The 62,396-nt window shown below is 39.4% G+C and overlaps 1 protein-coding gene and 1 long non-coding RNA gene across 2 annotated transcripts; one reads left to right on the top strand and one right to left on the bottom strand.

The window, feature by feature from the left end:
* The first annotated feature begins 11,995 nt into the window (after nt 1-11,995).
* On the top strand, nt 11,996-13,849 carry LOC107769101 (uncharacterized). Its single transcript, XR_001644326.2, has 2 exons — nt 11,996-12,397; nt 13,505-13,849. It is a non-coding gene; the product is annotated as an uncharacterized LOC107769101 (long non-coding RNA).
* Nucleotides 13,850-29,010: 15,161 nt separating this feature from the next.
* Nucleotides 29,011-32,081, bottom strand: LOC107769102 (uncharacterized). The gene is made up of 3 exons (XM_016588288.2): nt 31,816-32,081; nt 31,552-31,714; nt 29,011-30,330 (listed from the first exon to the last, which is right to left on the bottom strand). Exon 3 carries the CDS (start codon nt 30,282-30,284, stop codon nt 29,250-29,252), a length of 1,035 nt encoding a protein of 344 aa, XP_016443774.1. The 5' UTR covers nt 30,285-30,330; nt 31,552-31,714; nt 31,816-32,081; the 3' UTR covers nt 29,011-29,249.
* Between the last annotated feature and the right edge of the window lie 30,315 nt (nt 32,082-62,396).

Below are 62,396 nucleotides of genomic sequence, written 5' to 3'. Positions count from 1 at the left end.
CATGGGGTCGGTTGTACTGATACTACACTCTGCACTTCTTGTGCAGATTTCGGAGTTGGTCCCAACGGCGTGCCATAGACTTGCTAGAATTTCAGCTACTCGGAGGCGTCCGCAGCTTTGAAGTCCCCGTCTATTTTACTTTAGCTGTGTATTTATTTTCAGATAACTTTATTTTATTCAGATCTTTATTTGTATTATTCTAGAAGCTCGTGCACTTGTAACACCAATTCTGGGATGGTATTTAGACACTGTTATTTTTATGGATTATTTCACTATATTTCAGACTTTACTTCCGCATTTGTTCTTTGATTATTAATAAATTTAAAAATTATTTTAAAATAGATGATATTATTCTAACGTTGGCTTGCCCAGCAAGTGAAATGTTAGGTGCCATCACGGTCCGAAGGTGGGATTTTCGGGTCGTGACAACAATTTGTTATCGCTATTATTTTTTAATTGGTTATTAACTTATTATACAAATAAATTTGGAAAGATTTTTTTGTGAGTAAATCAGAAGACTTAGCATATTGAGCCATAGAACTTGGTTTTCGTTGCCGACTTTTTACTTATTATGGAAAGGGGAAAGCTTTTGGCCTTTGAATATGCCAACATTATCGGCTTTACATTTTATTTACATGTATTACCATTCAATCTTCTAATTAATTAATAACTACCTTCTTTTTCCTTTTTTTTCATTTTTTTCTCGGTCTTCTCTCTCACACAAATCATATATAATTTAGAAGAAATTAACTTATGAGTTGCAACTCAGATCTATAGTTTAGCAAGAATAACTTATTAATACTTATTTTAACACAATGAAGCACGCAACAACTAACTATCTAGAACCAGTGGAACTTGTGCGTAGCCCTCAATAATTGTTGCGTTCCATCCACATTCACAGAATATCAATCATTTCATCTTTGTCAAAATATTAATAAGCTGATTTCTTGATGGCTCTATCGGTTTCTGACATGATGCAAAATTCTTATTGCTTAGTTAGGAATAAAGACGATAAAAATTAATGTTAATATTATGACAAAGAAAGTATCATTTACTTCCTTTTATGCCTATGCCACTCAATAAAGCTTCGACTTTCTGAGTTTTTTTATTGAGTTGATCCCATATTAATAGCACTTTTGCAAAAGTCACATGCTCCAACAACTATTTTTCTTTCATATTGATTAACCTGTGCAACTAAAGTTTTGGTTTACACGCGCACTCGTTGATAGAGTAAAACACAACAGAATTCGTTTCATGAATATTGAGGGAATCATAAAAGAAAGTATGCGTAATTTTAAATTATAAATCCCGCTTGTTTCAATCTTTAAAGCATATACCTTCCAGCATGCATATAAACTAACAAAAAATTTTTAACAACCAACAAAAACTTTCAATGAATCGGTTAACGAGAGAGTCCAGTTTCTTTTAACATATTTGAACTCCAATGCAACCTATAAAATACGATATAAAGGTAGACAAAACAACCTCTTAAAGACTGGTCAATCAATACAGACATTTTGAGTTGCACTTAACACAATGTGCCAATAAAATTCATAATATAGATCATGTAGCATATAATCAATGGTTCAACTAATCCTATTATGTTCAGCATGAAATATAAATATATAAGTATAAAAATCACTAAATTTTCAACAACAAAAAATATTTAATTTGGAACCTATAATTTTGTATATTGAGTTCAACAATAAGAACATAAAGATTAAACCCGCATTAATCTTAAAATTTATATATTCATAATAGTATAATTATCTTTTTAAAATTTTGGCTCTACCTCTGATCGGATAGGCTCTACCTCTGATCGGATACACTGAACAATAGAGCTCGCAACTTCCTAAATACACATGATACTCGGGGCAGACCATCCAATGAAGTTTTGCTATACAGGTTTCAATGTGCTGATTTCATTACTACCGTCACTCTGCAATCAACAATATCGATATGCATTACTTTATGGTAAAGAATGAATTCTACTAATACAACTAACAAATAACATCCAAACAAAATAAAATAAAAAAGATTTATAAATCTGAGTTTACGTACATGTCATGTCAGAGACAAAGCACGACCACGGATGCACCTGCTCACAAAATATTTGGATCTTCCAGATATATTATGGCTAAAGGAGAAGAAAGTAGAAGGCAGAAGGATCTAAACGAAAGGACTATTTAAGCAAAATTAAGTTAACGATAAAATTGCAAACCACCCCTATTCAAAATGAAACTCTTAAACACTTATGTGATTGCCGGATTGGGATTTGTTATTCAATGTTCTTGTTCATGTGAAATTAGTACGGTATTAGAACTCTATGTCTATTATAATAATTTTATATTAAAATTATATTATTTAATTGACTTCAAATCCCTAAATATTAGGCAAATTATTAAATATAGATATAGATATATATAGATACATAAATATGGATACAAATTAATAGTATGTTTGGCCATGTTTATTTTATGCTAAAATACTTTTTTTGTGCCAAAAGTACTTTTGTATTTTACGTTTGAGAACAAATACTTTTAAAAATAAATTGATTTTAAAATTTTGGTCAAAAAGACTATAACCTCGGTAGCTATAAATATCCAAGTATGCAACGAATGAGTATAAGAAATTGAATAAATACCCTCACATGTGATATATGGAAACAGACTTGAAATAGAATTATTACGGGAGATCACTTAGTCTAATATTTTCCCACCTTTCATCCTTGGGTGATTTTATAATTGTATTCTTAAATTCTATAAATATTTTAGGGTATAAAAGTCAATCAACGTTTCAAGGATATTTTTGTTGTTCAACATTTAACCTAAAATATTCGTACTTTTAACAATGTATAATATTTGTATAGATATTGTTTACCCTCAAAATCGGATAACAATTAAATTTGTAGGTGGTTTTAAGGACACGCGGATTAACTTGATACAAAGCGATAACTTAAGTTGTTATTGAATAAATAAAGATAAAATAAATTCAAACCACACGAGTTGGATAGTTTCGGCTTTGATGGAATAATCATTCTCGAGCCTCGCTCACCACGACCGGTGTCAGTCAAAAAAGAACAAGAGCTTAAAGACAGAGAAAATAGTACTCCCTCTGTTCTAATTTATGTGAACTTGTTTGACTGGGCACGTAGTTTAAGAAAAAATGAAGACTTTTGAAATTTGTGGTCCTAAACAATTCAAAAAGGGGCCCAGAATATTTGTGTGGTTATAAAAGTTTCTCATTAAGGGTAGAATTGTAAGTTTAAGTAAAATTATTTCCAAATTTAGAAAGGGGTCATTCTTTTTGGAACAAACCAAAAAGGAAATAGGTTCACATAAACTGGAACGATGGTAGTAATATATTACTTCTGAGTGCGTGTTACAATGTGTCCAAATGAATTATTAGACCCCCTTTATATAGTAGGGGAGTCCTATTTTAGGTACAACTCTATAAAAGATAAAATATCTTCTGATTCACTAATTGCCGACTTCTTATCAATACGTAGTGAGATCCCCGCCGTACTATTTGGCTGGTCCCGGATATTTCAGCCTTATATTGGCTATGATGGATTGTCTGACAATGTTCTTCGAAGTCGCTCGAGACTAGGACCGATTCCGGGATCATGGCCTCGATATTCTCGAAGACAGGCATCATGCCCCCGTGTTCTAGTTCGGTGGGACTTTGGCTTGATTTTGGTCCCTTATTGCTATATTTCGAGCTTGGCTTATCTTATCGGAGGCTAGGATGCATCATGAGCTCGGTTTCACCCATATACAAATAGTTCCCTCGTTTTTCAGAGAGTAAACAACGAGAAAATGACATGAGCTCCCGATTCTTACTTCGATGCACCATGACAGAAACGACAAAACAACTGGAACGTCTCGTCAGTCAAGTCTTAATGGCATTAAATGTATGTCAGTTGTCGGTCGGTCATCCCTGGGTGTGAAACGCCGCTGAAATACTATAAATACCCACTTCTTTATTCATTTTAACTTTACATCCAAACCTTCTACCCTCGTACCTTTAAGAGTTCAATACTTTCTAGCACTTTTACTCCGATTTTTCTAGATCCTTCACAAGAAATTTTACCCGTCTTTATCTTAAGCCATCAAGTCCAATCTTTCAAATTCCTTTATTTTTCCACCTTTCTCAGATTTTTCTCCATTTTTTAAAGAAATGGCAAAGATTTCAAAAACTATTCCCCATAAAGAAACCCCTTATACTTCGCGGTCGGCTACTGAGGCCGAGGAGACTGTTTCGCTCGCTGCCGTCGACGAACCGGTACCTGAACCCCCTTTGAAAATGTTCATCCCCTGGGGATGCTTGGTCAACGTCGACTTCAAGGTTGAAAAACCTTCCTCCGTACAAGGCCGACATGAGGAGGTCTCGAGATACCTATGCTCGATCACTAAAAAAAGTCCAGGTCCTACCCTACCGTCGAAAAGACTGCAACTGGGCTGATAAGGACATAGTGATCCCCGCCCCCAATGAAGACATTACCATCCATGTAGAGGGATACCTGAGTGTTTATACTTATCCCTTTACATTGGGCCCGATGGATCCAGTCATTTTGGATTTCTGCAGAAGGTACAACGTATGCCTAGGCCAGATTCACCCATCGCTCTAGAGGATTGTGATCCATCTCCGGTTATTTGTGAACAAAATCGATGGTTGTTCGTTCACCATCGACCATCTTCTACGCTTATACGACCCCCGAATCTTCCAGGGTAGGACTGATAAAGCTCGTGCGGCGGGCCAGAAAAGCCTTGTTCTCAAGTATTGATGAGGCCAGAAAAGCCTTGTTCTCAGAAAAGCCTTGTTTGAGTGAGGAATTTAGACTTAATCCCAGCCGAGTGCAGACCATTCCCCGAGAAATGGAATACCTCACGTAAGTATGACTTACTTTCGAATGCCGATTTTACACTTACTTCTCTTTTTCTTACCGATGCTTTGTGGTGGTGTAGCCGTTGCTCGGGTCCCGAACGCTGTCCCTCGACTCAAGGAGTGGGTCAAGGGTATCGTATCACAGATTCAATATTCTAAGCTCTCGTGGCGCAAGCTCTCGAAGGGCCGTTGGGAGGCCTGTTCCTATGGTGAGACTTCTTTCCCGAGTAGGTAGTATTAGGATTCCTCATCTAATATTAAGACCTTACTCCCTTTATTTCTTATTGTAGACTTATCTAAGGATGTCGATCTAAGGTCTCCAGCCGGTGGAGAGGACTTACCTACTGAGTCCCCTGCTCTGAGACAGGACGAAGAGAAGAATATAAAAAGGGCTCCGAGTTCCCCGAGCTTGGAGAAAAAGAAAATAAGAAGAAGGTTGGTGCGCAATTCAAAAGAAAGCACCAGTGTCCGAGCACCATCTTCGGATTAACTCTATTGGTTGAGAGACGAATCCGAAAAAGAAGAAGAAACCTTTGTTCTGGTGGCCCGCGTGTCGTCGTATCTTGAAGGGAAGGGGGTCTCAAAACTAGTGAACCGCGAGGTCGATCTGCCTCAAGCTAAAGAGGTCGATGAGGAGGCCGAGGCCGAGGCTTCCCGGGATGTGGGAAGTACCCCGAAGGAGGCACTCGGTGTGATAGACATCACCAAGTCACCCTCATTTACTGAGTCTATGTACAACGAGGCCCAAAGGGTGAAAGAACGCCTCAACAAGGGGGCGCATGGGGCGGACGACCCTTTCCGCAACTCTTTTGATGGTGTGGATTTCACTGCCACGGAGGACGTCACCTGATTGGGTGACTTAGAGGTACCGAAGATGAGTCCGTCTTTTTGAGCAAGTGGGCCTACCTCTAGCCCGAAACTAATTAACTGGCTCCCTGCCCCGAGCGTGGATCCTGACCGGAAGTGATCCATCATCATCTCTATTCCGGAGGATGCCCAAGTTCTTTCTGCCCCCGTAGGGGTGGCTAGTTACCTTCGGTGCCTAGTAACCGATGAATACCAAGACAAAATTAATGAGGTAGACGCGCCCTGCCTATTCAACGAAGCACAACAGGTGTTGAACCGGTAACTTTAGACAACTTTGGATGATTTCAATCCGTCCTCTTATACTTGAATTAATTCATTAATAATCCTAATATTCTTCTTCGTATTTGTAGGCCTCAATACTTCACCATGAAACTTTTCTCCGGTATCGGGATGAGTTGAACCAGCTCGAAGCCGAAGTCAGAGGGCTTACTGGGAAGAGAGATACCTACAAACTTCTCAACGAGCAGTGTGAAAGAGAGGCTAAGAGCCTTCGAGATGAATTGGAAGTAGCTAGGAAAGAACACGCCGACCTGGTTGAACAGGTAAAAATCTTTGAAGTTAGTGATGATGAGGTAGACACGATGACTAATGGTCGGAACTTGCAGGTCCAATAGAAGATTGATCGGATCGACCAACTTCGAGCCGAGATGGATGCAATCAAGGTCGAGACCAAAGAGTGGAGAGGCATGATGGACCGCCTGGCCTCGAAAAAGGAGACTGCCCGGGCGTAGTTGACCTCGGCATATGTCCAACTTCGAGTGACAGGGGAGAAGGCTGAGGTACGGTCCCAAAAGATTGAGAAGCTCTAGTCTTAGTTAAACTCGGTTGTTTCTGATCAAGAGACCCTAGCAAAAGAGTTTAAGGCAGCCAAGTTGATGGTTTAAGTAACCAAAGCTGATGCCGACGAGATTATGGCCCAGTATAAGGCCGATGCCGAGGCAGACCAGGACCGACTGAAAGATATCACCGAATACGTGAAATGGCAGTCCTGGAGGGAGGCCCTCGAAGAAATTCATGCTCGGGGTTTTGATTTATCGGCCGAGGTCGAAAGTGCTAAGGGGTTTGAAGCCGAGGCCAAGAAACTGATGTATCCCGAGGATGAAGAAGACTCTGAGGGTTCGGACGGATCCGGGGGTAGAGAAGACTCTGATGGCGCCGGTGACAAGGAAGGCTCCGGTGGAGACCAGGCCATTTAAGTGCCTTGTATATTTGTCTTTGCTTTTTGTATGCACTTTTGTACTTTTTTGTCAAGGCCGTTTGGCCTTTGTAAATATCTTTTCATATATATATATATATAAGGCTCCTTTTTCCCTTCGACATTTTTTAAGCTTTTTTCCTTTCGCTTTGTTCTTTATGATTGCAAAGATATCGAAATGCCTTAGCATGTAATATTTAGGTCTTGCCCAAAGGTTTGAACAAATCTTTCTTTCAATATCATTTTGTTTACAATTCGTTGGGGAACGATATGACCACAAAATATCCCCAAAATACTTAGAACGTTTTAGATTATAATTTTGCTGAGGGTAGCCTTTCGAATCTGTTTAGAAATTTTGAAGACCTTGTTTTTTGTTATGGGTATCGGACGTCTCCAAGCCATTTTAATATGGTCGTAGCCTTTCTAGTTCGGGTATTTCCCAGCGGGCTTGTTACCCCGAGTCATCCGGGCTTAACCGAGATAATCGTTCTCGAATGGGAGTGGCCGTAGCCTTTAAAGTTCGGGTTTGCCAAATAAGCTTTATGCCCAGGGGATTCATTATACCGGGTTATCCGAATTTTCCTTGGGAGGCAGTCCCCGAGTGAGGTGGCCCTTGGGCTCGATGTCTGTAGGGGATCAGATTTAAGAAAGGAAAAAATATATTTTCAATGGGCAAAATATTTATCCGCAAGGTAGAAACTTCCTTTCAATTTTGTGCGTAATATACAAAGTTACACATGTGTTCAAGATTTTGCGTCCGGACCCGAGCAGTCTATGTGGTCACGGTTCATTCAACCGTTTGGCCCTTACAATAAATCCTATCAATCGAACCTAGACTATTCGAGCACAAAATTTCTTTCCTTGCCATAATCGTTATCTGGGTGATGCCCTCCAGTGTTCGAGGTCGATCATAGACAAGCCTCGAATACTATTTACAACCAATCTTCGATTCTAAGTTATCACAATCCATTGCTGCCTCGTTAAAAACCTTGCCGGAAAACCCATTTGGGACAAATTCAGTTTAAGGAAAAAAGAGTGTAACGCGTGCTTTCAGGCCTAAAAATTGTATCGTTATCTGATGACTACCTGCAAGCGTTAGTTCAAAATATAGATAAATAAAAGGAATAAAAGGGTCGTACCTTAGCAGTAATACCGTTTCAAGTGAGTTACGTTCCAGTTGTTCAGTAGTCGTTCACCGTTCATTGCTCCGAGTTTGTACGGCCCTTTTTCCGGTGATCTCGATAATTTGATACAGATCTTCCCAGTTCGGTCCCAACTTTCCTTCGTTCAGGTTCCGAGTGTTTAATATGACCTTCCTCAACACTAATTCCCCGACATTGAAGTGTCTAAGGTTGGCTCTCCGATTGTAGTACCTCTTGATTCTTTATTTTTGGGCGACATTCGCACGAGGGCCACTTCATCCTTTCGTCTAACAGTTTCAGGCTCGTATTCATGGTCTCGTTGTTTTATTCTTCGGTTGCATATCATAACCTGAGACTCGGTTCTCCGACTTCGACCGGTATTAGAGCTTCGGCATCGTAAAGTAACGAGAACAGGGTGGCCCCGGTACTGGACTTCGAGGTCGTACAGTATGCCCATAGGACTTCAGGCAACATTTCTTTCCATTTTCCTTTGGCGTCGGTCAATCTCTTTCTGAGGTTCTGGAGTATGACTTTATTCGTGGATTCCACTTGCCCGTTCCCCTAGGGTGATAGGTTATTGACAAAATTCTTTTGATCTTATGATCTTCGAGAAACTTGCTTACTTTGCTGCCGATGAACTGCTTCCCATTATCACATACGATCTCGGCCGGCATTCCGAACCGACATATTATGTGGTCCTAGATGAAATTAATGACTTTCTTCTCCCTGAATTTCTCAAACGCATAGTCTTCCACCCATTTAGAAAAATAGTCAGTCATAAATAATATAAATTGAGCCTTACCGGGTGCCCATGGGAGGGGGCCGACGATGTCCATTTCCCATTTTATGAATGTCCAAGGGGACAAGACCGAATGCAGTAGCTCGCCGGGATGATGAATCATCGGAGCATGCCTTTAACATCCGTCGTATTTTCGTACGAACTCCTTCGTGTCCTTTTCCATGTCGATCCAATAGTAACCTCTAATTATTTTTCGAACCAATGATTTGGCACCTGAATGATTTCCACAGGTGCCTTAGTGGATTTACCTTAGAACATACTCGGTGTATCCGGGTCCTAGACATGTTGTGAGTGGGCCATTGAACGTTCTCTAGAATAGTGTACCTTCTTCGGACATGCTAAACCGGGCTGCCTTCGTACATAGAGTCCTCAATTCCTTAGGGTCCGAAGGCAGTTTTTCGATCTTCAGATATTCTATATATTTGTTTCTCCAGTCCCAAGTCAGTCTTGTTGAGTTTATCTCAGCGTGGCCTTTTTCCACTACCGATCTCATGAGTTGCACGACCACCCCCGAGTTGAACTCGTTGTCATCGATCGACGATCCCAAGTTAGCAAGGGCATCAGCCTCACTATTTTTATCCCGAGGCACGTGTTGTGGAGTCCACTCTTTGAACCGATGTAACATTACCTGCAATTTATTCAGGTACCTTTGCATTCGTTCCTCTCTAACTTCGAATGTCCTATTAACTTGGTTCACCACAAGGAGGGAATCGCACTTAGCTTCAATCACCTCTGGCCCCAAGATTTTGTCCAGTTCGAGACCTACAATCATGGCCTCGTACTCGGCTTCATTATTAGTTAGTTTACAGTCCTAATAGATTGTCTAACTATATTACCTGCGGGTAGTTTCAATACAATTCCAAATCCGGAACCCTTCGCATTCGAAGCACCGTCTGTAAAGAGGTTCCAAATTCTCGAAGATGTCCCCGAGTTCAATAACAACTCTCTTTCAACCTCGGGTATTAGGGCCGGTGTAAATTCGGCCTCAAAGTCTACCAAAATTTGAGACTTAATGGCGGTCCGAGGCCGATATTTGATATCGTACCCACTGATCTCTAAGGCCCATTTGGCCAACCGTCCTGAGAGCTCGGGTTTATGCATTACATTCCTCAATAGGTAAGTTGTCACGACACATATGGGGTGACATTGAAAGTACGATTTTAGCTTCCTAGAGGCGCTTAGCAAAGCGAGCGCCAACTTTTCTTGGTGAGGGTATCTAGTTTCGGCCTCATCTAGAGTCCTGCTAACATAGTAATTTGGAAATTGCGTACCTTTTTCTTCCTGAACCAAGACTCCACTTACCTCTATCTCTGATACTGCCAAATATAGGTACAACTATTTGTCTGTCTTCGGTGTGTGAAACAACAGTGGGCTCGATGGATATCACTTGATTCAATAGTGAAAAACAATGGTGGCTCTTGTTGGATAAACTCAAAATAAATCGTCCCAAGGCGGCTATGCATCCGGTTAACCTTTGTACGACCTTCACGTTGTCCATAACAGTGATATCTTCAGACTTGAAATAGAATTATTACGGGAGATCACTTCGTCTAATATTTTCCCACCTTTCATCCTTGGGTGATTTTACAACTATATCCCTAAATTCTATAAATATTTTATGGTATAAAAGTCAATCAACGTTTCAAGAATATTTTTATCGTTTAACATTTAACCTAAAACATTCATGCTTTTATAATGATATAGAGAGAAAGATATTGTTTACTCTCAAAATCGGATAACAATTAAATTTATAGGTGATTTTAAGGACACACGGTTTAACTTGATACAAAGCGATAAATTAAGTTGTTATTGAATAAATAAAGATAAAACAAATTCAAACTACACGAGTTGGATAGTTTTAGCTTTGATGGAATAATCGCTCTCGAGCCTCGCTCACCACGACCGGTGTTAGTCAAAAAAGAACAAGAGCTTAAAGAGAGAGAAAATAGTAATATATTACTTCTGAGTGCGTGTTACAATATGTCCAAATGAATTATTAGACCCCCTTTATATAGTAGGGGAGTCCTATTTTAGGTACAACTCTATAAAAGGTAAAAAATCTTTTGATTCACTGATTGCCGGCTTCTTATCGATACGCGTCGAAATCCTCACCGCAATATTTGGCCGGTCCCGGATATTTCGGCCTTCTATTGGCTATGCTGGATTGTCTGACAATGTTCTTCGAAGTCGCTCGAGGCTAGGACCGATTCCAGGATCATGACCTCGATATTCTCGAAGGTAGGCATCATACCCTCCTGTTCTAGTTTGGTAGGACTTTGGCTTGATTTCGGTCCCTTATTGCCATGTTTCGAGTTTGACTTATCTTATCGGAGGTTAGGATGTATCATGAGCTCGATTTCACCCGTATACAAATATATAATATACTAGTCTCTATGTACGTGCTTTGCACGTAAATATTTAATCAATTATTTATTGTGAGCACGTAATTTTTTCCTCACCAAAAACACTCCTATAAAATCCAAAAAATAAATCTTTTCTAATTGTTTTAATTTTTCATAGAATTTCTTGTCAATTATTATTTGTATTTAGTTGCATATTTAATATCTTAAAATTATAAGAAAACACCAAAAATTTTCAAAATCTTCATTGCATAGCATTTTATATTTTATTTGCATTTTTAGGATTTAACTATGTTTATTAGTTGCATTATTAAATGAAAATCACAAAAATACCATGAGCATTTTATATTTTTAGTTTTTAGTCTTAAATTATTAATTTCCTTTCATTAGTTTTAAATTAATTAATTAAATTTTAGAAATATATAATTAAGTTTTGCAAATTAGATTTGATTTAGGAATTAATTTAGGTGCTTAATTAATTGGATTAGGATTTAGAACCAAATGAAAAAGAAAGAAAGAAAGAAAGAAAAAGGCTTTTGTTTGGTTCCGAATATGGGCCAAAACCATTTCAGTAGGCCCATATTGCCCCTCAAAACCCAATTCGCCCCGGCCCAATTTCCCTAACCGATCCAGTCCACACCCCAACCAAACGACGCCCGTTTCAACACGAACCAATCCCAGCCGTTAATTTTATTGCATCCAACGGTTCGCAACTCACTTCCCCACCCCTTAAAACCGTCCAAACACCCCTAAACCCTAGAGATCATCTTCCTCATTCCCTCTCACCTCTCTCTCTAAAATCCTAGCCGCCCCAACACCCTTCTCCGGTGGCCCGTCTCCAATCACCCTCAAATTAACACCCTACACTCCTCATCTCGCATCTTTCCACGATACACCACCACTTTCTCCAAAATCCCCGTCTAAATCATTAAATTTCGGATCTGGAAATCAAACCCTAGCCGTCCCTGTTTGATTTTTGTTTTAGGTCATTTGGGTTCGAAATCGACATCAGTCGATTGCTCTTGATAAGAACAATCTATTGATGGCAGTTTTTGACTCATCACTTGGCCACCGGAGTCCGGTCATATTTCGCCACTGCCTTCGTCCGCCATTGTTGCTTCGATCGTTGTTTCTTAAGGTTAAATGGGTATATCCACTCATCTTTCCTATCCGTTTGTTGATTGTGTTTTTCTTTTTCTTTTTTCTTTTCTTTTTTGATTGATTAATTAAGTTCTAATTTTTGATTGCATGGTCATTTAGAATAGTTAATAAATTGATTTAGTTAATTAAGAGTTAGCATTTAGTGAAATTGTTGATTAGATTTAGAGTTCAAGATATGGCTTTGTTATTTTTGATTTTTCTGTTTTTGGGTTTCTTCCATGAATTCGGATTTGGGCCTGTCTTGGGCCATTTGGCCATGGCACTTGGCCCCGACCTAAGCAGATAGTCTGCTTCTAGAAGTAACAGCTGGCAATTTGAGTTACAAAATGATTCCCTTCCCTCTCTGATCTTTCCCCTTTTCACGTTGAATATTCCTTTCCTGACAGAACCCTCTTTCATTCAGCATTCAACATATATACACCCTTCACACAGACGTTAATCATCTGCATATTCACTCACAAAAAGATAGAGAATTCACTCTTGATTTTTTCATTTTTTCTGCTCTCATACTGATTTCTTCTCCAAAAGACAGTATGGGATTCCATTTTAATACCAAAAAAATGAAGATTTAGGATCCATCTTAATCTCCTGCTTTCTTTTCCTATATTACTGAGATTGTCTGGTTTTCTGGGTTTGAGTCGAGCTTCAATCCCTGCTATTTGCTGCTGTTATCATCAAGCTGTGGTGGAATCTTTGTTTAGCGGTCTCCCAAATTCAGAGATTTATTTTCTGTTTCTTTTGCTTTGCTGCTACTAATTGTATTGCTTTGACCTCCAATAAATGTAGTTTTGTTTTGAAGTAATGAAATACTTAATGTAATTGTAGTTGTTTACTATTTGTTTTGAGTAGAGTTCATTGTGTGTTCTTATGTGTTTAACATGTACAAATCTAATTCTGCCAGCCATGTTATGTAGTTAAGTTTTAGGTCGTTACAGTTTTCTAAAATCTACACTGATGTGCTCATCTATGTTTTCTGTTGAAGTGTTTTATGTCTTAACTACCATTGTTTGAGTTAATAGTGTAGGGTGTATTGATACTGCTATTTAAGACACGGTCCAGATTCATTTAAGTAGTAATAGTATGTTTGAAACAGTATTTGATCACCAGTTGATTTAAGACATTGGATTTGATCACCAGTTGATCAAATCCATTACTGGACAAATTTTGAGCCCAAATCAGATAGTAATGAAGTGAATGAAGTGCTGTGGATTCAGATTGATTAAGTTAACAAGCCCAGGCTAGGCCGGAATGGGAACATAGCTTTCACGTTAATGAAATTGTGGGTTGTAGTTGTTATAGTAGTTCATCAAGTGCAGTAAATTCAATCAGTTATAATTCTGTAATTTTGTTCTTATTATGGTTGTAATTTAATTGAAAGGCCATTTAGTTGTAATTTGAGTTTCCTGTTGTATGAGTAGTTCATCTTTTAGTTCTTGAGTATTTATTTTTGATAAAATGTTTCAAATTAATATGATGAATGTTTAAGCAATTATTTCGTTTCATCATTGGTAATTAGAGATCAAAGGAGATTCAACATCTGGGCATGCATGGTCTCAATTAAAGACCGAAACTGAGTTATTTGGGCCATAGCCCAACATGTAAATCTAATTCAAAGAGTCCAATGGTCTCTGAATTCACTAGGTCATTGCTATTCACCATGGCCTCAGTCGATTGCCTTTTTAATACCCAATAGCAACAAATCCGTTCGTTAGCCATCTTGTAGGTTGGCCACAAATAAGCACACCCCTTTTGAATGACTTGCACCAATTCAAGATTTAGTAATTAATTACGATCATCTTTAGACCTTCACTGTCGAATCTTACACTTGCTCAAAAACAAATAATTTCCATAACCACTCGGCCTCACAACAAGTTCGAACTCAGGAAAATTAGTTAACTTATAAACACCGTAGTTTGCGTTAGGCGCGTAACTAAATCATTACGGTTATGGGTACGGTTCCCGTGGCACAGTCGTGGTATATAATAAAAATTAACATGTTGTAAATCGCGGGTGCGTTTCACGTAGCGCGATTTGCAATGTATACAAAAACAAACGAGTACGCGATATCACGACTTGTTCAAACAAATTCCATAAATATTAAAAACGGTTAGAAAATAAAAATGCACAATAGGTTTTAAGCATGTAATAAATCAGATAATTAGGCCAATTAATAATAGTTGAGCGACCGTGCTAAAATCACGGAACTCGAGAGTGCCTCGCACCTTCTCCCGGGTTAACAAAATTCCTTACCCAGTCTTCTGTGTTTGCAGACCATAAATAAGAGTCAAATTTCCTCGATTTGGGATTTAAAATAAACCGGTGACTTGGGACGCTATAAATTATTCCAAGTGACGACTCTAAAAAATTAAATAAATAATTCCATTTCGAATAATGTAACTTTAATTAGAAAAACTCCCTATCCCTCGGAAAAAAGGAGGTGTGACATTTATATGAATATTTTAATATAGCAATTGAAGTGAAAAGACGAAGAAGCAAAAATCGTTTAATACTTGAAGTCAAAATGCAAATATAAGTAATTTAGTTGGGTTAATTAGATAGTATATCTATTTATATCATAGAAATATGTAATGAGATCGTATCTTATCTAACACTTTCTTTATAGTTAATATTTTGGGTGTATTTTTCCTTTTGATTTCTTGGTTACTCCATATTGATCTATTTACGGCATTAATATCTCTTGAAAGTCAAATATATAGTTATTCGTGTAAGAAAATATATAGTGACAAATACAATCTAAATATTTGGGATTGTTAGCCCCTGTTATTTAATATTTATTATTTAAACACAAGCGTACTGAGTTTTATTTTTGCAAAAAATATTACAGTAATTTTTTTCATTACCCTGGAATAGCGGTAGGTAGCTCTATCATTTCCCCTGAGCATCTCTTTACATCTTACTCTTTGCCTTAGTATTGCAAAGTTTCTAATGTTCTCAATAATTTCTCGCAAGTCCACCTTTTCCTCATTATCCTAAAAGACTCTTTGGAGTCCAAATTAAATCTATCACTAAACTTAAAGACATCATTGGTTTAGGAATTTTCTTGAAAAATAAAAAGATGTCATATGGTATAATTTTTTCTTAAAAAACATATTGTTTACCCGAAAAACGGGTAACAATTGAATTTATACGTAGTTTTAAGGATACGCGGTATAATTTGGTACAAATTAGGAAAAATAAGTAAATAAATATCGAAATTAGCTGTAAAAGAAATGAATGCAAACCGAATGAATTAGTTAGCCTAAGTCTTCAAGTTTTATCACCTTCAAATTGAATGGAGAGTGATTGATAGAAGAACAATATGACTAAATATCAAAGGGAGAAAAGGATAGTATATTGCTTTATGTTCTATGAATCTCAATGGATCTAACCTCCTTTCTACAAATAATAATAACCCTTAATATAATGGGGAAATCCTATTTTGGATATAATTAAAAATACATAGTGAGATCTCATGATAGATTAATTAATTAGTCTCTCCTTGATTTGCGCCGTGATTTCCGCCGAGATTCTCCCCCAATTGTGGCTATAACGACTTTTTTATTTCTTGACTCGATCTCGATCTTGGACGATATCAATCTTGATCGGTTTCTGGGTCTCGAGATCAGTCTTGACCGATCTCGATATTGATCGATCTCTGGGTCTCGAGCTCGGTCTTGGCCGATCTCGATATTGATCGGTCTCTGGGGCTCGAGCTCGACAACGTAACTTCACATCATGGCTCGATATTACAATGATGAACCTCAGTCCATCATGTTCCCATCTCGATTAGTCATACGAAGGGCAAACTCGATTTTGACCATATACAGATAGTCCCCTCGTTTCTCGGAAAGAAGATGACGAGAAATGATATGAATTTCCGAACTCCAACTTGGTGGATGATGATGTCAGCGACGAGCCCGATTATGACGTATGTAAAAAACGTCCCGTCGGTCTAGTTACCAAGGCATTAAATGCCTGTCAGTAGTTGGTCGGCCACTACCGGTTTTGAACCGTCATCACTAGGCTATAAATATTCAAACTTTCATCCTCATCCAAACTTTTCACTCAAAAGCTTCTCACTCAAAAGAGGCCGCTTCTTCATCACCACCTGCCGGCGGAGAGGATGCGACGAAGCCTCGCCCCGAGGAATTCGTTCCGGTAGGGTGCTCAACTGTCATCGATTTTAAGGTTGAAAAAACTTCTTCGGTACCCGGCCGATGTGAGCCTATCTCGAGGTATCTGTGTACAATCACCCAAAAAATTCTCGACAAAGTAAAACATGAATGCAACTGGGGAGACAAGCACGTGGTAGTCCCATCGTCTAAGGAATCAATTACTACCCACGTGGAAGGGTTCTTAAGCGTTTATACTTATCCTTTCACGATGGGTCCATTAGACTCTATCATCATCGCCTTTTGCAAAATATACGACATGACCCTTGGCTAGATCCACCCTTCGTTTTGGAGAATATTGATTCTCGTCCGATTCTTCTCAAGCAAAATCGAGGGGTGTCTTTTCACCCTCGATCATCTTATGTGCATTTATAGTTCCCGATTCTATCGAGGAGGGTTAATCAAGCTTGCTCGCCGAGCCACCAAAGTGTCGTTCTCGAGTATAGACGAGACTCGTGATCGAGGTTAGATGGGCCGATTTGTTCGAGTCAAAACCTCGGACCTGATCCCTGCCGATGACATGCCGTTTCATGAGAAATATAATATGAACCGTGGGTACTGTTTCCCTTCGAGCGTTTAATTTGTGACTCTGCCTTTCATTTTCTTGATCCATTATTTCTTTCTTGTTACAGCTATGGCTCGGATGCCGGAACCGATTCTGGAACTTAAACAATGGATTGAAGGTCTGGTGCTACAGATCCCGTACTCCGAGCGCGCTTGGATGGAACTATCAAAGGGTTGATGGGATACCTACAGTCATGATAAGTCTCTTTCTTAGTTTGTTTATAGTTTGATCTTTTTCACTTTCTTACCCCATTTTTTCCTTTGTAGGACTTAGGGAAGAACGTTGCCATGAGATCCCCATCTGGTGATGAAGAGGTCCCCGCCCCGAAGCAGGTTAAAGAGAAGAAGAGAAAAGATGCTCCGAGTTCCCCGGTCTCGAAAAAGAAAAAACCGACAAAGAAATCTCACAAGCCCAAGGGGGTTCTGGTATCATGCCCCCGGACTCGCTCCGCCGATTAAGGGATGGGCCTGAAGAAGGAGAAGAGGAATTAGCCTGTGTACGGGCTAATGTTGTGATACAACAATCCTCCGAATCGACGGAGGTAGATAAGGGAGCCCTGGCCATAATTCCTTAACAAGAAAAAGCCGAGACTATTCCGTCAAAGACTTCTCGAGCAGCAGAAGATATTTCGAGGGACGAGCTCGGGATAATCGATATTACTAGATCCTCTCAGTTTTCGGATGCTATGATCCGTGAGGCCAACATGTTGGAAGGTCGATCTTACGGGGGTATTCAGGAGTTGACTGATATCCATGGCTTTTTGGATGGGCTCGAGTCCGTTACTTTGGAGGATATTACTAGGTTCGGTGGATTACCGGTACCGAAGACAACATCATGGTTGGGTGCTGTCGGATCTTCATCGAGCCCAAAATTAGTGGACCGATTCCCGGCCCCGAGTGTTAATCCCGATCGCAGGTGAAAAATGGTACTCTCCGCCCCTGAGGATGCCCGAGTTTTCTCTTCCCTCGTGGGGATTGCTAGTTACCTTCGATCCTTGGTGACCAAAGAGGATAAAACCGTGATGAATGCAGTAGGACCCACTTGCCTTTTCAACGAGGCCCAACATGCTCTGAATCGGGTAACTTCGATGTTATCTCTGTTGATTCTTTTACACTTAGAGTTGTAGATAATTCTAACATCTTTTTCCATGTTTGTAGGCTTTGGTGTTGCATCACGAGGCTTTCCTCCCAATCCGGGAGTAGCATAAGGTTGAAGTTCGGAACCTCACTGAGAAGAGTGACTCCTACAAACTTCTTAGTAAGAAGCTTCTGGAAAATTTGGCAACGGCTCGGGATGAGCAGGAGGAGATGGCTGAGCAGGTATTCCGAATTCTTCATGATAGTGAAGATGAGTTAGAGATAACCACTAACGATCCAATTCTATAGGTTCGGCAGAGGCTCGAACAGATGAGACAACTCAATTCGCAGGTAGATGAGCTACTGGATGAGGCAGAAAAATTCAAAAAGAATATAGACATGCTCGCCTAAAAAAAGTAGGCCGTTCAAGCGCAATTGGAGTTGGCCGAGGCCCAACTTCGGGCTGCAAAAGAAAATGCCTCGGTGCAGATCGATAAGATTAAGGAGCTTCAACATCGGTTGGATTTGGCCACTTCTGATAAGGCAAGCTTGGCCGATGAACTCGAAATAGCCAGATCCGAGGTGGCCGTAGCCAGATCTGAAGTAGCCGTAGCCAGATCTGAGGTGGTCGAGGCTAATAAAAGAGTTGATGCTAAAGTGGCCCAGTTCAGGATCGATGTTGAGGTCAACCAGGACAAGGCCAAGAGTATGGTCAAACATGCTAAATGGCAGGCTCGGAGGGAAGCTCTCGAGGGGGTCAGTGCTCAGGGCTTCGATGTTGCGACCGAAATTGAAAATGCCAAGGTGGAGGAAGCCAGGGCTAGAAGGCTGGCCTTCCCTGAGGATGACTCTGATAGCTCGAGCGAATCTGAAGACGGAGAAAATCCCGAGGACGTAACCTCCGATGAAGACTAAGCCACTTAGGACATTAAGTTTCTTGTTTTTCTTTTGTATTTTTTCTGGGGCCAATTCAGCCTTTTGTAAAAACTTTTGAATATAAATATAAGGTTTTTCTTGCCCTTTTGGTTCTTGTATTTTTCCTTTGCTTTTCTATATTTTACAAAGGTCGAAAATGCCTTAGCATAAAATTGTGTACGAGGGTTTGAACAAACCTTGCCTTTATTTCCTTTCTGCCTTACAAAATTATGAAGTTGTATTCTAAGGTCCGAGGTTTTGATAATTTGATTGAAACCAAACTAGTATAGCTCTTAGGCTTTACGATCGAGTGAGTGCTTGCTCAAACTCGAAGTAAGGTAACCCTTAGATTTTTATTTGAGCGAGGATGGTCTCTCGAACTCAAAGCAAAAAATAGCCCTTAGGCTTTTGTAAAAAGATTGTTTATGGCGTTCTCCCCTTTTCGGCTTAAAAAGTTTTTTATCATTTGTATTTGCAAAACTTGTAATGCATTAGCATGAAATACGGAATTGTTCAAGAGTTGAACAATTTTGTACTCATTAGAGTTTTCGAGGCTTGATATTATCGAAGCCTTTTATGATTTTGCCGGGGGTAGTCTTTTTAACCGGTTTATGAAAGGATTCAAAGGCCTGTTTTGTTACGGAATTCGGACATCTCCGACCCGTGTTAATTCAGTCGTAGCCTCTTTATTTCGGGATTTACCCCTTAGGCTTATTTTCCTGTTTTACTTCGAGCTTGCCCGAAGTATCACTCCCCGAGTGGGGGTGGCCGTGGCCTATAAAATCGAGGGTTGCCTAAAAGGTCTTATGATCTCGAAATTTTAATAATTCGATCTCGTTTATTTTTCGGACGGCAGTCCCCGAGCGTGTGGATAATCATCCGAACTCTGGTCATGGTCGACCCTTAAGCCTGTTTACATAATAGATCGAGAGTATGAAATTGTAAAATAGAAATGTTTTTTCTAAGGCACGAGATATCGGTAAAGAAAAAAATACTTCTCTTTATAAATGATTATGCATGTCTACATGCTCTGTGCCAGGGCTCGAGCAAACTACGCGGGCATGGTTCGTTCGACCGTTTGGCCCTTACAAATATTTCCTATCAAGACCTTGCTGCCATGAAGTAACTCCCTCGCATCAAAGTTGATATTCAAATAAAATGCCCCCCAGTATTTGAGGTTGATTGTAAAGAAGCCTCGAATACTGTTGAATTGTTCTAAGTTAGCATGATCAATGGCTGCCTCATTAAAAACCTCATCGAAAAACCCATTTGGGACAAAACCGGTCTAAGGGAAAAAGAGTACAACGCATGCTTTCAGACATAAAGGCTTCGTGTCGAAGAATCCATCAAAGTTTCTGGTCGAACACCTGCAAGGGTTAGTTTAAAATATAAATGAAAATGGGAGGGGCCGTATCTCAGCAGTAGTATCATTTTAGGTGCGATACGTTCCAATTGCTCGGCAGTTGTTCATCGTTTATCGTGCCGAGCTTGTAGGATCCCTTTCCGATGATTTCGAGAACCTGATACAGTCCTTCCCAGTTCAGACCCAGTTTCCTTTCATTCAGATTTCGGGTGTTGAGGGTGACTTTTATTAGCACCAAGTCCCCGATGTTAAAATGTCGAAGATTGGCTCTTTGATTGTAGTACCTTTCGATCCGCTGTTTTTGGGCGTCCAATCGGACGAGAGCGGCTTCGCATCTTTCGTCCAACAATTCTAGACTCATATTCATGGTCTCGTTATTCGACTCCTCTGTTGCATATCGAAACCTGACGCTAGGTTCTCCGACCTTGACCGGGATCAGAGCTTCAGCGCCATAAACTAACGAGAACGGTGTTGCTCCGGTACTAGTTTTCGATGTTGTGCGGTATGACCATAGAACCTCGGGTAGTATTTCTCTCCATTTTCCTTTGGCGTTGGTCAATCTCTTTTTAAGATTTTGGATGATGGTTTTGTTGGTCGATTCAACTTGTCCGTTCCCGCTGGGATAGTTAGGTGTTGATAAGACCCTTTTGATCTTGTGATCCTCGAGAAATTTAGTTACTTTGTTGCCGATGAATTGTTTTCCATTATCACATACAATATCAGAGGGCATCCCGAATCGACATATGATGTGGTCCCAAATGAAGTCTATGACTTCCTTTTCTCTAACTTTCCCGAAAGCCTGTGCTTCAACCCATTTATAGAAATAATCAGTCATAAACGAAATATACTGAACCTTACCTGGGGCCGACGGGAGAGGTCCAACGATGTCCATTCCCCATTTCATGAAGGGCCATGGGGACAAGACCGTATGGAGTAGTTCCCCGGGTTGATGAATCATGGGCGCATAACTTTGGAATTTGTCGCATTTTCGAACGAACTCCCTTGCATCCTTGCCCATATCGGTCCAACAGTACCCTGCTCTGATTACTTTGTGGACCAGCGAATCGGTACCGGAATGATTTCCACAAGTGCCCTCGTGAATTTCCCGTAAGATGTAGTCGGTATCTCTCGGTCCTAAACATATTGCCAATGATCTATCGAACGTCCTTCTAAATAGCATTCCGTCTTCGAGCAAAGTGAATCGTGCTGCCTTTGTGCACAGAGCTCTTGACTCCTTTGGATCTGATGGAAACTTCCCGTTCTTTAAGTATTTTATGTATTTGTTTCTCCAATCCCAGGTTAAACTTGTGGAGTTTATCTCGGCGTGACCTTCTTCAATTACTGATCTCATGAGTTGTACGACGGTCCGGGAGTTGAGTTCGTCGTCTTCAACCAATGAACCTAAGTCTGCAAGAGCGTCGGCCTCGCTGTTCTGTTCTCGAGGTACATGTTGCAAGGTCCATTCCTTAAATCGATGTAGAGTCACCTGTGGTTTATCCAAGTACCTCTGCGTTCGATCTTCTCGGACTTCAAAAGTCCCGTTAACTTGGTTTACCACGAGGAGGGAATCACACTTAGCCTCTATGACCTCCGCTCCCAAGCATCTAGCTAGTTCGAGACCTGCAATCATGGCCTCATACTCGGACTCGTTGTTAGTCAATTTTATAGTTATGATAGACTGTCTAACTACATTATCTGTGGGTGATTTTAGTACGATGCCTAGTCCGGACTGCTTCATATTCGAAGCACCGTCCGCAAAGAGGGTCCAGACTCCCGAAGATGTACTCGATTTTATCAGTAGTTCTTTTTCAATCTCGGGTACGAAGGACGACGTAAAGTCAACCACGAAGTCCGCAAAGATTTGAGACTTGATGGCGGTTCAGGGTCGATACTCAATATCGTACCCACTAATTTATATGGCCCATTTGGCCAATCGACACGAAAGCTCGGATTTGTGCAAAATATTTCGAAGAGGATAGGTTGTTACGACACATATTGGATGATATTGGAAATATGGTTTTAGTTTCCTAGAGGCGCTTATTAAAGCAATCGCTAATTTTTCTAAGCGTGGATATCTAGTTTCGGCCTCATCTAAGGTCCGACTAACATAATAGAGAGGGAATTGCATACCTTGTTCTTCTTGGACCACGACTCCACTTACCGCTATCTCCGAGACTGCCAAGTACAGGTAAAGTTGTTTGTCCACTTTCGGGGTGTGAAGCAGCGGCGGGCTCGATGAATACCATTTTAGTTCCTCCAAGGCATGCTGACATTCCGGAGTCCATGCAAAATTGCTCTTCTTCTTAAGCAGCGAGAAAAATCGGTGGCTCCTATATGAGGATCTCGAAATGAATCGTCCTAGGGCGGTTATCCGCCCCGTCAGCCTCTGCACGACCTTTACATTATCCACTACCGTGATATCCTCGATAGCTTTATTTTTATCGGGGTTGATCTCGATTCCCCGATTGGACACCATGAAACCAAGAAACTTGCCTGAGTCAACCCCAAATGCACATTTTTCGGGGTTGAGCTTCATATTGTACTCCCTCAGTGTATCGAAAGTCTTCTGCAAATTCTTTAAATAGTCCTCTGCTTGCAGGGACTTAACTAACATGTCATCAATATAAACTTCCATTGATTTTCCTATTTGTTCTTCGAACATCCGGTTTACTAGGAGTTGATAAGTTGCACCAACATTTTTTAGACCGAATGACATTACATTATAACAGTAGGTACCGTACTTAGTGATAAACAAGGTCTTTTCCTAATCCTCCGGGTCCATCTGTATCTGGTTTTACCCAGAGTAGGCATCGATAAAATTGAGAGTCTCGTGGCCTACGTGAAATCGATCATACGATCGATATTAGGCAAAGGAAAAGAATCCATGAGGCATGCTTTATTCAGGTCTTTATAATCTACACACAATCTAAGTTTGTTTCCCTTATTAGGGACTACCACCACGTTTGCTAACCATTCGGGGTATTTTACTTCGCGAATGGATCCTATTTTGAGAAATTTGGTTACCTCGTCCTTGATGAAGCCATGTTAGACCTCAGACTAGGGCCTTCTTTTTTTGCTTCACCGGATGGAATTTCGGATCCAAGCTTACTCTATGAGTGGTGATTTCCGGTTGGGATCCCTGTCATATCAAGATGGGGACCAAGCGAAATAATCCATGTTAGCTATAAGAAGTTGAATAAGCTTTTTCCTGAGCTCGGGATTTAACCCCGTGCCCAGGTATACCTTTCGTTCGGGCAGATGTTCGATTAGTGTGATTTGCTCCAGTTCTTCGACTGTTAATTTGGTAGCGTCGGAATCATTGGGGACCACAAAGGATCGAGGGATCCCATAATCATCATCTTTGTCAGTCTCCTACTTCTCTAGTTGGGTCGAGGCTGGCATTTGTGATTGCTATTTGGTATCCCATTTTTCCTTCAAATTTGTTCCCTTTGTCGATGAGAGTGATGATATCGGAATCACTTCGTCGACGACAAACATTTCCTTTGCGACTGGTTGCTCCCCGTAGATTGTTTTGATTCCCTCTGGTGATGGGAATTTTAAAGCCTGGTGAAGGGCCGAGGGTATTGCTCTCATATTGTGGATCCACGGTCTCCCGAACAGGGTGTTATACCTCATGTCGCCCTCGATCACGTGGAGCTTCATTTCTTGGATGGTCTCGGCCACGTTTATTGGCAAAGTTATCTCTCCCTTAGTAGTTTCACATGCCATGTTGAATCCGTTTAGTACCAGGGCTGCGGGCACAACCTGTTCCTGTAGACTGAGTTGCTCTACGACCCTCGATCGAATGATGTTGGCCGAACTACCTAGATCAATTAACACACACTTAACTTGAGTTTTATTCATGAGTACAGATATTACCAGTGCATCGTTATGGGGCTGCATGATTCCTTCTACGTCTTCGTCATTGAAGGACAAGGTTCCTTTTGGTATGTAATCATGATCTCGAGATCGCTTCTCTCTTACAATCGATACCTTAGTGCGTTTAAACACTGGCCCTTGGGGAACATCGATCCCTCCGATAATCATGTGGATAATATGTTGCAGCTTTTCTTGTTCGTTTTGTCTATTGAACTCTCTATTTTTGAAGTGATTCTTGGCCCGATCACTTAAAAACTCTCGAAGGTGCCCTTCATTGAATAACCGGACTACCTCTTCTCTCAACTGCCTGTAATCTTCCATTCTGTGGCCATGAGTGCCATGATACTTGCATATTTGATTCGGTGGGCTGGATCGGTCTGCAGAGGTTGAGGCCATTTAGTATCTTTGATGCGTCCGGTAGATGATACGATGGCGGATGCATCAATGTTGAAGTTATACTTTGACAATCGCGGTGCTTCCTTAGGTCCGGTATGCCTGTCGAAACCATTCTTGCTCATCAGCCCTCGAGACCCTTGGCCTCGATTACTTCTCCTTTCACCTCGTACGGAGTTGTGCCCTGGTCCGCTGCCCCTACGATCTCTATTATACGGCTGGTATCGGTCCCTGTTCAACCTCGGTTCTCGGTCGATGTCCCTTTTGGTAACGGATCCAGAAAGGCCCCCTGACTGGTCGTCTTCGACTCTAATCTTCGATTGATATCGATTATATACATCGTCCCAGGTAACAGCCGAGTACTCAATCAAGTTCTGCTTCAACTGCTGTGAAGCCACCGAGCTTCGTTCATTTAGTCCTTGGGTGAAAGCTTGAACGGCCCAATCGTCTGTGATCGGTAGTAGATCCATTCGTTCCATTTGAAAACGAGATACAAATTCTCTTAGCATCTCATTATATTTTTGCCTTACCTTGAAAAGGTCCGACCTTTTGGTCTCGACCTTTATGGCTCCGACGTGTGCTTTTAGAAAAGAATCTGCAAGCATGGCAAAAGAATCGATAGAGTTAGGTGATAAATTATGATACCATATCATTGCTCTCTTTGATAGGGTTTCCCCGAATTTATTTAATAATACGGATTCGATCTCATCGTCCTCTAGATCGTTCCCTTTAATGGCACACGTGTAAGAGGTGACATGTTCGTTGGGGTCAGTCGTTCCATTATATTTAGGAATTTCGGGCATGTGGAACTTCTTGGGGATCGGTTTGGGAGCTGCGCTCAGGGGAAACGGCTTTTGTACGAACCTTTTGGAATCCAAACCCTTCAATATTGGTGGTGCCCCCGGGATATGATCAACTCTGGAGTTATAAGTTTCTACTTTCTTGTCGTTTGCTTCAATCCTCTTCTCTCCTGACTCTATCCATTTTGTTAGTTCCTCGAGCATCTTTATAATTTCGGCGTTAGTCCCCGATTTTTATTCATTTGACCTTACTACAGCTGGCCCCGTTCTGTGGGTGACTTCATGGGGTGGACCAGGCTCAGGCCTGCTCGGTGCCTGGGTTTGGCTTTGCAACTGAGATATCGCTACCTGTTGAGCTTGCAACATTTCGAAAATCATAGGTAGGTTGATCCCGTCTTCTCCAATATTTTGGGTATTTCGAACTGCAGATCGAGTTCCACCATGAATGTTGTTTTCGGGCCCAGAATGTTGGTTCGCTTCAATGGCCACATGCGAATTAACATCAATTGGATCCACGGCCCGAGTCCCAACGGGGTCAACGGGTGATCTTTCATCCCCGGGCGTCACGTTGTTATTCTCACCTTGATGGCCAGATTCGTTGTCGATATGTAGGGCCATTAATTGAGAGTTCGTCATTTTTAGCCTGAAATCAAAGATACTTCCAAGAGCAAGTGTAAAATAGTGTGTTTTATAGAGATTCGTATCAAATAACCACTATTATCCTTAGTCCCACGGTGGGCGCCAAACTGTTTACCCGAAAAACGGATAATAATTGAATTTATACGTAGTTCTAAGGATACGTGGTATAATTTGGTACAAATTGAAAAAAATAAGTAAATGAATATCGAAATTAGCTGTAAAAGAAATGAATCCAAACCGAATGAATTAGTTAGCCTAAGCCTTCAAGTTTTATCACCTTCAATTTTAATGGAGAGTGATTGATAGAAGAACAATATGACTAAATATCAAAGCTAGAAAATGATAGTATATTGCTTTATGTTCTATGAATCTCAGTGGATCTGACCTCATTTCTACAAATGATAACAACCCTTAATATAGTGGGAAAATTCTGTTTTGTATATAATTAAAAATACATAGTGGAGATCCCATGATAGATTAATTAATTAGTCTCTCCTTGATTTTCGCCGTGATTTTCGCCGAGATTCTCCCCCCAATTGCGGCTATAACAGCTTTTTTGTTTCTTTGCTCGATCTCGATCTTGGCCGATCTCAATCTTGATCGGTCTCTGGGTCTCGAGCTCGGTCTTGGCCGGTCTCGATATTGATCGGTCTCTGGGTCTCGAGCTCGAGCTCGGTCTTGGCCGATCTCGATATTGATCGGTCTCTGGGTCTCGAGCTCGACAACCTAACTTTACCTCATAGCTCGATATTACAATGATGAACCTCGGACCGTCATGTTCCAATCTCGATTAGTCATACAAAAGAAAAACTCGGTTTTGACCGTATACACATATATTGATCTATATTTATTACCTTGGATTATCTTAGGTTTGTTAGTTTAATCCGTGTAAAGTTTATTTGTGATTTGTTCATAAATGTTTAGGTTTGATTTAGAATAAGGATAAATTATTTTGTAATCCAAATTAAAATCTAACACTATCAGTAGGATTTGGTGTTTTGTGAAAAATAAAATTTAGGGTACATGTTTTATTATAAAAATATTCTATGTTTATTATATCTATTGCCGTGAATGATTCTATATTAGACTTCAAGCAATTATTCTGTATTACAAAAAAATATATTATAATATGTAAAACTCTATCGTATATAGCACTTTGGATGTGTAATAATTCCTTTAAGTTTAGATTTTTTTCCCCCTTTTTCTTTTGGTAATATAATACTTTTTAAACCAAAAATAGAGTTTGAATAAATGATGTAACCAGGGAAATTTATTCATAGTTCATTTGTTTATGTGTTTGTGTTATTAAGGCTATTACTTTTTGTTACACTACGAGATATTGGGCTCTTTACGGGCAAGAAAAAACTCCGTGAACATATAAAAAAAACTTGGTAGATTGAACCATAAGAACTTGCTTCCTTTTATTTGTATTGTTTTAACAATAAGAAAGAGGAGGAGGTTTTGGTCTCTCAAAATGTCAAAAATGATATATAGTTCCTTCAAGATACCTTAACTCCAAAAAGGATAAAATTAAGGACTTCTCAATTTTGTATTCCAATCTCCCACGAACATACGCTGCTTATCATGATTGCAAGAAGGTCAACACCCGAACATCAAATAGTAGCTAGGTCAAAGCAACCGAAAAAAGAAGTGAAATCCACATGTTTGATTGAAATACTGCACAATCAACATTAGTAAATCATTAAAGCTACTAACTAACAAGTAGTAAGCACAAGCTACTGACCTTTAACCTATTTTCTTCGACAAGTTGTCAAGTTCCATATTTTTCTATGATCACCGGCGAGAAGCCGTCATCTTCAAATATCTATAACAATTAATCTATAATGTGTGAAGGTGCGGTAATTAGTATTGCTAGTCTAGTTGACTAAAAGTAGAAATTTACCGACTGAAGCGCAATGAAATTATTGATCAAGGGAAACAAAAAATATCATAGAACTTACACATATAGAATACCATCAAACACTTGTCTCAAAATCCTTGAGCATCGAATAAACGCAATTGGTAGCCAACCTTTAGTTTTTGGCACAATAGCGACCAAACATATATAGATAACACTTACAAGTAGATCGACCAAAAGTTCTCAATACAATAAATACATAGAGAAATCAAACCATAATTAAAACTTCCAATTCTAAAGCTAAATCCCAAGCATTCTACATTTAAAAGTTTTAGGAACTCGGCAAGAAGCCAAGAATCATGAGTTCCTGGTTTGGTACAAATTGCTTTACGTCTTTCTTCTGTTATGCTTTGTTGTTGAGTTGAACCGGGAATAATAAAAAGGTATTACTTAGGCATAATCATGAGCGGTTTGATTTGCTTTATTTCAATATTTAGAATACAACATTCGTCTTTTTATAATAATATAGATATACATAGATAGATAGATATAGATATACATTATAAACCATGTTCCACTCTCTAACGTAAGAAGGTACCATACCGAATCGAGCACCAAAAATCTGTAAAAATTTATTTCCAAACAGAAAACTAAGCAAATTAATTTTGGTTTATTTATATTAAGAGGGAAAAGGAAGGAGGAGAAAAACAAGGTACATACAAAACAAAACATTTGGCTTCTTTATGACAGAAAAATATTTCTCAAGTTCAAAATACTTTGTTTATAAGTAACAATGTGATAATCTGCCAAATTTGACATACTAGAAATTATATAAGTGTTCTAACTGGTCTAAGTTAAGCCTTTTCCCCCTTTTATCTGGAAAAGACACTTTATTTTTTCTTTTTATCTGGAGAAGACACTTCATATTTCATAAATTCAGCTAGTAAACAGAACTAATAATAATTTCGTGGGTAGACTATTCGTGTTCTTAAAGCATCAATGTCAGAAGGAAAAGAAATGAAGAAAATGAATGGGCACTGTTCAGTTGAAAATACAAATAACAGGAACTGAGTGGAAGTTCCTTCATTCTGAATGAAGATAAACTAGAAAACCAAAGAACTTCAACCTGAGACACAAAGCTACACACTACAATTAGAACCAAGCATTGATTCATCAGTTTAATGCCTGAAGAAGAAGGAGCTAGGCATGCGCCTTGATGACCTATTTGTGTCTCTTGTAGTTGCTGGTCTTTCCTCGTGATTATCTGACGAAGTTGACCTCCAATCTCTCCTGTTTTCGGATCTAGCACTAGTCCGTGATCGAGTAGGACTCCTCCCACCATCAAACTCAGAAAACTCATCCACTGTCAAAGGCAAAAATGGAAAGTCATTCAGGAAAGAAAAGGGGAGCTCAAATTCAAGATCCAGTAGCAAGTTGCCATCTTCACTCAATCCATCCTCGGCTTCGGAGTACCCATCTAGGAGATCAAATAAACCACCATCAAGAGGCAGCTCAGTTAGGAGGTCATCTCCAGCAAAGTCATCGCCAAATGGGGTCTGATATGCACTGAGAGTATCCCCAAAGTCTCTTTGAAGCTCCAACCTTCTCCAATCATATTGTCGTTGAGGGTCAGCCTCGGCTGGCCTGTCAGAGGGATGCTCAAGCCTGGCATGCTTTCTTAGTTCACCATAATTGCCATTGAAATTGCACGTCTCCAAGGAACAGCTCCTCTGTTTGGAGTTCATGAATTTACGAGCAGCCTCTACAACAATCCATCCTTTAATCTGTCCCCGGCAAAGTGGGCAGACAAGCTCTGGTTGCTGTCCCCCAGTAGACCAGGTTGTTCTCGACAAAGGTTGTCCCCGACTTCCCCTGTGGAACATTGTCCCTGATATAGTACTTCCCTCTTGTTGAGCTTCTGATAGTGTTCCAGATGATAATTTACAAAATTGATCAAGACAGTTTGAATGACGGTAACTTGTGTCGCACATGTAAGGCAGACAACCCTTATCCCGTGATGAACAAAGTAGAAGGACACAATTATGCGGATGCTCCATACAAATAGGGCACCTAGCTTCTTCCCATTCTCTTTCATTCCCTACTGGTGGCAAGGAACTCTTTAACTCTTGCTCCGTATTTTTTGAGCTACAAGCATAAGGAGATGCCCTTGCCCCGTTGAAGGATGAGGAATTCACCCTTCTATCTTTCGGCATGCTGAGCCGTTGGAAGTTACTAGATTTCCACTTCTATGCTCCAATACTGCGTCAAAAATGGGCAGAAGAAAAATAAGATAATGAACACTTAGAGCTAACCATCAATGCACATGTGAAACACCATCACTTCTATAATTATAGAGTGACACTTTCTTTTAACATTGGGCGACCACATTATCTGTCTGCTGTTTCCAGAGAGGGAGGAGCATGGTACTGATGAAGAGGAAAAACAAGCAAACAATGTACTCCCGTTTAAGCATTCCCATTTCTCATCTTACAAATAACTACAGCTGTGGATGTAAAAGGTGATTAATAAGCAACTCAACTCTAGATGTCAGATAAATGCACTAAGCCTTGACAATGGAAAATCATATTTAAATCTTCAGTTCACAAATAAAGGTTCCTCATCTAGTTAAGTGTTCATCACCCTTCCCCTTGAGGTTAATAAAGTTAACTCCCATCTATTACTACCACATGGTTCATTATACTGCACCATATCAATAAAACCACTAGGAACTAAGAAATGAATCATATAGATGCATAAACCCCTCAAATTTTCAAGCTAGGCCAATAGCAAAGAACTTCTGTGATCCAGCATTAGCTATTAAGTATAACTTATCTGCGGTCCATGCTTGCTTCCAAATTCCATAGATCGTCTCTTTAGGCTATTTTATACTACATAAGTCCGGTATATGAGGGATGCAGTAAGTTGCCAAGGTAAAACTTGTTTAGTTATGATTAATGCTCAAGACCACATCAACTGTTAAACTGATAGACATCACTTCAGACACAGTCAGTTAAAACTTCTCCTCAGAAATCACCGGTTACCAAAATAAACATTCTAACTGAAAGAAAGAAAAAAATCTTTGTTGGGCAAGGGAGAAAAGAAACAATTGAATTGATGCTCCCAATAGGGTTCCCTACTGGTCGAATAGTCGGAGACCAAGGTTCCAACCCTAGCAGAGAGGACAGTCTAACCTTGTGTACGAAATTACACAGTACCTCTGCTGATGGAAGATAGCATATACCTAATAACATAACAGTTTAATCGAATGAAATTCAATATATGGCTCTGTTAAAATCATCATTAAATCAAAGAGAAAAGCAATCAGCATCGTCTAACTTGGGATAATATCTATAGTTCTTTTCATTTTTATCCCCTAATTAAGATTTACACTAGAATCAAAATAGCAGAAACTCAGGACCTGAATTTCTGGAACAGATAAGGCCATTCAGAAAAGAAAAAAAATATATACGATAAAATAACCTCTGCTTTGTCGACTTTGCAAAGGCCGGTTTGGAAGCAAGAGATCTTTGACGGAGCTGAGTTAGATCTCAAATGACGGAATAAAGGCGGCCAAAATCAACGCCCGTTGGTCGAAGGAGAGGAACCGCCGGAAAATGATATTTTTTACCAAACTATGCTCACCCTGATTAATCCATTTGAGAATAATTAGATAATTAAACAATGATTTACAAGTTAAAGCTCAAAGATGCATATGAAAATAAACTTTCAATTAAGATGACGAACCTGCCACTAGGTTTACAGTTTACTAGGTCAAGTCTGAACTGTCACCAGGTGGAGCTTACAAAAATTTCCAGAGCCAAATTTGAGGAATCGTCAAATTAGATACCGAATTTTTATGTGGAGTAGGAAAGCTCCAATGGACCAAATTGTCCTAAAATTGATCTTAATTCACGACCTTGAAATTTAACGAGGCGCCGCCGCGGGCAACCGGCAGAACCCAGGAAGTGGGACTTTAGGCAAGAATTGCATTGGTAATTAATAATTTAACTTATATATAATGATAGAAGGATTATTTTTCTTTTATATATTTTAACAATGTAGAGCAAATAATTTTCTCATTTTCTGATTTATTAATGATATTTTCTTATAAGAAATTACATATAAGTAACTTGATAGTTATAACTTTTCTACACTGTAAATATATAAAAGTTATTGGCTATGTCTTTTTCTTTTTTGAATTATACTATATGATCCCATATCCAAATTAGTTAATCTACATGTCACAAGTAGAAAAGTGAAAAAACGAGTCAATAGCAATTAGTTTGACGTTGGGTCATCGTCTGGAAAAGAATAGTGAGTTTGAACTTTGAACTACCTAGGAGTTACGCCCTATTTAAGTTTACGTTAATGGAATTTCAATCCGTTTAATTTTAAACTGCGCTCAGTTTGCTGGTTCCGAAACTACATAAAAAGTGTAAATATTCTTCGTTTTAATTTTTTTTATACATATTTAGAAGAAAATATAAAATCATTATAAACACGTAATGAATGAATTAATGAGTCAATTTCCATTATTACACTATTTAACCTAGCTTTAGTAATTTGCACTTTGAACCCTAAGGTTTGCCGAGGACGCCAGCTAGTAGTTTCTGGCTCTGTTCTACGTCTGTAAAATAAGCAGGTAAAGAAAGTATAGGTGACAAACGGGTGTGCCGGGCCGGTTCAGGTCGAAAAAAATAGTGACCGGCCGGTCACCAATCCGGGCTGGGTACCGAGTTTTACAAACCGGGTTTAATGGGCCATGGTCCATCCGGTCAAAAATTGAACCGGAACAGTTCCGGGTCGGATTTATGTATTTGTTTTTCGTATTTTGTATAACTATCGTAATTTATATTAATATAAAATAAAAATATAAACAAAAAAATAATCTTATAAAAAGAGTGTTTGAATAAAGGATGCAAAGACTTTAAAATTCTTATATTTAAATAGTTCATTAAGAATTTAAGATAATAGAATACAATGAAGATGGAAAAAAACTGCACTTATAATTTGCAAGTTTTTTTTTATTTCAAACTTGCAAATTAAAGATTACATTTAACAACTAAATTAACGAAAAAAGAGTAAATTCAAAGTTTAATTATTAAATATAAATCTATAACTTCAAAGGTTTTGCATTGCCTTAATAAGTTGTTCATAATCAATATGAACTTCTTGACCATCTTCTGGAGTGTTAAATTCAGATGGGTGACCATGTGTTAATATATCTCCAAGTTCCTTGTCTTCTGGTTTATCAACATCTTCACGGGTGTCTCCTACTTGTTGTCTTGCTTGATTAAATGCACTCTCTGATGCAGCATTTGAAATTGGTACATTCAGCACGTCCCGAGCCATAGCGGAAATAACAGGAAATTACTTTTCATTCTCATGCCACCATCCCAACAGTGAAAATTCCTTAGTGCGAGGCTCTGATTGCTTTTGCAAGTAGAATTGAAGTTCATCAATGTTCTTGCTACTGGTTTGAGTGGAAGGAAATGCAGCCCAAATATTATAACCATCAAGGCCTTCATCTTCATCCATATTAGTAGGCGCAGTAGAAGTAGTACAATGCATAGTGGGATTAACATTGCCTACATTAATAGCATCATCATCAATTATATTTGCATAATAATTATATAATAGTTGTAAATAATCATTTAGCTTGTTCATACAACAATATATATATCTGGGGTTTCAGTTGGTCTAATCTCCATATAACTATATAAAGCATTGATTAATTGGTGACAAGTAGACATCTTTATAGAAGGATTTAATATTGCACCAAATAAGTAAATAAGAGGAATTGGAAAGAAATATTTTTTGAATTTGGCTTGCATTTTTTCAACAACATCCTTATATTTTTCTTTCTTCTTAAATTCAGAGAGTAGAAAAGAAATTTCAGCTATATGTACTAAAGCCATAGTAACAATAGAGTAATATGCTCTAGAAAACTCAACAATAGCTGTATAAAATTTATGTAAAAATTGAACAACATCATTAATGACCTCCCAAGTATTAGTTGTTAACATATGGTTTGGATCAGTACAATGCGCATTAGCAACTTCAGTTATCGGCAATCTATATTTGTAGCAATATTTTAAAATTAAGTATGTATAATTTCATCTAGTAACAATTTCATCTGGCATGAATCTGGGGTTAAGATTATGCTCCGTACACTTAGTCTTAAATTCTCTAATTCTAGATTGTCTAAACTGCTCTTCTAACATGAGTAATCTCAGTCAAAAATAAATCAAGGCCACTTTTAACGATTAAATTATAAACATGAAATGCACACCTAACATGAAAAATTTCGTCTAGTGGTGGTTTCATATGCAGTCTTAATATTGAAATAGCGTTATTGTTAGAAGCATTATCAAAAGACATACACAATACTTTTTTTATTAAAATTATAAAATTTAACAATGCAAATAGTAGTACTTATAAAAATATCAGCATGGCTTTGATCTTCATCATATTTAAAAGCGATAATACGTTTTTGCATACAATAATTATCATCTATCCAATGACATGTAATTGTCAAATAATCATTTCCATTTACAGCATGGCCAAAATCTGAAGTTAGAGAAACTCTACAAGGAAGGTGATCAAACAAATAACGTATGTATGTCTGATATTGTCTATGAAGTCTAAAGATATCAGATCTACAAGTACTTCCAGGGTACCTTTAAATAAGGGATTATAAATCCTTTGAATATACATAGTTAGATATGATGAAGAAACAAAAGAAAAAGGTGGACAACCCAAAGCAATCATTTTTGCTAACTCCTCACGATCCTTCATTTTATCATATTTCATAAGTCCTCGAGTACTAGGGTTTAGAGTTCCTTACTTTTCATCTAAATCAGAGCCCCATTCTATAGGATGATTAATTTTCATATGTCTACTAAGTGTTCCAGTCCCCCCTAAACTTCCTCCAGTCTTATGTTTAAAATCATCTTTACAAATTTTGCATATAACTCTATCAGAATTCTCTATTTCGTCAAAAAAATTCCAAACCTTACTTTTTTTCTCTGATTAGTAGTCGGGGCCACAAGTGGCCTACTACTACGCCACGACTACCACCCCTGCTACCAACTCCAATACTACTAGGTGTAAGTGGTATCTCATTTTTAATTTCTAATTCATTATCTTATATACCGAAATCTTCCTGTAATTGTTCATAATCTATATTATTATCAGGTAATGTTTCAGAAATATGTGTAGAGATATTTAAATTACTAGTAGATGTTGAAGCAGTACCTCTTTTTCTATTTCTCCGATTATCCCGATTAGCAACCTTATTACAAACTCTTTTTTCAGCATTAAACATATGGTGAAAATTGAACTACTAACAAAAATTAATATACAAATAAAATAGAAATAAGAGAAAGAGTTGGAGAGAGTGCACCAAATTCCACAATAAATTGAACACTTGATGATTTTCGCAACTCCAATGTTACCACGAAGAAACTTCAATTGTTCAAAGTTCAAACTTCAAATAATACGATAAATTAAATTTCAAAACAAAAGAGAGCCAAATAGTTGATTGCAATTTAGGTGAGGAATGAGAGAATGACAATTGAGATTTGAGAATTTGAGTTTGAGAAATGAGAGATGAGTGAAGAAATAAAGAAGAGAGGGGGTATATTTAAGTTTTTCAAATGGCTAAATTAGTAATTACTAAAAGTGTTATTTTTAAAAGAAATTGCCCAAAAAGGGCCATTCTTGCAAAATTTTCGTTGGGAAACGGTCAAATTAGAAGCTGACCGTTGCTAACGGTCAAATGCATTTAAAAAAAAAAATTAGAAAATAGCCGTTGAATCCGGGCTGGTCCGGTTAACCGGTAAAAAAATTATATACAGAACCCAGCCCTACCCGGCCCCCTACCGCCGGTCTGGGCCGGTCCAGGTTACTACAGGTATGGGCCGGGTCCGAAACCGGGCTAACCCGGCCCGTTAAACAGGTTTAAAAGAAAGTAGGCAAAACGGCCTCCTGACCACTTAAACTTGCACTTGATTGCCAAGCCGGTAAACAAACTTATAATTTTCCTATTTGAACATCTCAACTTGACGGAATGAATACTAATAAACTACTTTGACCGTTGACTATACTTATGTGACGGTGATATAGGTAATGTAGACAAAATGCGTGCCAATCACGCAGTAAATATGCGTGAATACAATAATCTGATTTAAGAAAAATACTAAAATAAAAAGAAAAATATTAAAAATTAAAAGATGAAAAAGCAAAAGGAAAAAGGACTTTGTTGCCCGTCAGTACTCGTCCCTCCTCTCTTTCTTCTCTTTACCGGTAACCCCTCCTCGTTTATCTCCCGTCAGTCCACCCCCTTTTTTTATCCAGTTCTTCTCATTTTCTTTCAAATATTTTTTATCTTGTTTTCTTATTCTTTCTCAAATATAGTGAGTGGTTTGAGTAAAGAAAGGTTATAAGTTTTGAACTTAAGCAAGGAGAGAGAAAGAGCACCTTGGAGTTTTCGGCCAGATTCGATCTGAAGGCGTGTGATTTTACTTATCTCTTATGATTTGGGACTTTTTAGAAAAAGATGTGGTTATATGATTGGTCGCCGGCGAACTGGTGATGGCAGCCATGGGGTTTTCTGGCGGTCAAAACTTCTATCCTAATTGAATTTAACAGAATTAAGAAGAGAAGTAGAAAAGGGGATGAAGAAAGGGGGCACCTACTATTTTGGATTTGGGGTTGGTCGGAGGCTTTTCCGACAGTAGCGTCTTTTACTGATTTGGAGGGAGGGTGTTTGAGTGGAGAAGAAAAGTAAAAAAATAAAATAAAATTTTGATGAATAAATTTTAGAAATGGGACCCACAAATAACACATGTCAAACAATAAATAGTCTAGCACATGACGTGTTGTACATATCAGTGCAATTGATATACACGCTCAGTTGGATGTGTTTATTAGTATTCATTCCATCAAGTTTATGAAAAAATTGTAAGTGTATTTACGAGATTGACAATCGAGTGTTAGTTTAAGAGGCCATGAGTCCTTTTTTCCAAGAAAGTAATCTCATTCTTCTACCCCATTTTTAAAAAGGAAAAAGAAAAAGAAGAAGAGTTTGTGTTTAGATTGCCTTTTAAAAAGTAATAGGAGTAGCTTTTAAGCTAAACACCAAAAGTCATAAGTTAGTAATACCTAAATTTTTGCTTTTGGCTTATTTTTGTACTTTTCATGCCTAAAAGTAAGTGTTTTAAGCACTTTTTATCATTACCAAATACCACACAAATTATAAAGGTACTTAAAAGCCAATAAACACTTAAAATAAGCCAATCGTGGATTACCAAAACTTGCGTCGAGTCATGTTTTGCTAATGCTAACTCCATCGTACAATTTGATCTTGTTATTAAGAAAATACCTTACTCTATAACGAGAAAACTATGTTAAGAAATTATTTTGGCAACTTTACCATCAAGTTAATTCTATTTCACTTAAAATTAAAAGAACCTCAAATAAGTTGCCTCAACAAGATTGTATTATATGTTGTGAACATGGATAAGTTAGATAATGCTTATGGATCGATTATTTGGACAACGATTGGCCAAGCTATTGGTCCTGGGGCTAAATCGCGATATGGCCAAGGAATTAGACAGCCCAACAATATATTTGCTTGGGATCCAGGTTGAGTAGGGAAGTACGTGACAAGGGGATAAAAGGGTGTCATCGGCAGTTTTGGGAATTATGCAAATTATGTCAACTGCTTAGGCAAAGTCTATGTTTCCTCATTCCAAATTCTCTATGTACTCCTCATCCCCTTCTTCTACTATGTTTGTTCTTAGCAATTTCCTTTCAGTGTTTAGTTTCCATTTGTAATTTATATTTCTATCGTAGTGAAATACACTTGTTAATCTGTTGGGCGTGGAATTGTGTGTGTTTAGTATTGGGTTTGTTACAATGGTGCTTTCATCCATCGGACTCCAACGATGATGATGTTTCTATCTAGATTCAGTGGCGACGATAACCCGGCTAGCTGGATTTTTGGGTTGAGCTGTACTTCACATACCTTGGCTTCTTCCTTCTATCTAGAGGGTGATGCCCTAGTGTGGTTCGATTGGTTATTTCGCAACAACCACTTTTATGATTGGAACTATTTTAGGGAGAAGTTTCTTATGCATTTTCAGAAATAGACCTTCACTGATTCGTCGAGAATGACAGTTACTTCACAAGCTTGTGTTAACTACCTGTATTGCACTACATTTGTTCCACGAGTGACCTATGAGTCTGTTTCTACTCAAATCCCCGAAACTCATGAACCCAAAGCTCATCTAGTTGACGGAGACAAGAATACGACTGCCATAGACGAGGTGTTTGATGAAATTCCCCAAAGTAATGAACCTGATATGTATTCTCAGTTTTCAAAGGATGAAGCTCAATTAGTTCCTCTAGTTGGCCAAGACTATTTCGTGCCTAAAGAGATGGAACAATTAGAGATTTTGTCTATAGAATCTGAGGATCTTTTAGATGCAATGACGACAAACTCTAATTCAAATGATGGAAAATCAAAGTAAGACCACCAATACTACACTAAGGTGGAGGAATATTCCAGCAACTCTGCAGATCAAGTGTTTGCTGCAGGTCCTCAATAAGATATCGCCGCAAAGCTCCGTCACATTGCAACTATGATTTTGGATCCTTTCTCTAGCTTGATCCCATGTGATAAGTTTCCTATTGGTCGAATTCTTGTTGTGCCTGTTAGTGTCTATTTGAATGATTGTCATATGCTTGATACTTGTTATGGTTGTCAAACGAGGGCTTATGTGTCTCTCGACTACGTGTCTGGATCAACGATAGGGACTATTTTATTTTATAGTTGTATGGACACCTAGATCGATACATGGAAAATTTCAAGGCTACTTCATATATGTTTTTATCTATTGAATCTGCATGTCTAACTCACATTTCACACGAGGAATCATGGCTGATACTTTTTCCTGGTTGTGCAAATGTACTGCATCATGCTAAGAAGTTCACGATGGCTAATGAGGTTCCCGATACTAAGAACTCTGTCCCAACTAAAATTTTCCTTGTTGAGTTTGAATGTCCAGCTTGGGTTGAAGAGTTTGCTTAAAGGTTGAAGAGTTTGCGTTAATTATTAAGCAACCACCACTACATGATTTTCAGCTTGTAGTCTTAAGTTGCATAGTACTGCATTTAGCGTGGCTTGCTTGGCAGATTGTCGAGGTTGTAGAAATCTCTACTTTCAGCTATTCACGTGATGCAATTGGTTTAAGAGTAGATTGTGGAAGCCTTGAACATAATCTTTTGAGGGCATGTATTCTCTGCACTTTGTGGTGGCACTTGGTGTTGGAGGGAAGCTATTTGATAGAACCATTGTCCAAGGATATCCCAATTACCATTTTTAGTTGTTATGTATAAGAATTTTCAGCTAGCGAAGCCTTCATTATGGATTAATTCTACTGTCTATTTTCCATGTGACCTTGTCCTGTTTGATATTCACAAAGTTTTAGATGGTTGCTGGACTCAATTGCTTAATGGACATCCTAGAATACTTTGCTTAGACTTCCTATTTGATCCTGGATCTGCGGCTTTAATCAGGGCGTAGTTACCTTAGAGGAGGTTAGATAACCACTTTACATCTCATATCTGAGCAAACATCATGTGTTTAAGCTTTTTGAGTATTTGGATGACGATCTCTTCAGACTTCTAAAATGTGTTTATTAACATGGACTGTCTTTTCATATGGTTATCAAATTTGTTATGCCGGTTAACCTTCAGTTGAGAAAACATGTGGGAGTTTTTAAATATCTGTCATGGTTCTCTCTAGATTTCTTCATGATTATTCTGATTGATAAATATGTGTATATCAAAGTTAGTTGGTTGGACAACGGGAGAGGGATACTCGATGACAAGAGGGATACTGTGCATGAGTCTTCTGTACCGCCAACTACTATCTATAGTAGTTACCATGAGATGTTTCTTGGAGCTTTTGAGTCCGGCCACTTTAGTAAGCTTGTGCTTGCACTTAGTCCTGCTGATGGGAATCTCTCAATTAGAAAAGGAGCTATGTTTTGCTTATGTTAGTGCTTCAAATGAATAGATCTTTGGTAACTCCACTTCTATGCTTGAAGATGTTGTCACTCTTATTGTAACTGCTTCCCATCCTAGATTTTTGGAATTGATTTGTGGTTGAACCTACTATGAAAAGTTGCCACGACCCAAAATCTGACTAGTCGTGATGGTACCTAACCCAACCCGCTAGGTAAGACAATTAACCACTAACCAATTTCAGTAACAATTAATAAAGCGATTAAGCAAAGAAATATCTTAATCTTATACATTCCCCAAGGACTGGTAGTACAAATCATGAGCTTCTAAGAATAGAGTTTACAAGGCGGAAATGAAGTAAATACATCATCTGTTTGAAAAGTACATTAACAGAGTTTTATAGATCTAAGGCTACCGTGAACAAGAGACAGCTACAATCGGGACGCAGGTATATCTTCAAATCCAGCTTCCATCGAACACAACAACATCAGCAATCAATATCTACACGCAAGGTGCAGAAGTGTAGTATGAGTACAACCGACCCCATGTACTCAATAAGTAACAAACCTAACCATAGGTTGAAAGAAGTGACGAGCTAACACAAAGGTCGGGTCCAACACCAATATTCCACAACAGTTCATAACAACATAGTACAAGTAACAAAAGAGTATCTCAGAAATAAAAGGCTCAGTTCGTTCACAGTTCCAGAAAAAAAAACAAATAAGCATTACTTATCAAGTATCTCAGTGAAAACTCAAATCTTTTACTGAAAATGCCAGAATACGAGTAAGTTTGAAAACTGAAATTTTTCCCAAAATCCTTTCAATAATAATTAAGATGTCTCATTTTCTTTCCAAATGTCCAGTGTAAAACAAATGCATCACTATGCCCACATGTCAACATATGTGAGAAGTCATGAATGTCGTGATACCGTATAGCATGAGGAAAACATATCTATATGCCTGTATGTCATGTGTGCATGTCAATGCAATGTATTTCAGAGATTGAACTCATGTACTCACACTCTCAGAGTACTCAATCTCACTTTCTCACACATTCCACTCGACATGCTCAATCACTCGGTATTGTATATGGCCAATCCGGCCCAGGGAAGATCAATCCCAGAATATAAAATATGCACGTCAACTGATCATCAGTCACTCAGTACCGAGTAGGGCCAATCCAACCTGTGGAGAAGATCCATCTCTCAGGTATATAATGCTTCGTACAAGATTCATGTCCAGGGAAGATCCATCCCTCAATAATATCAACCGTGCTTACTGGGGGTGTGCAGACTCCGGAGGGGCTCCTTCGACCCAAGCGCTATCATAAATCAGTATAACTATTGCGGCGTGCAGCCCAATCCCATAAATATCACTCATAATCAGGCGTTCGGCCTCACTCAGTCATTAATCTCTCCAGTCTCTCTCCCACGGGCTCACAATGTCATGATACTAGCCCGGAAACAATGACATGATGCATCAATAAATAACAACAGAGACTGAGATAGGACATGCATATGAATACGTATGACTGAGTATGTAATGCAATGAAAGCAGATAACTCAACAACAGAAATGACCTCAATGGGTCCCAACGGAATAAGCATGTAGCCTAGACATGGCTTCTAGCATGGATCACAGCTCGATAACTCTAGTACATAGAGATTTCATGATTACAGATAAGTTCAGGTAATTACACAGTACCACAGAACTAACGGAGTCATAGTTCACACGGTGCACGCCCACACACCCGCCACCTAGCATGTGCGTCACCTCAACACCAATCACATAAGACATTTAGTCAGGGTTCATACCCTCAACTCCAAGATTAGAAGAGTTACTTACCTCGAACAAGCTAATTCCAACACCGAGTAAGCCAAGCGATGCTCCAAAATGCCATCCCGCGCGGTCTGACCTCCGAACGGCTCGAAACTAACAAAAAACAACTCAAATACATCAAACAATGCTAAAGGAACCAATCCCGATCGAAAAAGATCAAATCTTGAATCAAAAGCCCAAATATCGGTCAAAATCCCAACCCGAGCCCGCACCTCGGAACCCGACAAAATTTACAAAATCCGACAATCCATTCAATTACGAGTCCAACCACACTAGTTTTACTCAAATCCTACTCCAATTCGATGTTCAAAACTCAAAAATTCATATTATGAAACTTTAGGCCAAAACCCCCAATTTCCTCTTTAAAATTCACAATCCAATTACCAAAAATGAAGGTAGATTCGTGATATAAGATCAAAAATGAGTAGAGAACACTTACCCCAAGTTGTGTGAAAAATCTCCTCTCCAAAGTCGCCCAATCCGAGCTCCAAAATCCAAAAATGAAGATAGAAACCAAAGACCTCGAATTATAGGTTCTGCCCAGCGATTTCCGCATTTGCGGATAATTCATCGCACCTGCGACCCCCCTTTTGCGGAAAAAACATCGCATCTGCGAGACATGGCCTTGCCCAGCAACCCCCGCACATGCGGTATCAACTCCGCATCTTCGAAGACACTCGCACCTGCGCTTCCACTCGATGCACCTGCGCATCCGCACCTGCGCCCTTTTTCTCTGCTTCTGCGAGCCTCCTCATCTAGCTCTCATCTCGCATCAACAACGCCTTTGTCGCTTCTGTGGCCATCGCACCTGTGCAAACCAACCACAAGTGCGATTACCAGAACCACCAGCCTTCAGCTATGTAACATGAAGTGAAAATGATTCGAACCTCGTCCAAAACTTATATGAGCCACTCGGGACCCCGTCCGAATATACCAACAAGTCCAATAACATAACACGACCTACTCGAGGCCTCAAATCACGCATAACAACATCGAAACGACGAATCACACCTCAAATCGAAATCTATGAACTTTGAACTTTCAAATTCAATAACTCGTGCCGAAACATAGCAAATCAATCCGGAATGACTTCAAATTTTGCGCACAAGTCCCAAATAACATAACAAAGCTATTCCAATTCCCGGAATCACAATCCGAATCCGATATCAAAAAGTCCACTCCCGATCAAACTTTCCAAAAATCCTATTTTTCTATTTCAAGCCAAATTCCACTACGGACTTCTGAATCACAATCCGGATGCGCTCCTAAGTCCAAAATCACCCAACGGAGCTAACAGAACCATCAAAACTCTGTTTCGGGTTCAAATTCACAAAAAGTCTAACTTGATCAACTCTCCCAATTTAAAGCTTCAACAATGAAATCCATTCTTCCAATTCGATTCCGAATAACCTGAAAATCAGAACTGATAATTCACATAAGTCATAATGCATCATACGGAGCTACTCATGCCCGTAAACTACCGAGCGAAGTGCAAATGCTCAAAACGACCGGTTGGGTCGTTATATTCTCCCCCACTTAAACATACGTTCGTCCTTAAACGTGCCAAGAGTTGTTTCCAAATCCATCAAACCGCCATATAACCTTACCCTGCACATACTCGGGGGTGATCCCACGTCACCCTATCCTGTATAGGTCTGATAACACCACATAACTGAAATTTCTTAATTCAACCTAGCCTATAAACCTTAGAACCAATTTTTCCAACATCCGAAATTTCTTATAAGATTAGAATTTCGCATCTACATACTGTATAAGTCTGAACAAGCTGTACCAAAAGCCGTAACCATAACTCAAATACCACATAGCTCAAATGCTCGAAGCAATGATTTCAAATCACAGTAACTGCTCAAAACACCCAATGCCGGTAATAAACCTCATATCAAACAAGACTCCATTCTAAAACCTCCGTACACTGCCGATGATGAAAGAAACATGCAGAACTCATAACCATTCATCAGATTAACAAGTCATGGTACTCCATCTCCTTCGACAAGAACTATAGCAAAATTCTAAGCCGACCTTCGATATTATCCTTCCAACCATGCTGTAATCAATTCCGATAGTATCTATTCTAGGTCCAATGATCTCATCTCATCCAACGCGACCACTCTAGTGACCTGACACACCTATACAATCCAAAGCCACAACTCGTGTAATCCGTGCACTAATAAGCAACATTCCAAATGTACTCAATTATGGAAAAATGACTCAAACGAGAGAATTGCCCCGCAAGCTCAACAAGTACCACCACAACATAATGCTAAGAACTTATCACACACCGTAGAACCAAAACACACGAATCTAACACAAGGGATCATATCTCAACATAACTCCATTGCAATGTGTGACCCCATCCGAACACTGTTCCATATGAAGTCCCTCAGCCACCATGCTCAAAATCAATAACCACGCGCAATCTAACATCAAGTACTCAAAGTGCACTACCATAACCATGGAGAAGCAAATGACACAATGCCATACAAACCCAAAAGAACGTAACCAATGTGCAATCAATCATGCATCACCCAAATACCCATCTCGCGCAAATTCTGCTATAAGGCCCAAATAGAACCGCACCATGTGTGCTTATAACCAACAAATCACAACTCCTCGTAGCATAGAAGAGTAACTTACAAATCATTTCAGAACACGAATAAGCTCAACAACAATCGAATGGCACATCCCTCAATAATAGCAGTATGGAGCCAACCAACCCGACTCGGTGTAGAATACATATCCTAAATGGGCCTACCAATGGACCCCAAAATCAACTCCAGGCACGCACAAATAGATAAATAACCCTTCAAAAGCCCACACTGACTGAATCATAACACATACTATCGTCTAGCTAGCTTCGGCCATGACTTCACAGTCCACAACCATGAAACAACCTTCTCTTGAGAACTCCTAGTCTCCAAATCCATAAAACACACGAATCACCATATCTGATCCCAACTCCACCGCTAGAATGTCTAACACATCTCTCATACACGGTCATCCCACGAGGAATACTTCTAAAATTCTTTCGTGCCACATAGCAAAATTTGAATATCAGCAGTCGATCAACCGGGAGAGTGTCGCAGTACCAGTGAAGTATCCATGAATCAAAACACATTGCCCCATCTGAAATGTATACTCTTATCAGGCCATACCGATTAGTAATATCATTTACCTAGTCATCGGAAAACGTCGATACTGCCTACGAATTTATGCCCTTCTCTTCCAAACTGACTCGTGAACTTGCACATGCAAATATCAATCTCACACAACACACCGCATCATAATCAACTCCGAGTCACAAGCAGAATACATACCCGATCAGTCAGAAACCTTCTATTTGATCATATCCCCGAGAAAATCCCAGTACGCAACATATTCCTCACGCGGGTAAGAAATATACTCCTCGAACCGTGGAAAAAACCATTGAGAACTCTTCGAAGTCCATTTGCACATAACTAAGCTATCAGAACCGAAACTTTCTAACTCAACCCAGCCACGTAGGTCGCCAAAACCCAAGAGCATTGCCACGAAACACCTGTGGAGACTAGCCACAACATAAGTGCCCAAAGAACCGATTATATCCATTACTGTGCTGATCCAACCTACTACCACGCTGTCCTATTTCTCCAAGTCCCTTCCAGGTTACCTTCAAATTGATACTTCTCCTTGCTGAAACACCACGATCCTTAACAAAAATTCACCATACAAAAGACCCTAGTATAAAACCACAATGCCCTAAGGCCCATAAGCCGTTGACTTCCCTATTAAGCACCCCAAAGCACCACAACCGCGACACCCACTCTAAAGAGACCTTATGTGAACCTAAAATTGTTCGCTTCACCTTCTTGATGCTGAAATGCATAATCCACAATGATATAAAAATGCCACAAGTCTCGACACCATCCAATGTAACTCTCAGTTTCTAGCCATATACAACTCTTGAAAATTCCAAATCGCTACATATAAATCTTGAATCCATTAGAACCATTCTCGAGAGTCATCCACTCTACTCAAATCTCAATTAAACCGACCAAACGGACCGAACGACCTGTGCCCCATCAGCACACCAACACCCAAAGGAGTAACCCATACTCCTAAACAACTGAGCAAATTCCTACTCCATCTACACTACATCCTTTGCGAATAACCACTCAATTATTTTATGATTCCCATATACCCATAGAGTTCAATACAACCTGTATCCAGAAATTTCCTTACTCGAGTCATCCTCAATCTCAACTTCTGCAAGTCATAACCAATTCACCAGCATACCTCAAACCGAATCCAATATAATACATAACCGTGCAATCAACTCATCGATAGCAGACTCCCCCACTTGGCTCAAATCCATGGAATAAAACATTTGATTACTTAGAATAACCATACCCCATTAATACCATAATACTACAGTGAGATTCCACTAGATCCTTCATCAGCTCATGCAACACAAATCATCTGCAAATCTCGCGTTCATCCTCGTGATGGTTAAGCCAACTTCCACAGGCAATCCAAACTCAAATTGTAACATATATCATTTACTGGTAAAAGAGAACTCTCTACAAAACATCATAGGGATCACACAACCTCATGACACCTCGCAGGAGATAACCCACCTGCTTTGCCTTAAACTGACATCTCTCCATACCCTTCCACAGTCACGACTACTACGCATTCACTTAATCTTTTAGATTCTGAACTCATCAACAAGACATGAGAATCTACTTCTCTCCACAATTAAACAACATGAGAGTTCCCTCAATATACCCATAACTCGAGACCATACGCCAAATTAAGACAGAAATCAGACACCCTATAGTCCTTGCTACATCTTAAGTAAACGCTTCTCGTCGAATTCAAATCGTCTTAACACAACACATCCCGTAGTCACATCATACCCATCACAAAGCCATTCTACCGCTCATCGAGCCATAAATTCCCCTCGCAAGGACATTACCGGACATATAAGTCCCAAAAGCACGTGCTCACAAAATCAAAATCTCCGTGCTCAAGCTACCGTCAAAACCCAGCCTTAAGTCCTCCAGACTGGCCCATCATCAGTACGCCAAAATCACATCTCGCACCTCAACCATGGAATCACAAGCCGCTAGCGCACAACCGATACCGAGCGCTCACATGCGCATACGAATATGTGGAAGGAATTCAAAGAGTTACGCTTCAAGCTGAATCAATGCCGCACGATAAGGAAAGAAAGATAGGAAGTATATCCTAAATGTCATGTATTCTCTCGAAGATATGTATGGATGTCATCATACTGATCCGCAAGACTCTACTAGACACTTGCTCATGACTTGTAGAACCTATGAACATTGAGCTCTGATACCACCTTGTCACGACCCAAAATCCAACTAGTCGTGATGGCATCTAGACCAACCCGCTAGGTAAGCCAATTAACCACTAACCAATTCCAGTAATAATTAATAAAGCGATTAAGCAAAGAAATATCAAAATCTTATACATTACCCAAGGACTGGTAGTCCAAATCATGAGTTTCTAAGAATAGAGTTTACAAGGCGGAAATGAAGTAAATACATCATATGTTTGAAAAATCCATTAACAGAGTTTTATAGATCTAAGACTACCATGAACAAGAGGCAGCTACAACCGAGACGCATGTACATATTCAAATCCAGCTCCCATCGAACTCAGCAACATCAACAGTCAATATCTGCACGCAAGGTGCAGAAGTGTAGTATGAGTATAATTGACCTCATGTACTCAATAAGTAACAAACCTAACCTTAGGTTGAAAGTAGTGACGAGCTAACACAAAGTTCGGGTCCAACACCAATATTACACAACAGTTCATAACAACATAGTACAAGTAACAAAAGAGTATCTCAGAAATAAAAGGCTCAGTTCGTCCACAGTTCAAGAAAAAAAACAAACTGGCATTACATATCAAGTATCTCAGTGAAAGCCCAAGTCTTTTATCGAAAATGCCAGAATACGAGTAAGTTTGAAAAGAGAAATTTTTACCAAAATCCTTTCAATAATAATTAAGATGTCTCATTTTCTTTCCAAATGTCCAGTGTAAAACAAATGCATCACTATGCCCATATGTCAACATGTGTGAGAAGTCATGAATGTCGTGATACCGTATAACATGAGAAAAATACATCTATATGCCTGTATATCATGTGAACATGTCAATGCAATGTATTTCAGAGATTGAACTCATGTACTCACACTCTGAGAGTATTCAATCTCACTTTCTCACACATTCTACTCGTCATGTTCAATCACCCGGTACTGTATATGACCAATCCGGCCCAGGGAAGATCCATCCCAGAATATACAATGCCCAGGGAAGATCCATCCCAGAATATACAATATGCACATCAATTGATCATAAGTCACCCAGTATCGAGTAGGGCCAATCCAACCCGTGCAGAAGATCCATCTCCAGGTATATAATGCTTCAGACAAGATCCATGTCCAGGGAAGATCCATCCCTCAATAATATCAACCGTGCTCACTGGGGGTGTGCAGACTCCGGAGGGGCTCTTTCAGCCCAAGCGATATCATAAATCAGTATAACCACTGCGGCGTGCAGCCCGATCCCATAAATATCACTCACAATCAGGCGCTCGGCCTCACTCAGTCATCAATCTCTCTAGTATCTCTCTCATGGACTCACAATGTCATGATACTAGCCCGGAAACAATGACATGATGCATCAATAAATAACAACAGATACTGATATAGGACATGCATATGGATGCGTATGACTGAGTATGTAATGCAATGAAAGTAGATAACTCAACAACAGAAATGACCTCAATGGGTCCCAATGGAATAAACATGTAGACTAGACATGGCTTCTAGCATGGATCACAGCTCGATAACTCTAGTTCGTAGAGATTTCATGATTACAGATAAGTTCAGGTAATTACACAGTACCACAAAACTAACGAAGTCCCAGTTCACACGGTGCATGCCCACATGCCCGTCACCTAGCATGTGCGTCACCTTAACACCAATCATATAAGGCAAATAGTCAAGGTTCATACCCTCAGCTCCAAGACTAGAAGAGTTACTTACCTCGAACAAGCCAATTCCAACACCGAGCAAGCCAAGCGATGCTCCAAAATGCTATCCCGCACGTTCCAACCTCCTAACGGCTCGGAACTAACCAAAAACAACATAAATACATCAAAAAATGCTAAAAGAACCAATCCCGATCGAAAAAGATCAAATCTTGAATCAAAAGCCCAAAAATCGGCCAAAAACCCAACCCTGGCCCGCATCTCGGAACCCGACAAAATTTAAAGAATCCGATAACCCATTCAATTACGAGTCCAACCACACTTGTTTTACTCAAATCCGAATCTAATTCGTTGTTCAAAACTCAAAAATTCATATTATGAAACTTTAGGCCAAAACCCCCAATTTTCTCTTTAAAATTCACAATACAATTACCAAAAATGAAGGTAGATTCGTGATATAAGATAAAAAATGAGTAGAGAACACTTACCCCAAGTTGTGTGGAAAATCTCCTCTCCAAAGTCGCCCAATCCGAGCTCCAAAATTCGAAAATGAAGATAAAAACCAAATACCTCAAATTATAGGTTATGCCCAGGGAAATCCGTATTTACGGATAATTCGTCGCACCTGCGACCCCCATTTTTGCGGAAAAAACATCGCATCTGCGAAAAATGGCCTTGCTCAGCAACCCCCGCACATGCGGTATCAACTCCGTATCTACAAAGACACTAACCCCTGCGCTTCCACTCGACGCACCTGCGCATCTGCACCTGCGATATTTTTATCTGTTTCTGCGGGCCTCCTCATCTAACTCTCATCTCTCATCTGCAACACCTTTGTCGCTTCTGCGGCCATCGCACCTGCGCAAACCAACCACAAGTGCGATCATACCAAAACCAACAGCCTTCAGTAATGCAACATGAATTGAAAATGATCCAAACCTCGTCCAAAACTCATCCGAGCCATTCCCGGAATCACAATCCGAATCCGATATCAAAAAGTCCACTCCCGATCAAACTTTCCAAAAATCCTATTTTGCCATTTCAAGCCGAATTCCACTATGGACCTCCGAATCACAATCCGGACGTGCTCCAAAGTCCAAAATGACCCAACAGAGCTAACAGAATACTCAAAACTCAGTTTCGGGTTCAAATTCACAAAAAGTCAAACTTGGTCAACTCTCCCAATTTAAAGCTTCAACAATGAAATCCATTCTTCCAATTCGATTTTGAATAACCTGAAAATCAGAACCGACGATTCACATAAGTCATAATGCATCATACGGAGCTACTCGTTCCCGTAAACTACCGAGCGAAGTGCAAATTCTTAAAACGACCAGTTGGGTCGTTATAAAAGTTTTTCCATCATACTGTAATGTCTTGGATACACCAGAATGGGTCAAAGTTGTAAAAGCCCGTTGGTTGTCTCTTGCCTTTTGACCTTAACGACCTATATGTTGACCAACATGGGAGAGCCAAAGTTACATCTAAAGCTTCAAAGATCATCACACCCACTATGACTATGCTACAAGGACGTACTCTAGGAGACTGGATGACTTTGGCAATAGGACCCCAGGTCTGTACCAAGCTTGTGTTAGTAAAAGAGTGCAATATACACCTTTGTTTTGTCTCACAGGCAGTTTATGTTGGAGATCAACATGTTATTGGCATAGATACCCATTTATTCATGCCTCAAGATTTAACTGGTACACTAATAAAGAAAGTGAAAGCAGAGATGTTTCTTATGGAAATAATTTGTAGAACAATAGCTATTTTGCTAGTCATTCCAGTATTTTGTGGCTTATGAAGTATTCAAAGGAAACACAGTATATATCTCATCATGTTCTTGTCCAAAATGAAGTACATTATGCAGTCACTATTGTTGTGCCATACATGTATAGAGCTTGGTATAACACTCTTAATTTTGCTCAAGAGGAATTGGTATGTGCTTTCCATCCAATGCAATTCAAGCTTATTGAAGATGATATAACTAAAGCTAGTTTACCAAAGCATGTGAGCTTGGGTTTTCTTAACTAGAACCTTGAGGACAAGGTTCTTATTGAGGAGGGGAGTATTGTTGTGAACATGGATAAGTTAGATAATGCTTATGGGCCAGTTATTTGGACAAAGGTTGGCCAAGCTATTGGGCCTGGGGCTAAACATCGATATGGCCAAGGAATTAGACAGTCCAACAATATATTTGCTTAGGATCCAGGTTGAGTGGGGAAGTACGTGACAAAGGGGATAATAGGGTGTCATCGACAGTTTTGGGAATTATACGAATTATGTCAACTGCTTAGGCAAAGTCTATATTTTCTCATCCCTAATTCTCTATGTATTCCTCATCCCCTTCTTCTACTATGTTTGTTCTTAATAATTTCCTTTCAGTGTTTAGTTTCCCTTTTGTAATTCCCGTTTCTACCATAGTGAAATACACTTGTTAATCTGTTGGGCGTGGAATTGTGTGTGTTTAGTGTTGGGTTTGTTACATTGTAACACAGCATAGGAATTAAATTCCAGAACTCTAGTTTTCAAGTAGTTAGAAAATTAGAAAATCGAGTTTCCGTATTTGGGGTGAAAAAAACTCTAAGAAGGTCTGGTAAGTTTAATTGAAGTCATTACTTTTGTGGCTAAAAATTTAAGATCTACTCTGTTTGACCCAAAAATATAGATCTTGGTTCAAATAATTAAATCTATGTGAATACGGGTTTATCTTAGCTAACAATAATGTCCTTAGATAGGGTTGTTAGAAAAGCAGTAAATTTCATGTGGATCTGGTCGGATAGTGACAATAATATGTAATAAATGTTTTAGAAATCAGGAGCAATGATGTAGCATTCAATAATAATGAACAACAATAAATAGCATTTAAGTAAATAGGAGGAATGATTCACCCAATAAAGGATGGAATAGGCGGATGTTCCTCCTGACAATGATGAATAATAGACAAATTCTTGAATATTCGAGTTATTCTCGGATCTGATGGAAAAGTATGGATACGAATCTCAGTGAAAAAGTGGTATTTTATCTTAGCAAGAGAGAGACGAATCTTTTAGTCAAAGTGTGTTCATTACAAATTAATATCATATGCCCCTATAATTGTCTCTTTTTCTATATGGGACATGTTCCTAAAAAAACCCTAATAGTACATGTGTAGAGAATATCCACTAGATTATTCTCTTTAATATCCTATCTTGAAAACTAGCCGTTACATCTATGTCATATGTACTCGACCTCGACCTCATCCCTTGTTGACACCTCGACTAAGGCCCTTGTTGACTATGACTTTTATTGACTCTTTGACCACGGACTTTGCTGCTTCTTGGGCCATCTCAACAAATGACGACTTGGGAACTCTTCCCTTAGTATTATCTTGGCTTAGATATTCTAAAGACAGATTTTGACCCATACATTTAGTACCTCCACTTATTGAGGCCAGCTTCAAGCAGGTTCGATGAGTGAATTTTGTTCGTCGTGGTCGAAACAATCGAGCGAGCTATGCAGGTTGTAGTGGTTACGGCAAACTGGCAACGTGGCCCTACGTGGGCTGCTTATTTCAAATGCTTCAATTTTCGGTTTGTTGGAGTTATGCTGTCCACGAATTAGGATGACATCATAACGTCATTATGAAGCATATTCTCGATTTATTGCTTCGTTTTACGTGCGACCCTTGATTGAACCTACCGCTTCGGTTCCAGTGCCAGGTAATGATGAACTAATTTCGGTTTTGGTGCCTAGGTTATTATAAATAGAGATTTTAGGGTGTGATTTTGAAGTTTCAAGTTTTCTGTTTCGAAACCCCATCTCCCTTTCTTTCTCTTCCATGGATTTACACCTCTCCTCTTTGTTCTAGTGATTCCCATCGTTCTCAATTCTTTATTGTTTGATACTTCTCTTTCTTCTGTTAAAACATGTCTAACATACCTTCTGAATCTAGTGAGGGATATGAAGCTATCCCTTTAGCGATGGTGTTTCCCCCTCACGAGGAGAATGCTCTTACCGCCGTCGAGGATGGAAGCTTCGCTTTGGTGGAGGAGATAGTTCCTCGAAACCCTGAACCTAGGTTTGATTTCTCCAAATCTCCTGATGCTGACCTGGCGCCTTTCGATCAGTGATGACTGAGAAGGTATTGGGAGAACTTAGGGCTAAGTTCGGCATTCCCAATCACCTCGAATTAGTCCCGGCTGGGTAGGATACGGTGCAGGTCTACCGTCCTGGGTAATGCGCCTTCTACGCCTACCCTTTCCAAGTCGGCTATACTCTCCCTCTCCTTCCACCGGCGGAGGAATTTTGTCATTATTACGGCATTTTCCCAGCTCAGCTCGCACCATACGTTTATAAACTCATAATGATGCTCACCAAATTTGCCGAGCTAGCCGAGGTCGAAGTCACACTTTTATAAGGGGACAATATTGAATCTTTGCCACCGAGGAGGCAAGTGCTTGGTGATAAAGATGTACGACAAAACTAACCGCCAAATTTGGTTCAATTTTTTCTACGTCAGAACCGAGGACGTGGTGGCGAACGTCGATGGTTTTCCTGAGGTTTAGAATTATACTCGTAACTACCTAGTTTCCTTGTTTGTAAGTATTTGAATTTTCTCCCTTGCTTGGTTTGTGGGCTTTGACCTCTGGTCCTTTTCTCGTGTAGCTAAAAACTCGCCTCCTCCTTTGGTCGAAGACATTTCTGACTGGGTTGGTTGGCTTCTCCCTCACATCGTGGGGGTCCATGAGTGGCCGGGCTTTTTCAATAGGTTTGGGCATGCTCTCCCTTCAGCGGGTAAGTACCTTTTATTATAGGAGTCTTAGTTTCTTTCTTTTTTTGTTAACCTTTGCTGATCTTCCCCTTTCCTTTTTTCCTAGCTTTGGCCAAGGGGTCTTCGAGGAGGTCGAGAGATCCCTCCCCCTCCTTATGAAAAATAAAGGTTGTTGCAACCTCAGATTTTGCCCCATTCTTGACTGCGGGCTCTTCTATTCGTGCCCTGGTCCCTTCATCAACTACGATTGTTTCTGCTCGTGCCCCAGTCCCCCCTTTTGCAGCATACAGACCTGCTCTTTCCTCGGCCGCGGAAACCCCAGCCTTTCTATTATGCCGTCTTATAGATGAAGATGATGAGCTTGCACCTGGCGAAGGGGATTTGATGCGGTAAGAGGAGATTTGTAGATGCTAGCGATGGGTTCGCCCGGGCTGTTGACTTAATGGCGGGTGATTGTTCATTGCGCGAGACAACGACCATTATCATCGGAGATGATATCGAGCCGGGGTCCGAGATTCTGAGGTTGGTGGAGGGCGACGTGGATACGCCTCTCCCTTCTATAGTGGCGGAGGCAGATGCGGAGGGATTGACCGCTGATGTTATCAATACTTTGAGGCGTGAAGAGGCATCGACTTCCCAACCTATTGCTAATACTTCATTACCAGCCAACGAGAGAGGTAAAGTCGTTGTTGAGGAAGGCGATGAGTCGGGTTCGGACATTGATACGAACGATCTGAAGATGATGGAGGAAGGGTTTACCCAACTTGAGATGAGGTTAGAGGGGTCTACGAGGACCATTGTGATCCCTATGGATCGTGACTTGCTAAAGAACACAAAGAACGTAGTCCCTGCACTCGACCCTCTTTGTTCTGAAATAACGGGTAAGACCCTCAAAGAATTGGATGACATCACTTTGTAAAGGAGCATTTGTCACGACCTAAACTGCAGGGCCGCAACGGGCACCCGCTGCCTTACACAATCGAGTACCAACGTAACATATCTTTCTTATCATACCGTCATGGGTAAGTGGCCCAAAAGGGACGTCATGAGATAACGGGAATGAAACATAAGGGAATACAAGACATAGGACAACCCAACATGATATAGAAACTTATACATGTGACATACGGGCCTATAAGGCCGACATGATCATTTGTATACTCAAAACATAGGCCGCTAAAGCCATACAAGTATCCATATACATGACATTTATCTACAAGCCTCTAGGAGTACATAAATATCATAAACGTAGGTACATGGCCCATCCATACCAATCAATACATATTCAAAACATACTAACCAAATAGGCAACTCAAGTGGAGTGAACAAACACCTTCCACAGAGCTGATAGCCTACTAGGAGAACTCTCAACCTATTTATTGGGACCTGAGGGCATGAAACGCAGCGTCCCTAAGCAAAAGGGACGTCAATACAAATAAAGTACCGAGTATGTAAGGCATGAAAGAAATATGGAGTAAGGAACTCAACCTGTAAGTCTCAATAGCTTTGTGAATCATGTAAAATTTATAATATCATGCACGTGCGTATAAATGTCATACCATGCATAGGTATATGCGTACATAACATAATCAAGCCTCTGAGGGCATCCCATCATATCATCTCAGCCATTGTAGGCAAAATCATCAACGTATACCAGCTGATCAGGTGGTGGTGTGTATATAATGCCATAACCTTTTTCATATCCCATATACATATAATATACTCATATATAACGCCATCTGGTCATAGGTCGATGTACATGTATAAATGAATGCAATGCATAATGAAGTAAGCCAGTAAGATCTTTCGGAATATCATAAGATCAATATGCCTTCAGTTAATATCATGAAATAAACTTTATCAACTTACGTATTTTCTGAGACCCATGAACAGACGATAGAATAATAGGACACATGGGGAATCAAGAACATAGGCACCCCTAGTACTTCTAAGAATAGAATCATTTGTGAAAGTTGCGTGCTTGCTCGTTTCGTTGCATCATACGAGATCATGCCAAAATGAAGGAAGGGCTTAGACTTAACATACCTTATCACAATCTTTCCAATCACCAAGTTGAACTCGCCTCTTCGCACCTTAATCTACAACAATGATAATAATACTATCATTAAGTTACGAAAGGTACAACTATCGCACAACGAACGACAAGCTTATTTTGTATTAAAATGGGCAGCATCTCCCCTATAATCCTTACTTCCTTCATATTCAAGATAACACAAAACACAACGATATAAACGTGTATACATTATTTTCCAACCTTATATACACCACAAAATACTACAAAACAGCCCAACACATCCCAATCTCTTCATACACAAAACGACCACCGTAGTAGTGTCAAACGGCCCGAAAATATTACGACGAACGACCAGTCCACCACTCTGGATTTATGTTGTGTTTCTCCACAACCTTAATCCTCCAAAACTCCATAAAATAGTAGTAAAACACGCAGCCCAACAGCAACACAAAACAATCCACAAAACAGTCCGCTACAAGTGAATAACTCAAACTCACGGCTTCAGATCACCGTCCCGTGAGTTCTAACTATTAGGAAATGAATTTATCAACCTTCCTTGATATTTAAACACTTAAATACAGAAATTACACGTTTTATTAAATATGAAGTACCTTCCAAACTCAAACTACAAAGAAAAAGAGAGGCAATATAGCGATACTTACGTCGTAGAGATCGTTTTAATGTTATCGCTTCTTGATTTCATGCCCGGGGTGATAATCTTGTTTCAAGCACTTGTAGAGAGATTAAGAGTAAAGTTAGGGGTCTTATTTGGTTGTGTGTTCTGGAAAATTGAAGAAAGAAATGAGATAAGGATATAAATATCCATTTTGTTTGAAAAGTCAAAAGGTGCTACTTGGCACCCTAGCATTGGTCCTTCTTCCAACACTTATAACTTTTTATCCGAGTGTCGTATGAATACGGTTAAGAGTGTTGGAAACTAAATTCTAAGACCTTAAATTTGGTATATAATATGTTCCAAAAGATCTCATATAGCACACGAAATGTATTTCTCAAAAAGCTCTGTTACAAGGCAAATCCTTAGTCGGTTTTTCCGCAACTTTAATCCGATTTTCCCAAACTTCATATTTTATATCCAAACATCATATATAGCCACACTATGACTTTAAAATCATTTAAATTATGATTAACAAGTCTCATATCCATTACGTCACCTTGGGGCGCACAAGGTGTAACAATTTTCCCCCCTTAGAAACATTCGTCCTCGAATGTTAAACTCCCAGAAATCTATAGAAATTTTGGCAGAGTCTCCTCTGTAATGGTACTACTACCAACCTAAAGGCTGTGATGTCTCAGTCTGATCCTCCTACGGAAGTTGAAACAAGTGAGGATACCTAGACTTCATGTCTTCTTCAGCTTCCCAAGTCATATCCTCCATATTCTTGTTCCTCCAAAGTACTTTAACTAAAGCTACGTTCTTAGTTTTAAATCTCCGAACTTGTCTATCTAGTATAGCAATGGGAGCTTCCTCATATGATAGCTGCTCTGTGACCGGAACATCGTCAACTGGAACGACTCTAGAAGGATCTCCATTACACTTACGGAGCATAGACATGTGAAAAACTGGATGTACTGACTCCAAGTTAGAAGGCAAGTCTAACTCATATGCTACCTGGCCTATTCTGCGTATAATCTTATAAGGTCCAATGTACCGAGGTCTAAGATTTTATTTCTTACCAAATCTCATAACGCCTTTCATCGGTGATACCTTTAGGAATACCCAGTTAAATACCTGAAACTCCAAGTCTCGTAATCGATTATCTGCATAGGACTTTTGACGACTCTGAGCTGCTAATAACCTTTCTCGTATAAGCTTAATCTTCTCAACTACCTGTTGTACCAACTTCGGTCCTACTAACTTAGTTTCCCTAACCTCGAATTATCCGATAGGTGACCTACACTTCCGTCCATAAAGTGCTTCATATGGAACCATCTGGATGCTTGAATGATAGCTATTATTATATGCGAACTCAATAAGTGGAATATGATCATCCCAACTACCCATGAAGTCCATCACACAAGCCTGTAGCATATCCTCCAGTGTCTGAATAGTACGATCCGCCTGACCATCTGTCTGGGGATGAAATGCTATACTAAGACTTACTTGAGTTGCCAATCCTTTTTGGAAGGACCTCCAGAAATTAGCTATAACCTGAGCACCTCTATCTGAGATAATAGATATAGAGAGACCATGAAGTCGTACTATCTCCTTAATGTAAAGCCTTGCATAATCCTCTTATGAATACGTAGTCCTGACATGCTGAAAATGGTTAATTTTTGTAAGTCTATCAACAACAACCCATATAGAATCAAACTTTTGCTGGGTACGAGGTAAACCTATGATGAAATCCATATTAATCACTTCCTATTTCCAAGTCGGAATCTCTATAGCCTACAATAATCCACCGGGTTTCGGATGCTCAATCTTAACCTACTGGCAATTAGGGCACTAAGCAACAAACTCTGTTATATCCTTCTTCATTCCTTCCCACCAGTATATTCCCCTGATATCATGATACATCTTTGTCGCTCCTGGATGAATGGAATAACGAGAATAGTGAGCTTCTCCCATAACCTGCTGGCGCAACCCTGCCACATTAGGAACACATAATCGACCTCGATATCTGAGGACTCCATCTCCTATAATCTCAAATAGTGTATTCTCCTTTTGAGGGGATGTATCTCTGTAATGAGCTAGCACAGGATCCTCATACTGGCGTTCCTTCACTTCAGTTACTAAAAAGGATGCTGCCGTGTCCTGAATAGTAACTCCGGTATCACTTGAGTCCAGTAATTGAACTCCAAGACTAGCTAGCTGATGAATCTCATAGTCTATCCCACTCTTCTCTGGCTGTAAATATGACAGGCTACCCATAGATCTACGGCTGAGGGCGTCAGCTACTACATTCGCCTTCCCCGGATGGTATAAAATATCAACGTCATAGTCTTTTAGTACCTCCAACCATCTTCTTTGGCATAAATTCAATTCCTTTTGCTTGAAGATATATTTAAGGCTCTTATTATCCATATAGATATCAACATGAATGCCATACAAATAGTGCCTCCACATCTTTAGTGCATGAATCACCGCGGCTAACTCTAAATTGTGGGCCGGGTAATTCTTTTAGTGCTTTCTTAGTTGTCTTTAAACATAAGCAATTACTTTTCATGGTCGTTCTGCCACTTGTTGCATGAATACATGGCTTATCTCATTGCCCACAAATACAAGAATTTCCTGTAACTCTTATGATCTCAAATATCATCTGTTGATTTTTTTCCCTTTACATTAGCCACGATAGGTGCCACTTTCTTATGAAGTGCATACAATGTTGTTGTGAGACTGTTGTTACAAGACCATTTCTTCTTTATGTCACTATGCATTAGTTGAAGCCTTCTTGCTTATTCCCTCATCTAGTCTTTCTTGTAGTACTTAAGAGAGACCCTTTTACTCCTCCACGCCCTTGTGCTCGTAAGGTTGATTCTGAATTGAAATTTTTGACCGTCTTCTCAGTGGCACCATTTTTTTTTGTAACACTTATACGGTACCTTTAACAACCCCAACTCCTATCTGAATATTTCTCAAGGATTACAATGTCATCATATTTGCGAGACTGAATTCCCTATATTGGGTTTCACTATGTTTATCTTGCACAACCTGCTGATTTGTCAGTATCCTCTTGTCTAGCCATGGCTAGGCTCTTCCTGAATCAACTACTAACTACTCGTTAGTCCATATTCTGCGTAATCTCTCTTGGGTTATATCATTTGTCTTAACTTACCCCGCACACTGGCTCCTTATGTATCCAGTGTTCATTTGCACTTATTTATTAATATCATCTAGTGATGGAAATCTTACTGCCTCTCCCCGTCATCATTCTTACATAATGTTCTGGAGTCGTATCATATCTGTAGAATCTGAATAAATGCAAATCTCATTCCTTTCGCCTTTCTACCACATTTTTCCTTTACTATTCCATAGTTACCTTAACCATATAACTCCGACTTAATACCATATCACACCATCTTCCCCCTTTAGGGGAGTACTAACATTTAATGCCATGAAGATTTACCTATAAATGTTTCACCTCTTCATATTTGTTGTCTTTTCACATTTCCGTGGATTTTTACTTGCCTTGTGGTAACCTTTATGTACCGTGGATAACTGAATTTCTTACGTACGAAGGTGACACCTAGTGTAACTGGCACACTTAGTCCCTTAAGCTTAACTCTGCTCACAGCGCTTGTTTTAGGGAAGCGTCTTCCTGAATGACCTTTAAAGGTTATTCTTCTGTTATCTATTCAATTATCGCCGGAACGCGATCTTTGAAATTCTCACGATGTCAACTATTATTAAATCCTTTGGTCCCGAATTCATGTTCAGTTTATCTTATTCACTAGCCCAAACTAATTTCTATTACTCTGGGGGTTTAACTTTTCCTTCTGGTAATCACGTATGAGTCACCAACTCATTTCTCGAAATGGGGACATGACTTTATGGCTTATACTCTTTTATTGTCTCAAGGCCTGTAACTTCTTGTCTTTTCCTTCACTTGACTATAGAATTTGTAGTCCTGTCATATTTTGATTTACCATTATCATCCATTTATCACATCTTACTCATAATGCTTCATTTACTTTCTTCTTATTCTCCTGCTAATATTTCTGTCTATCACCTTATTATGAAAACTTCTTCAAAACATTCTTTCACTTTTAGCCCCCCTTGATTCAACTCACTGGCTCTTCGGGTCGCCTAACACTCTCTCTTTACTAGGGTCGAGAGCCATACAAAGGTAAATATTTATCCCTTCTAGGTTTCCAATGCCAATCTTCTGAAACTTCTGAATATTCTAGTATTCATATCTGATTGTACTATCCTAGAGTACACCATCTGGGTGTCTCACAAGGAGAACCATTACCACGTTTGCAATATACCTCAAAAATGTGAGCTAATGATAATAATCCATCCACAATTTTGGGTTACTCTAATCCCAGTTGGATATTGATATCCCATCATTCTCTTATATTATATCTGTTAGCTCCCACATGGCATAACTGAAATGGGTGTTGTCAAGTGAATATATCTTTGTTGTTGTGGAAGGTAACTCAGAATGCTTATATTTCTCTGCTTGAATTGTAAATACAAATAATCTTCACTATCTGGGTACCTCGTATCCTTCTTCACCTAGCTTCTTTTACTTGTTGAAACTTGTATCTACCTTCTGATTCTCTCATTGCTTTTTACCACAGGGGTAGATAGATATGCATGCCTTAAGGCTCCTTATCAAGAAGCTCACACGTCGTAGTACACACATAATCTACTGAAGGCCTTACATTTACTCATCATAAGCATGACGTAAAATCGAGTTCCTCTGACTCAACTCTTCCACAACCTCATTCAATTTCTTACCAACTATCTTTCTGGATGTAGATGTCGTTGTATAGCGAATAAAATAGAATTTAGGAGTTTGAATTTCTTACAATTGACCTCTACCACATGATCTAGAGTAAGAAGAAATAGTGACAGTCCTAAATGCCTTGTAGCCTCCTACTTATAAGTGTGGTGCACAACACGCCCATAAACAAGACTCTACTAGACATGGCTTGTAGACTCCCTAGGACGGAACTGCTCTGATACCACTTCTGTCATGACCCAAACCGCAGGGTGATGTGCCGTAGAATTTTGGCACTTTTGATACCAATTACATAGACTTTAGCTCGTCTTTCAATGCATTTTTAGTTAATTCTTATGAAGTTTTGGTGTTTTGTAGTGCATGAGACTTGAAGAAAGTCAAAAAGCCACAAAAGGGCAGGAATGCTACAAGTATGCAATTGCAGAAGTAATATGTGATCGCATACTCACCGCAAACTGAATAAGTTTTTTGATCAATTGAAGAGAAGAATATGCGGTCCATTATGCGGACGCATAACACTTCTATGATCGCATAATTGCAACTGAAGAATTTCCGTAGCACTTCTGCGATGGAAAATGCGGTCGCATAAATGATATGCGGACCGCATAATGGAAATGCGGTGGAAATCTGGGCTTGAATATCTGAAATTCTTCAATGCAATTGTAAACTATGCGGACCGCATACATGGTCTGCGATCATTATGCGGTCGCAGAAGGGCTCTATTAGGGCATTTTTGTCAAATATTTACCCCGACTTTTAGTCCACTATAAATAGATTTACTAGGGTTTTTTGGGGTATTGAGTCAGAAAAAGAGGCTACTTTTAGAGCATTGAATATACCATTGTTTTAGAGAATTTTGAAGAAAGAATCTTGTATCTTTGTAAGTTTTATGACTTTATTTATCGCTTCATTCTTAGATTCTAGTATGAGTAGCTAGTTTTAACTACTAAGGTTGTGGACCCTAGATGGGTGTAATATTAATGGGTGTTGACCATTGAATATATATATATAATGGTTGGTTGATATTTATTCAGTTCTTATGCTTCATGTGTTGTTAGTGGTTGCAAACATTAACTAATTCCATTTCACTCTATCTTTACTTGGAAAATTGGGTTAGTGTTTGGTAGAATTGAATATCAAAAACTCAAGGTTTTTAAACCTTGTTTAATAGAATCGCCTAGGAATAAGTGGGATCTATTTCGCATAAA

This window comes from Nicotiana tabacum, chromosome 22, assembly GCF_000715075.1.
Source record: "Nicotiana tabacum cultivar K326 chromosome 22, ASM71507v2, whole genome shotgun sequence".
In the NCBI taxonomy this organism is placed as follows: Eukaryota; Viridiplantae; Streptophyta; class Magnoliopsida; order Solanales; family Solanaceae; genus Nicotiana; species Nicotiana tabacum.
Note: the sequence above shows the minus strand (reverse complement) of the source record. Positions and strands in the feature narration are given on the sequence as shown.

Coding starts and splice junctions, on each gene's coding strand:
- LOC107769102 (XM_016588288.2), bottom strand. CDS start 30,284: ATGCCGAAAGATAGAAGGGTGAATTCCTCATCCTTCAACGGGGCAAGG.